General features: G+C 38.9%; 1 protein-coding gene and 1 pseudogene across 1 annotated transcript; one reads left to right on the top strand and one right to left on the bottom strand.

The window, feature by feature from the left end:
* Or6c210-ps1 (olfactory receptor family 6 subfamily C member 210, pseudogene 1) lies at positions 19195-20114 on the top strand (annotated as a pseudogene).
* Positions 49763-50701, bottom strand: Or6c206 (olfactory receptor family 6 subfamily C member 206). The gene has a single exon (NM_001001355.1). The coding sequence runs from the start codon at positions 50699-50701 to the stop codon at positions 49763-49765; it is 939 nt and encodes a 312-aa protein (NP_001001355.1).
* Between the last annotated feature and the right edge of the window lie 21388 nt (positions 50702-72089).

The raw sequence follows: 72089 nt of genomic DNA, 5'->3' as shown, positions 1-72089 counted from the left end.
AGTAGTAGTAGTGGTGGTGGAGGAGGAGAAGGAGGAGGAAGAGGAAGAGGAAGAGGAAGAAGAAGAAGAAGAAGAAGAAGAAGAAGAAGAAGAAGAAGAAGAAGAAGAAGAAGAAGAAGAAGAAGAAGAAGAAAGTTCCCAGATCAAAAGCCAGAAAAACATCTTAAACAAAATAATGGAAAAAAATTCCTAACCAAAGAAAAGAGATGCTGATAAAGGTCAAAAAAACTTAAAGCTTAAAGAACATCAAGCAGATTGGATAAAAAAAGAAAATCTTTTCACTATATAATGATCAAACACTAAATAAGTAGAACAAAGAAAGAAAATAAAAAGCAGCACAGGAAAAGGCCAAGAAACATATAATGGCAGTCCTATTGGAATTGCACTTGATTTCTCATCTGAGGCTCTAGAAGCTAGAAGGGCATCACTAGAGGTATTGCAGACCCTAAGAGACCACAGATAGCAGCACAGGTTACTATACATAGCAGAATTTTCAATCATCGTATACGGAGACACAAAGATATGACAAAACCAAGTTTAAACAATATTGTTCCACTAATTAGCACTGGAGAGGATAGTAGAATGAAAATGCCAACCCAATGAGGCTAACTATATTCAAGACAAAAAAAGATATAGTTTTACAAAATTAAAACCAATAGAAGAGAAATATCACACACACACACACACACACACGCACACACACACACACACTAATAACACAGATGTCAAAATATCAGGAAGTAACAATTGTTGGTCATTAATATCTCTCAACATCAATTAACTCAGTTCTCCAGTAAAAAGACACAGATTTCCAAGTTAAAGGGCCAGTAAACATCTTCAACAAAATTATAGAAGTCCATAACCTAAAGAAAGAGATGCCAGTATATATGGAAAACCTACAGAACTCCAAATAGATTGGACCAGAAAAGAAATTCCTCACATCACAAAATATTCAAAACATCAAAGGGATATGTAAACAGGGCCCAGTATTTTGCTGAATACAGGAAACATGTCTCCATAACAAAGACAGACACTACCTCAGAGTAAAAGGCTGGAAACATTTTCCAAGCAAATGATCCCAAGAAACAAGCTAGAGTAGTCATTCTAATATTGAATAAAGTCAATTTTCAACCAAAGTTAACAAAAAATATGAAGAAGGAAACTCCGTACTCATCAAAGGAAAAATCCACCAAAATGAGCTCTCAATTCTGAACATCTTTGCTCCAAATGCAAGGGCACCCACATTTATAAAAGAAACTTTAGCTGCCTTCACCAAGAGCTGAAAGCCAGATTCCAAGAGCACCAACACAGCTCAGAGCAGAGGTAAAACCAACCCTCCTCCTCCAAGCAACCCACATGGTGGCCTCAGGACACTCAAAGGCAGCATTCTGGGACAGACTACATGGGCCTGGAGTTAAACAGCTCCAACAGCTCTCTGTACTCAAATCCTATGGGGGAAAGAGCTGGAATGTCAGAAGTATGGACAATCCTGAGAGCTCAGGAGAGACCACCTCTTGTGATCACATTCCTGGCTCAAGAGGAACCTGCTTAATACACTCCAGATACAGGAACCTAGCAGTCAACACAGGAACCTTCCAGTTTCTGCCTACATCCAGAACTGAACTGTACCCATAGCTCTCTGGATCCAAATCCTATGGATGGGAGAACTAGACTCTTAGAAGTATGGACATCCTGAGAGATCACAAGAGACAACTACTTCTGCCTATAATCCTGACCAAAGAGGAAACTGCCTAGTGCCCTCTCTCTGTCCCATCTGGGCATGGAAAACTAGGAGGAGTCAGGGACAGGACCCTTAGGGTTTCTGCCTACACCAAGAGCTGAAAGCCAGTTGCCAGAAGCACTGATACACCTTTCAGCAGAAGTAAGACCCACTATTGTTCTCAAAGTGACCTGCCTAGAGGCTTCAGTACACACAATCCCAGGAGCAGCTGTCTGTTCCCAGATAGGGCTGAAATAAAAGAGAACTATAGGAGTGATGACACACAGGCATACAGGAGGGTCAAGCCACTGTCAGAGACAGCAAGACAAGTTAAGACCACAGACAACCTGATGACAAGAGGCAAACCCAGGAACCTAATAGAAACCAAGGCAACTTGGCATCATCAGATCCCAGTTCTCCCACCAAAGCAAATACTGGATATCCAAACACACCGGAAAAGCAAGATTTAGATTTAAAACCGCACTTTATGAAGATGATGGAGGACTTTAAGAAGGACATAAATAACAGAATTTTAAAAATAGAGGACAGCCTTCTGGCTGCTGCCCTCACAGAGAGCTGAAGCTACCCCCAAGGAGCAACTTCAGGCCCAAGACCAGAGGTAAGACCAACTTTTCTGCTCCAAGTTACCTACCTGGAGGGCTCAGGACACACAAAGGCAAAATTCCTCTGGGACTGGACACTTCCAGTTTCTAGCTCACAACCGAACCTCGCTGATCCCGGCACACAGCTACCTGTTCCCAAACCCCATGGTAGAAAGAGCTGATCACCCAGAAGTGTGGGCAATCCTGAAAATGCAGGTCAGGAGAGACCGCCACTTCTGCACGCCTTTGCCCACATCCCTGGACCAAGAGGAAACTGTATAGTGCCTCAGGGCACAGGAAGATAAGAGCAGTCAAGCTGCAGGAACCCTGCAGTCCAGACTGCCCGGATCTGAACAGACCTAGTCAAACAGCTCCCTGAATCCAAATACTGTGGGAGGGAGAGCTACACATTCAGAGGGGCAGACACGCCTGGGAAACCAGAGGAGACTACTCTCTGTCCACATTTCTGACTCTAGAGGAAAATGCCTAGTGGCATCTGTGTCCCCTGCGCACAGGGACCTAGGAGAATGAGGGGCAGGCCCTTCTCGTTTTTGCCCACAGGGACAGCTGAAAGCAGGTGGACAGGAATGACTACACATCCGAGAGCAGAACACTCTGTTCCCATAACAGGCTGAAAGGAAACAGGAAAACAGTTCTACAGCACTCTTAACATACCAGCCTATAGGATGGTTAAGCCACTGTCAGAAATAGCAAAACAAGGTAACACCAGAGACAACCTGATGGAAAGAGGCAAGCACAGGAACCCAAGCAACAGAAACCAAGACTACATGGCATCATCGGAACCCAATTCTCCCAGCAAAGCAAACACTGAAAATTCAAACACACCACAAAAGCAAGATCTAGATTTAAAATTACATGTTATCATGATGAGAGAGGGCTTCAAGAAAATCATATATAACTCCCTTAAGGAAATAAAGGATAACACAAGTAATCAACTAAAAGGCATTAAAGAGGAAACACAAAAATACCTTAAAGAACTACTGGAAAAAGAACAACAAAACAGGAGAAGGAAATGAACAAAGCCATCCAGGAGTTAAAAATGGAAATAGAAACAATAAAGAAAGCACAAAGGGAGACAACGCAGGAGATAGAAAACCTAGGAAAGAGATCAGTAGTCACAGATGTGAGCATCATCAACAGAATACAAGAGATAGAAGAGAGAGTTTCAGGAGCAGATGATTCCATAGAAATTATCGACACAACTGTCAAAGATAATGTAAAATAGAAACAGCTACTAGCTCCAAGCACACAGGAAATCCAGGACACACTGAGAAGAACAAACCTAAGGATAATAGGTATAGAAGAGAGTGAAAACTCCCAATTCAAATGACCAGTAAATATCTTGAAAAAAATCATAGAAGAAAACTTCCCTAACCTAAAGAAAGAGATACCCATAAACATACAAGAAGCCAACAGAATCCCAAATAGATTGGACCAGAAAAGAAATTTTTCCCATCACATAATAGTCAAAAAGCCAAATGCATAAAACCAAGAATATTAAAAGCAGCAAGGGGGAAAGATCAAGTAACATATAAAGGCAGACCTATCAGAATTACACCAGACTTCACAGCAGAGACTAGGAAAGCCAGAAGATCCTGGACAGATGTTATACAGACCCTAAGAGAAGAAAAATGCCAGTCCAGGTTACTGTATCCAGCAAAATTCTTAATTAACATAGATGGAGAAATCAAGATATTCCATGACAAAATCAAATTTACACAATATCAAATCCAGCCCTACAAAGGATAATAAATAGTAAAGCCCAACACAAGGAAGCAAGCCACACCCTAGAAAAAGCAAGAAACTAATATTTTTGCAACAAAACAAAGAGAAGACAAGCACACAAACATAATCTCACCTCCAAATACAGAGATAACAGGAAGCAACAATCACTATTCCTTAATATCTCTCGACATCAATGGACTCAATTCTCGAATAAAAGGACACAGCTTAACAAACTGGATACGTAATGAGGATCCAGCATTATGCTGCCTACAGGAAAAACATCTCAGAGACAAAGACAGACACTACCTCAAAGTAAAAGACTGAAAAACAACTTTCCAAACAAATGGTCCCAAGAAGCAGGCTGGAGTAGCCATTCTAATATCGACGAGAATAGATTTTCAACCAAAAGTCGTCAAAAAAAGATAAGGAAGGACACTTCATATTTATCAAAGGAAAAATCCACCAACATGAATGCTCAATCCTAAACATCTATGCTAGAAATACAAGGGCACCTACATACATGAAAAAACCTTACTAAAGCTCCAAGGACACATTGCACCTCACACAATAATAGTAGGGAATTTCAACAGCCCACTCTCATCAATGGACAGATCATGGAAATAGAAATTAAACAGAGACATAGACAGACTAAGAGAAACCATGAACCAAATGGACTTAACAGATATTTATAGAACATTCTATCCTAAAACAAAAAGATATACCTTCCTCTTACCACCTCATGGTACTTTCTACAAACTTGACCCTATAATAGATCAGAAAACAGGTCACAAGAGGTAAAGAAAGATAGAAATAATCCCACGCATCCTATCAGACCATCATGGGTTAAACCTGGATTTCAATAACAATAAGAAAAGAAGGCTCACATATACATGGAAAGTGAACATTGCTCTACTCATTGATAACCTGGTCAAGGAAGAAATAAGCAAAGAAATTAAAGACTTCTTAGAATTTAATGAAAATGAAGGTACAACATACCCAAACTTATGGGACACAATGAAAGCTGTGCTAAGAGGAAAACTTATAGCTCTGAGTGCCTTCAGAAAGAAACAGGAGAGAGCATATATCAGCAGCTTAACAGCACACCTAAAAGCTCTAGAGCAAAAAGAAGCAAATACACACAGGAGGAGTAGAAGGCAGGAAATAATCAAACTCAGAGCTGAAATCAACCAAGTAAAAAAAAGGGCCATAGAAAGAATCAACAAAACCAAAAGCTGGTTCTTTGAGAATATCAAAAAGGTAGATAAACCCTTAGGCAGACTAACGAGAAGACACAGAGAGTGTGTCCAAATTAAAAAAACATCGGAAATGAAAAGGGAGACATAACAACAGAGTCAGAGGAAATTCAAAAAATCATCAGATCCTACTACAAAAACCTACAGTCAACAAAACTTGAATCTGGAGGAAATGGACAATTTCCTAGACAGGTACCAGGTACCAAGTTAAATCAGGAACAGATAAATCATTTAAACAACCCCAAAACTTCTAAAGAAATAGAAGCAGTCATTAAAAGTCTCGCAACCTAAAAGAGCCCAGGTCCAGCTGGGTTGAGTGCAGAATTCTATCAGACCTTTATAGAAGACCTCATACCATACTGTCCAAATTATTTCACAAAATTGAAACAGACAGAGCACTGCCAAATTCCTTCTATGAAGCTACAATTACTCTTTTACTAAAACCACACAAAGACCCAACAAAGTAAGACAACTTCAAACCAATTTCCCTTATTAATATTGACATAAAAATATTTAATAAATTTAAAACAGAGGCAGAAAGAACACCCATTCAGAGCCTGCCCCACGTGTGTCCCATACTTATACAGCCACCCAATTAGATAAGATGGATGAAGCAAAGAAGTGCAGGCCGACAGGAGCCGGATGTAGATCTCTCCTGAGAGAAACAGCCAGAATACAGCAAATACATAGGCGAATGCCAGCAGCAAACCACTGAACTGAGAACGGGACCAACGTTGAAGTAATCAGGGAAAGGACTGGAAGAGCTTGGAGGGGCTTGAGACCCCATATGAACAACAATGCCAAGCAACCAGAGCTTCCAGGGACTAAGCCACTACCCAAAGACTATACATGGACTGACCCTGGGCTCCAACCTCATAAGTAGCAATGAATAGCCTAGTAAGAGCACCAGTGGAAGTGGAAGCCCTTGGTCCTGCCAAGACTGAACCCCCAGTGAATGTGATTGTTGGGGGGGAAGGCGGTAATGGGGGGAGGATGGGTAGGGGAACACCAATACAGAAGGGGAGGGGGGAGGGACTAGGGGGATGTTGGCCCGGAAACCGGAAAAGGAATAACAATCAAAATGTAAATAAGAAATACTCAAGTTAATAAAGATAAAAAAAATTTAAAAGATAAAAAATACTTAATAAAATTCTTGCAAACCGAATCCAAGGGCACATCAAAACAATCATCAATCATGATCAAGTAGACTTCATCCCAGGTTTGCAAGAATGACTTAATATACAGAAAACCATCAAAGTAATCCACTATATGAGCAAACTGAAAGTTAAAAACTACATGATCACACATTTCTGACTCCAGAGAAAAAAACATAATGCCATCTAGGACCCTGGTTCAAGGGGGCCCCAGGAAAAGGCAGCACAGGCACTCCTGGTTCCTGCCCTCACTGAGAGCTCAAAATCAGCCCCCCATGAGCAACTTGAGCCATGGGACCACAGGTAAGACCAACTTTTCTGCTACAAATGACCTGCCTGGTGGACTCAGGACACAAAGGGGCAAAATTCCTCTGGGACCGGACATGTATGGTTTTTAGCTGGAGCCCCAACCTCGCTGAACCCGGCCCACAGCTCAGTGCTCCCAAACCCCTTGGGAGAGAGAGCTCACGGCCCAGACAGGTGGGCACTCCTGAGACTGCAGAGCAGGAGAGACCACCAATACTGCCCACCACTGCCCACATCCCTGGCCCAAGAGGAAACTGTATATGGACTCTGGGAACTGGAAGATAGGGGCACTCAAACAGCAGACCCCCCGCAGTACAGACACCCACCGCCGGGACCTGAAGGCAACTGCTCAACAGTTCTCTGCACTCAAATGCCATGGGAAGGAGAACTAAACCTTCAGAGGGGCAGACATACCTGGGAAGCCAGAAGAGACTACACTCTGCCCACATTTCTGACTCCAGAGGAAAACACCTAACTTAGGACCCTGGTGCAAGGGGGCCCCAGGAAAAGGCAGCACAGGCCCTCCGGGTTGCCGCCCTCACTGAAAGCTCAAAAGCAGTCCCCCACGAGCAACTTGAGCTGCAGGACCACAGGTAAGACCAACTTTTCTGCTACAAATGACCTGCCTGGTGGACTCAGGACACAGGCCCACAGGAACAGATGAAGACCAGTAGACAGGAAAGACTACAGGCCCGAAAGCAGAACACCCTGTTCCCATAATTGGCTGAAAGAAAACAGGAAAACAGGTCTACAGGACTCCTGACATACAGGCCCATAGGACAGTCTAGCCACTGTCAGAAATAGCAGAACAAGGTAACACCAGAGACAAGGTGATGGCAAGAGGCAAGCGCAGGAATCCGAGCAACATAAACCAAGAATACATGGCATCATTGGAGACCAATTCTCCCACCAAAGCAAACACTGAATATCCAAACACACCAGAAAAGCAAGATCTAGATTTAAAATCACATTTGATCATGATGCTGGGGGACTTCAAGAAAGACATGAAGAACTCCCCTAGAGAAACGCAGGAAAACATAAATAAACAAGTAGAAGCCTATAGAGAGGAATCACAAAAATCCCTAAAAGAATTACAGTAAAACACAATCAAACAGTTGAAGGAATTAAAAATGGAAATATAAGCAATAAAGAAAGGACACAGGGAAACAACCCTGGATATAGAAAACCAAAGGAAGAGACAAGGAGCTGTAGATAAAAGCATCACAAACAGAATACAAGAGATAGAAGAGAGAATCTCAGGAGCAGAAGATTCCATAAAAATCATCGAAACAACTGTCAAAGAAAATGTAAAGCAGAAAAAGCTACTGGGGGGTTGGGGATTTAGCTCAGTGGTAGAGTGCTTGCCTAGCAACCACAAGGCCCCAGCTCCGAAAAAAAAGAAAAAAGAAAAAACTACTGGTCCAAAACATACAGGAAATCCAGGACTCAATGAGAAGATCAAACCTAAGGATAATAGGTATAGAAGAGAGTGAAGACTCCCAGCTCAAAGGACTAGTAAATATCTTCAACAAAATCATAGAAGAAAACTTTCCTCACCTAAAGAAAGAGATGCCCATAAACATGCAAGAAGCCTACAGAACTCCAAATAGATTGGACCAGAAAAGAAACTCCTCCCGTCACATAATAGTCAAAACACCAAATGCACAAAACAAAGAAAGATTATTAAAAGCCGTAAGGGAAAAACATCAAATAACATATGAAGGCAGACCTATCAAAATCACACCAGACTTCACAGCAGAGACTAGGAAAGCCAAAAGATCCTAGACAGGTGTCATTCAGACCCTAAGAGAACACAAATGCCAGCCCAGGTTACTGTATCCAGCAAAACTCTCAATTAACATAGATGGAGAAACCAAGATATTCCATGACAAAACCAAATTTACACAATATCTTTCTACAAATCCAGCCCTACAAAGGATCATAAATGGTAAAGCACAACATAAGGAGGCAAGATACACCCTAGAAAAAGAAAGAAACTAATGGTCTTGGCAACAAAACAAAGTGAGGAAAAGCTCACAAACATAATCTCACATCCAAATATGAATATAACAGGAAGCAATAATCATTATTCCTTAATATCTCTCAATATCAATGGTCTCAACTCCCCAATAAAAAGACATAGATTAACAAACTGGATACGCAATGAGGACCCTGGATTCTGCTGCCTATAGGAAACACACCTCAGGGACAAAGAAAGAAACTACCTCAGAGTGAAAGGCTCTAAAACAACTTTCCAAGCAAGAGGTAACTCTTGGGCATATACCCAAAAGGTACCCCAACATATAACAAAGACACATGCTCCACTATGTTCATACCAGTCTTATTTATAATAGCCAGAAGCTGGAAAGAATCCAGATGTCCTTCAACAGAAGAATGGATACAGAAAATGTGGTACATCTACACAATGGAATATTACTCAGCTATCAAAAACAATGACTTCATGAAATTCATAGGCAAATGTATGGATCTGGAAAGTATCATCCTGAGCGAGGTAACCTGATCACAGAAAACCACACATGGTATGCACTCATTGGTAAAAGGATATTAGCCCAAATGCTCCAATAACCCTAGATACACAGAACACATGAAACTCAAGAGAGATGATCAAAATACGGATGCTTCATTCCTTCTTTAAAAGGGGAACAAGAATACCCTTGGCAGGGAATAGGGAGGCAAAGTTTAGAATAGAGGCAGAAGGAACACCCATTCAGAGCCTGCCCCACATGTGGCCCACACATATACAGCCATTCAATTAGATAAGATGGATGAAGCAAAGGAGTGCAGGCCGACAGGAGCCAGATGTAGATCTCTCCTGAGAGACACAGCCAGAATACAGCAAATACATAGGCGAATGCCAGCAGCAAACCACGGAACTGAGAACGGGACCACCATTGAAGGAATCTTAGAAAGGACTGAAAGAGCTTTAAGTGGTTTGAGACCCATATGAACAACAATGGCAACCAACCAGAGCTTCCAGGGACTAAGCCACTACCCAAAGACTATACATGGACTGACCCTGGGCTCCAACCTCATGGGTTGCAGTGAATAGCCTAGTAAGAACACCAGTGGAAGGGGAAGCCCTTGGTCTTGCCAAGACTGAACCCCCAGTGAATGGGATTATTGGGGGAACATGGTAATGGGGGAAGATGGGGAGGGGAAGCCCATTAGAAGGGGAGGTGGAGGGGCCCAGAAAACGGGAATCGGAATAACAATCAAAATGTAAATAAGAAATGCTCAAGTTAATAAAGATTTAAAAAAAAAGAATAGACATGTCTCCTAGCTAAAAAATCTGTTAATAATAAAATGATTTCAAATGTCAAAAAAAAGGAACAGGAATACCATTATGAGGGTATAGGGAGGCAAAGTTTAAAATAGAGACTGAAGGAACGCCCATTCAGAACCTGCCCCACATTTGGTCCATATGCATACAGCCACCAAACTAGATGGATGAAGCAAAGTGGTACAGGCTGACAGGAACCGGATGTAGATCTCTCCTGAGAGACACAGCCAGAATATTGCAAATACATAGGCGAATGCCAGCAGCAAACCACTGAACTGAGAACAGGACTCCCGTTGAAGGAGTCAGAGAAAGTTCTGAAAGAGCTGAAGGGGCTTGAGACACCATATGAACAACAATGCCAACCAACCAGAAATTACTATACATGGACTGACCCTGGTCTCCAAATTCATAGGTAGCAGTGAATAGCCTAGTAGGGGCACCAATGGAAGGGAGAAGCCCTTGGTTCTGCCAAGGCAGGACCCCCAGTGAACAGGTTTGTACAGAGGAGGGCGGTAATGGGGAAAGGATGGGTAGGAGAATACACATATAGAAGGGGAGGGGGGAGGGGTTAAGGGGATGTTGGCCTGGAAACTGGGAAAGGGAATAACATTTGAAATGTAAATAGGAAATACCCAGTTTAATAAAAATGGAAAAAAATAGAGGACAACACAAGTAAACAAGTGGAAGCTTTTAAAGAGGAAACAAAAAAAATCCCTTAAAAATTACAGGAAAACACAACCAAACAGGTGAACAAATTGAACAAAACCATCCAGAATTTAAACATGGAAATAGAAACAATGAAGAAAGCACAGAGGAAGACAATCCTGGAGATAGTAAAACTTGGAAAGAGATCAGAAGTCATAGATGAAAGCATCAACATCAGAATACAAGAGATAAAAGAAAGAATCTAAGGGGCAGAACATACCATAGAAAACATCATTACAACCATCAAGGATAATGTAAAACACAAAAAAACTCCTAGCCCAAAACATCCAGGAAATCCAGGAAACAATGAGAAGATCAAACTTAAAGATAATAAGTATAGAAGAAAACTACCCTAACCTAAAGAAAATGATGCCCAAAAACATACAAGAAGCCTACAGAATTCGAAGTTGATTAGACCAGAAAAGAAACACCTCCCGTCACATAATAGTCAAAACACCAAACGTACAAAATAAAGAAAGAATATTAAAAGCAGTAAGGGGAAAAGGTCAAGTAACATATAAAGGCAGACCTATAAGAATTACACCAGACTTTTCACCCGAGACTATGAAAGCCAGAAGATCATGGGCAGATGTCATAAAGACCCTAAGAGAACACAAATGTCAGCGCAGGCTACTATAGCCAGCAAAACTCTCAATTCACACAGATGGAGAAACAAAACAAAATTTACACAATATGTTTCACAAAACCAGTCCTACAAATGATAATAGATGGAAAACTCCAACACAAGGGAGGAAACTACACCATTAAAAAAAAAGCAAGAAAGTAATCTCCTGGCAATGAAACCAAAAGAAGAGAGACACACAAACATAATTCCACCTCTAACAACAAAAATAACAGAAAACAACAATCACTGTCCTTAATCTCTCTTAACATCAATGAACTCAATTCCCCAATAAAAAGAACGAAACTAAGAGACTGGATACATGTAAAGGGCTCAGCATTTTGCTGCATACAGGAAACACAGCTCAGGGACAAAGACAGACACTACCTCAGAGTAAAAGGCTAGAAAAACTTTCCAAGCAAATGGTCTGAAGAAACATGTTGGAGTAGATATTCTAAAATTGAATAAATTTGACTTTCAACCAAAAGTTATCAAAAAATAAGGAAGGAAACTTCATATTCATCAAAGGAAAAATTCACCAAAATTAACTCTCAATCCTAAATACCTATGATCCAAATGCAAGGGCACCTACATTTAGGACAGAAACCATACTAAAGCTCAAAGCACATATTGTACCTCACACAATAATAGTGAGAGACTTCAACACCACACTCTCATCAATGGACAGATCATGGAAACAGAAATTAAACAGAGACGTAGAGAAACTAACAGAAGTTATAAACCAAATGACTTTAATAGAGATTTATAGAATATTTTGTCCTAAAACAAAAGAATATACCTTCTTCTTAGCACCTAATAGTACCTTCTCCAAAATTGACCACATAAATGGTCACAAAACAATCCTCAAGAGATACAAGAAGAATGAAATAATCCCAGGCATCCTATCAGATCAGCACAGACTTTGGCTGGCCTTCAATAACAACTAAAGGGACAGAAAGCCCACATACACATGGAAGTTTAACAGTGCTCTACTCAATTATAACTTAGTCAAAGAAGAAATAAAAAATTAAAGACATTTTAGAATTTAATGAAAATGAAAGCACAACATACCCAAACTTATGGGACACAAAGAAAGCAGTGGTAAGAGGAAAACTCATAGCTCTGAGTGCCTCAAAAAAATCTGGAGAGAGCATGCACTAGCAGCTTAATAGTACAACTAAAACCTCTAGGATTAAAATGGGAACACCCTTATAGAAGAGGGGGAAGAGTAGGGGATAGGGAACTTATGGACAGGAAACCAGGAAAAGGAATAACATTTGAAATGTAAATATAAAATACCCAATTTTTTAAAAAGAAGCAAATACACCCAAGAGGAGTAGATGGTAGGAAAAAATCAAACTCAGGGCTGAAATCAAACAAATAGAAACAAAGAGAACTATACAAAGAGTCAAGAAAACAAGGATCTGGTTCTTTGAGAAAATCAACAAAATAGAAAAACCCTTAGCCAGACTAACCAGAGGGCACAGAGAGAGTAATCAAATTACCAAAATCAAAATTGAAAAGGGATACATAACTACAGAATCCAAGGAAATTCAAAAAATCCGCAGATCATAATACAAAAGGTTATATTCCACAAAACTGGAAAATCTGGAGGAAATGGACAATTTTCTAGACATACACCAGGTGCCAAAGTTAAAATCAGAAAGAGGTAAACCATCTAAACAGTGCCATATCCCCTGAAGAAATAGAGCACGTATTGAATGTCTTCCAACCAAAAAAGGCCAATGACCAGTTGTGTTTAGTAGAGAATTCTATCAGATCTTCATAGAAAACCTAATACCAAAACGGTCCAGACTAATCTACATAATAGAACTCTACCGAATTCCTTCTAAGAAGCCACAATTATGGTTATAACTAAACCAGACAAAGACACAACAAAGAAATAGAACATCAGACCAATTCCCCTTATATCAACACAAAGAGGAATATTCCTCCTTTGTTGGTGGGATTGCAAACTGGTATAACCACTCTGGAAATCAGTCTGGAGGTTTCCCCAAAAATTGGATATTCTAGTACCTGAGGACCCAGCTATACCTCTCTTGGGCATATACCCGAAAGATGCTCTAACACATAACAAAGACACAGGCTCCAATATGTTCATAGCAGGGTTATTTATAATAGCCAGAAGCTGGAAAGAAACCAAATACCCTTTAACAGAGGAATGGATTCAAAAAATGTGGTACATCTACACAATGGAGTACTACAATCAAAAGCAATGACTTTATAAAATTCATAGGCAAATGGAATGAACTAGTGAATATCATCCTGATTGAGGTAACCCAATCACAGAATAACACACATAGTATGCACTCATCGATAAGTGGATATTAGCCCAAAAGCTCGAATTATCCAAGATGCAATTCACAGACACAGGAAGCTCAAGAAGTATGACCAAAATGCAGAGGCTTCATTCCTTCTTAAAAGGGGGGAAAATGTGTGTGTGTGTGTGTGTGTGTGTGTGTGTGTGTGTGTGTGTGTGGCTATGGAGGCAAAGTTTAGAGCAGAAACTGAAGGAATGGCCACTCAGAGCCTAATCCACATGTGGACCATATATATATATATATATATATATAGTCACCAAAACTAGATAAGATTGATGAAGCTAAAAGTGCATGTTGTAAGGGACCAGATATAGATCTCTCCTGAGAGACACAAGCAGAGCATCTCCAATACAGAGGTGAAGGCTAACAACAAACCACTGAACTGAGAAAGGGACCCCCTTTGGGGGAATTAGAGGAAGGATTGAATGACCTAAAGGGGTTTGCAACCCCATAAGAACAGCAATACCAAACAGTCAGAGGACTAAACCACTACCCAAAATGTACACATGGACAGAACCATGGCTGAAGTTGCATAAGCAGAGGATGGCCTTGTTGGGCACCAATGGGAGGAAAAACCCTTGGTCCTGCCAAGGCTGGACTCCCCAGTGTAGGAGAATGTCAGCACTGGGAGGTGGGAAGTGGTGGGTGGTTGGGAGTGGGAACACCCTCAGAGAAGAAGGGGGATAGGGGATAGGATATGGGGTTTATGGACTGGAAACAGGAAAGGGGATAACATTTGACAAATATGATTTAAAAAATAAAATAAAAAAGAAATGTAAATAAATAAAATATTCAATGAAAAATGGAGCTCAGATCTAAACAGAGAAGTCTCATAAGGGGAAACTCAAATGCTAAGAAACACTTAAAAAACTGTTCAATGTCTTTAGCCTTGAAGGAAGTGCAAATCAAAACTACTTTGTGATTTTGTCTTAAACCTGTCATAATGGCTAAGATCAATAAAATAATTGACAGCTCACAATGTCACAGGTGTAGAGTAATGGAAATACTCATGGCATGTGGGAGTACAAACATACTGCTGCTATGGAAATCAGTCTGGCAGTTCCTTGGGAAGATGGAAATATATCTAGTGCATAATCTAGCTCTCTCACTTTTGGGCATATACTCAGAAAACACTTGATTCATAATAGCTAAAAATTGGGAACCTATACTCTGTCAATGATAAATAAATTAAAACCATGTAGTACATTTACAGGATGGAATATTACTCAGTTGTTTAAAAAAATGAAATCATAAAAGGTTTAGGTAGCCTTGACTACCCTAGAACTTACTCTGTAGCATCTCTGATTTGAGCTTTAAAAAAAAGAAGAAAACAAGCTAGCACAATGGAAACTTCCCAGAATCTATGAGGGTGACCTTGCCCAGACTACTAGCAATAGGGGAACCTGAAATGTCCACCCCCTGTAACTGGAAAAGACTTCCAATGAAAGGTTGGGTACATCAACCCAGCCACAAAACTTTCAACCCACAATTTTTCTGTCTACAAGATGTGCAGGGATAAAGAGGGAGCAGAAATTGAGGTAATGGCCAAAAACTGACTGGCCCAACTTGAGACCCATGCCATGAAGGAGAACCCACCCCTGACACTATTAATGATATTGTGCTATACTGGCAGACAGGAACCTAGCACAACCGACATCTGAGAGGCTTCACTCAACAACTGATGGAAGCAGATACAGAGACCCACAGCCAAACATCAGGTGCAAGTTTGGAAATTTTATGGTAGAGGGGAAGGACTGAAGGAGCAAGAAAGGTCAAAGACACCATAAGAAACCTAATACAGTAGAAACTCCAAAAAATATACATTTATGAAGATGATACTAATGAAATTGCCAAATGATGGGGAAATTGGAGTCCCAACTGAACAACTCTTATCACCAAATGAAGCTGGGACAACACTATATCTAGTCAGGTTTTTAGCCAACGAGGAGCCATAGGAACTCCAAAACAACGTAGGCTATTGCCACAAACTGAGAGTAAGTTCCTATTGCTGAAGACAATACCTACACAACTTATTGAAAACAAAGAAGTTTAACTAGTTACTACCTAGAGCCATTACCTATAGTAACTAGTGTTCATGGTACCAGAAGATATTCTGCTTGCCACCAAAGGAGAAAAGTAAACATATACACCATCCCATAAATGCTTGGATCTACAATATTTATTTGCCTATAAAATAGTCTGGTCTATTCTGGCAAAATGCCAAGAGGGCAGGCCCATAAGCTTCCATGGATTTTCCTATCTCTACATCCTACCTTCCACAAAAGCACTGTGACTAGAGAGTCACACTACCAAAAATAACTTCATAGGGTGCTGAGGATTAGAACGCAGGCCCCCACATTTTCACATCAAGCACTTTACTCTTCACACTGAACCTTCTCTTCAGCTCCTTAGTTTGACTTCCTAAAATAATATTATGGGACCGCTCTTGAGTAAAGACACCTGTTGTATAAGCCTAACATTTGATCTCCAGAATCCGTATAAAAGTGAAAGGAGAGAAACAGTCCTCTGATATTAACTTTTTAAAAATAAAATTAAAACATTATTCACATAGAATAAAACTGACTACTGTTTTAAACCTATGTGATTTATTTACCACATAACTAATTGGTAATACAGAAAGTGAGTACTAAGTCTTTTACAGCTCGCATACCAAGCATTAATTATAAGAAACTGGGCTAGATTTTCTTTTAATTAGATTCTACAATTTCCTTGCAGTTTCCTGTAAGTGATTTTGATGCTCTTAGTCTCCAAAGGTCCTGTTCCCACAAATGATTCATAGTTATTTCTGAGCCTGGGTCACCAAGGACTCCTGTGTTTATTGGCTGTAGATGTGTCAAAATAATAATAAGTATTGATCTTAATATTAGAAAACCCTCTTTCTAAGCAAAGAGTTCAGAACATCAGCTCTTTCCAAGTATCAGCCATTCTTTTGAACCTGTTTTTCAGGGCTAGAAAAAGTAAGACATTTCTTATGATGGTATTGCATGATCAATAAGAAAGTTAACCCACATGATTAAACAGAAATCATGAACCCCTGTGAATTCCAAGACTACTATTTTTGTAAGCATGACTAGATTTAATCAATGGTCACAAGGAAAAATCATTTTACAATATATATATACAAGAATCCTTGTGGTTAAATAACTAAGAGAGAAAGGCTGTGACCAACTGCCAGAAATGTGAGTATGATGAATTCTGTTTTTTTAACTATAGGTTCTCTTTTGACACTAAGGTTCGATGTTCCTCTAGTTAAAAGTTCTTCACAGATGTATTAAAATTATAGATGGAAACTACAATATAGTAGTAATTTAAACAGCACTTTACAGTGTTTTGTTATTGGATATGGCATCAGCATTAATAGACTTATATTAAACATCAATGAAAACCAAGGTTGAATTTCAGTGGTTCTTGCATAACTTATGCAAGATTCTAGTTAACAAAAGAAAAATGCTCCAGGGACTAAGCCACTACCTAAAGACTATACATGGACTGACCCTGGACTCTGACCCCATAGGTAGCAATGAATATCCTAGTAAGAGCACCAGTGGAAGGGGAAGCCCTGGGTCCTGCTAAGACTGAACCCCCAGTGAACTAGTCTATGGGGGGAGGGCGGCAATGGGGGGAAGGTTGGGAGGGGAACACCCATAAGGAAGGGGAGGGGGGAGGGGGATGTTTGCCCGGAAACCGGGAAAGGGAATAACACTCGAAATGTATATAAGAAATACTCAAGTTAATAAAAAAGAAAAAAGAAAAATGCACAAGGAATAAAAGGTCATATAAAAATTGGATAATGTGAGAACTGTACGAAATATCTACATGCAATTCTCTAGAAATTTGTAGGATTGGGAACTGGGGAACAGGAACAGAACTGGAAACAAAAAGCACTGGAGGAAGATTACTCCTGATAGCTAAGGTAAGTGCTGTCTCAGTATGAAACCTGTAGTAAAGGTTTAGTAATCATAACATACTGGCTTGATTAAAAGATATGAAATTAAATAGAATTAGGTATCAACATCAAGTATTTCCTTTTTTGACTTGTGTTCCAGGTTTACTCAGCTATATGACTGATCTGTGGAGTAATCTTTTTAGAGACTAAACGTTCAAGAAAACAGAGTTATGCTGGCAAATAACAAAATAAAAAGAACTACATTAAAGGCATCAACAAGTGTCTCAAAATTACAAGGAAGGGTGACAGATAAAACACGTATGGGTCCTTATATGAAAGAGTGCTACACATGTTGTGTGGTTAAAAACACACATTCTACTTGCAAAGTTACTGAATTGAAACAGCAATTTCATGCTGTTTGAGTAATTTTGATATAAATTTAAATATAAATAAAATGGACAAAAAGTGACTTTGGTATATTAACAACTGAACATATTGACAGGAAAAAGAAAGCATTGTGGGTCAACTGAAAGAATTCAAATGTGCTAATAACAAAAACTGAATATTTAGTGTTTCAGTATGGAATGTGTAGGAATAGTAACATCTGTTCCATATTAGGGCAAAACTGAAAGAAAGTGAAGTTGAGATAGTTATGAGGACAGGCTTAACAATTAAATATGGCTTTTTTTACTTAATGATATTGGCAGTGGTATTTCAAGTGAATTCCAAAATTAAACACTAAAAGCAATTGCGATGATTTTTTTCAAATATATATCTTATATATCACATCATCTTACTGTACAATGAACATTCTCTCAATGCATTTTTTCCTTTATGCCAAGATAAGATAATAATGTAATTTTAACTGAAAATTAATAGGATGAGATGAGTTAATAATTAAAGGAGCTGTTTAAAGAAAATATGGTTCTTTGTAATTATAATACTAGATGCCAGCATATTTTGTCACAAATATAAAGCTTATAACAACCTGAAACTGAACCCAAACCTGAAAATATTTGTAATTTTTATAAATAAAAAAACTCAAGAAACACAGACCAAAGACAGTGAAAGATTTTACTTTAGTATTCAGACTCCAAGGAGGAACTCAGTCTCAGAAAGCATTAGCAGTCAAGTCAAACCGTTTGGGCAACATGAACGCAACACAAGAGCAGTTGAATAAAAAATAATAAGTTGAGAATCATATGCAAAGAGAAGGAAGCACACATATCATTTTCAAATGTGTAGACAGGGCAATTTGATTTTCTAAATCTACCCAGAAAAGATCAAACATTGTAAGACTTAAGCAACCAGTGCATCCATATTTATAAATAGAAGGTACATATGTGTATGAGTTGGGTTTCATAATATTTTCCCATAAACTACTATTCCTGGACAGATATATCACTGAATTTTACATGCAAACTAAGTAGAGGTAAAAATTTGTTGGATATCATAATATTTCCCCAGTTAATACTTACTGCTGTACAGATATCTCAAAAATTTAAATGCAAACTGGGTAGAGGTAACAATTTAATTATGAGAAATCACACAGTAACAGCATTCATCCTACTGAGACTGACAAATGACCCACAACTGAAAGCTCTGATCTTCATCTTTCTCTTTCTCACCTATGTGCTGAGTATGACTGGGAACCTCACAATCATTTTCCTCACCTTTATAGATTCACACCTAAAGACTGCTATGTACTTTTTCTTACAAAATTTCTCCTTCCTAGAAATTTCATTTACAACTGCTTGCATTCCCAGATACTTATACAACATCTCAACAGGTGACAAGACAATTACGTATAACAACTGTATCATACAAATATTTTGTACTGATTTTTGGTGTGACAGAATTTTTTCTGCTGGCCATCATGTCCTATGACCGATATGTAGCCATCTGCAAACCCCTGCACTATATCACCATCATGAGCAGCAGGATCTCTACAAGACTTATCCTCTGTTGCTGGGCAGCTGGCTTGTTTGTGATCCTGCCACCACTTAGCCTGGGCCTCAATCTGGAATTCTGTGACTCTGTTATTGACCATTTTGTCTGTGATGCATACCCTCTCCTAAAGATCTCATGCACAGAAACATGGCTCATAGAGCAGATAGTGATAGTTTGTGCAGTGTTGACATTTATCATGACTCTTGTGTGTGTAGTTCTTTCCTATGTGTACATAATCAAGACCATTCTAAGATTCCCTTCTGCCCAGCAGAGGAAAAAGGCCTTTTCTACCTGTTCTTCCCACATGATTGTGGTCTCTATAACCTATGGCAGCTGCATCTTCATCTACATCAAACCTTCAGCAAAGGACTCAGTGGCTATCAACAAGGGTGTGATGGTTCTCACCACTTCCGTTGAACCCATTCATTTATACCTTGAGGAACAAGCAAGTCAGACAAGCCCTCAATGACTCTGTTAAAAGAATTGCACTGTTCTTCAAGAAGTAGGAAAATTTACTACTATAGAGAGATGACTTTTTATTGAAAATATGTCATCCATAAATTGTACTTTAAAATTTTTATCTTTAACTTAACTGGGAAACTTCATCACATTTAAATGTCTCTAGAATTTCTTCACATGAAACACTTTCAGGAAATAAAACTTTGCCTTCACATTAAAAAATGTTAAAACATCAGGCAATGATGTAGCAGTATCAGTGAATAAATGTGTTTATTATCTATTCTAACTTCAGCTTTCATGAGGAACTTGACAAGTTCTATTTATTTCTTGGTACACTAACAGAATTGGTTCTAGAACACTCACAAGCATGCTAAACTATTTGTATGCATATGTGCCTTATATTAGATGTCTCTGTATACCTATGTACATTCTCTTGGATACTTTACATTATCTCCAGATTAACAAAAGTGCTGGACACAAGTTAATTTCTATGTAAATAGCCATAATGTTTGGGGAATTATGAGAACAAACTGAGCACTATATATGCAAATTTTATTCAAATGTCCCCCCACCTTTTAGTTGACTACTGAATAACCCATAGTTATCGAAGGACCACTAGTATTTTATTAGTAAATCTAAAAAATAAACTGAGAAAAAAGAATGGGTTTAGAACAAGTAGATTTAAAATTACAAGTAATATTAAATCTTGATTTAATAATATTGTTAATGCTTTCACAATTACACTATAATGAAAATGATTAGTCTATAATCCTATTGTAAAATTTGCAGTAAGTACAAATTATTCTTAGTCTTGTTTTAAATATAAAATATAATGCCTTATTAAACAATCTCTACCATAAAGATATCCTAAAGTATAACTTAAGAAAACTATAAATGCCTCATAGAAATATTGATTCATTTGTGAAAACTAAAAGAGAGAGGGGGAGAGATAAAGAGCAAGAGAGAGTGAGGAAGAGAGAGAGAGAGAAGAGAGAGAGGGAGGGAGAGAAGAGAGAGAGAAAGGGAGGGAGGGAGGAAGAAAGAAAGAGAGAGAAAGAAAGAAAGAAAGAAAGAAAGAAAGAAAGAAAGAAAGAAAGAAAGAAAGAAAGAAGGAAAGAAAGAAAGAAAGAGTTTTTTAATTGTGGGTTGGGGAGATGGATTGACAGTTAAGAGTACACAGGTTCACACAGGTTGTGATGCAGACAACTAATTTATAGCTTAGCATTCCGAAGTCTCTTATCCCCTGCTACTTGACCAATTCTGTGTCTGTTTATTGCCACCAACTGAAGAGATTTTTTTCTATAACAGTTGATTGTTGCATTAAACTTTGAGTACAATTATTCACTGAAAGTCAGCTTAATACAATGCCAAACGAATAATACTAGTGGGCTTTCCACAAGGAGCCTCTAGTCATAGTTTGGCCCCTATAACAGCAGTAAACTATCTTATCTGATAGGTTAATGATCCACTGCTTAAGATGGAACCCATGCCTGACACAGTCCAAGTAGCCAAAATCCTGGGACCAGAAGGGCCATGGACAAAGGGAAAAGCCAAATACTATTTTTCTCCTTGATTATTGTACCAATGTAATGGCTCATAACAAAAGTTTGCTAGATCAGTGTTCTGCTCATCCATCATTAAATATGTTTCTTCCTGTAGTAGATGGGAACAAATACAGAGACCCACAACTGAGCAATGTGCAGAGAGTGAGAGACATTGGAATACTTATTCCTAAGTAGGAGGACAAACAACTTCCTTAAGTACTTAGAGATCCCCAAAATTAGGAGGCAGAAAGACTACAAAATCCAGGGAGGATGGAAGGCACAAAAGAAACAATGCCTTCCAGACTCTGCAGGCTAACATACATATGAACTCACAGACATAGTGAAACATACACAGGGACTGCACACAGCTAAGCCAAATGGGTTCCCTGCACTGAGAGTGGGAAGCAGACAGTCTCTATTCCTAGCAAAGAAGTTATCTCCAATAGACAACTACTCACAAAAGAAAATTTGGTTTTCTACAATAGGGTCTTGTTGAGTATACAAATCACACTTCAGTGCTTGGCCCATGTCTTGCAGTGTAGGAGCACCGTAAAATGAACTCAGAGGGTATTTGAGGGTATATTTTGTCTCATCATTATTTCTTGGATTTTTTTTGTTTCACTGCTATTTTGTTTAAACATTACAATTCCCAATTGTTTTATGTGTGAGTATGTGAGAGAGTTGTGTGTGTGTGTGTGTGTGTGTGTGTGTGTGTGAGAGAGAGAGAGAGAGAGAGAGAGAGAGAGAGAGAGAGAGTGAAAGTATGTGTCTGTATTATATCTTTGTATTTTCTTGTTTGTTTGGTAGTTTGTTTTCGAAACAAAGAGAAAAAGATGGCCTAGGTAGGACAGATGGGGAGACAGGGGGTATCTAGGAGGAGGGAAGAGAAACTGTAATCAAAATATGTTGTATGGAAAAATCTATTGTCATTAAAAACTAAAAGAAGTATGCAGGCTTAGCATTAGGAAGGCTAAATATAAAACCACAAATAGGCCTTTGATGGGATTTCTGGTGTTGGGTGAGTTGCCTACATTTTTAATCTTCAGTTTCTTGTTTAAAATGGAATTACAATTTCCAGAGAATTTTTGAATAATCCAATATAATTATATTAAAAATTGTTCTTTATATGTATGTCTGACTAAGACTCCAAAATTAGCTCATTTCTTTCATATTCTTTTTTGGAAAAGGATATTTACAATAGATGTAGTTTTAAAATATACCATTTATTCAAATATTTGTGAGTTTTTATTTTAAACCTCAGTTGGACTTTGAAAATTTTTGTTACTATTCATAAATGAAGCATTGTATTTCAGAAAATTGTATAATATTTATTAATTGATGTAGCTAGCAAATGTCAAATATAATCTTAGATCACTTATGAAGAAATGTATTCTTTTTTTTTATTAACTTGAGTATTTCTTATATACATTTCAAGTGTTATTCCCTTTCCCGGTTTCCGGGCAAACATCCCCCTCCCCCCTCCCCTTCCTTATGGGTGTCCCCCTCCCAACCCTCCCCCCATTGCCGCCCTCCCCCCATAGTCTAGTTCACTGGGGGTTCAGTCTTAGCAGGACCCAGGGCTTCCCCTTCCACTGGTGCTCTTACTAGGATATTCATTGCTACCTATGGGGTCAGAGTCCAGGGTCAGTCCATGTATAGTATTTAGGTAGTGGCTTAGTCCCTGGAAGCTCTGGTTGCTTAACATTGTTGTACCTATGCGGTCTCGAGCCCCTTCAAGCTCTTCCAGTTCTTTCTCTGATTCCTTCAACGGGGGACCTATTCTCAGTTCAGTGGTTTGCTGCTGGCATTCGCCTCTGTATTTGCTGTATTCTGGCTGTGTCTCTCAGGAGCTATCTACATCCGGCTCCTGTCGGTCTGCAATTCTTTGCTTCATCCATCTTGTCCAATTGGGTGGCTGTATATGAATGGGCCACCTGTGGGGCAGGCTCTGAATGGGTGTTCCTTCAGTCTCTGTTTTAATCTTTGCCTCTCCCTTCCCAGCCAAGGGTATTCTTTTTCCTCATTTAAAGAAGGAGTGAAGCATTCACACTTTGATCATCCGTCTTGAGTTTCGTTTGTTCTAGGGATCTAGGGTAATTCAAGCATTTGGGCTAATAGCCACCTATCAATGAGTGCATACCATGTATGTCTTTCTGTGATTGGGTGAGCTCACTCAGGATGATATTTTCCAGTTCCAACCATTTGCCTACGAATTTCATAAACTCGTTGTTTTTGATAGCTGAGTAATATTCCATTGTGTAGATGTACCACATTTTCTGTATCCATTCCTCTGTTGAAGGGCATCTGGGTTCTTTCCATTTTCTGGCTATTATAAATAAGGCTGCGATGAACATAGTGGAGCACGTGTCTCTTTTATAGGTTGAGGCATCTTTTGGGTATATGCCCAAGAGAGGTATAGCTGGATCCTCAGGCAGTTCAATGTCCAATTTTCTGAGGAACCTCCAGACTGATTTCCAGAATGTTTTTACCAGTCTGCAATCCCACCAACCATGGAGGAGTGTTCCTCTTTCTCCACATCCTCGCCAGCATCTGCTGTCACCTGATTTTTTGATCTTAGCCATTCTCACTGGTGTGAGGTGAAATCTCAGGGTTGTTTTGATTTGCATTTCCCTTATGACTAAAGATGTTGAACATTTCTTTAGGTGTTTCTCAGCCATTCAGCATTCCTCAGCTGTGAATTCTTTGTTTAGCTCTGAACCCCATTTTTTAATAGGGTTATTTGTTTCCCTGCGGTCTAACTTCTTGACTTCTTTGTATATTTTGGATATAAGGCCTCTATCTGTTGTAGGATTGGTAAAGATCTTTTCCCAATCTGTTGGTTGCCGTTTTGTCCTAACCACAGTGTCCTTTGCCTTACAGAAGCTTTGCAGTTTTATGAGATCCCATTTGTCGATTCTTGATCTTAGAGCATAAGCCATTGGTGTTTTGTTCAGGAAATTTTTTCCAGTGCCCATGTGTTCCAGATGCTTCCCTAGTTTTTCTTCTATTAGTTTGAATGTGTCTGGTTTGATGTGGAGGTCCTTGATCCACTTGGATTTAAGCTTTGTACAGGGTGATAAGGATGGATCGATCTGCATTCTTCTACATGTTGCCCTCCAGTTGAACCAGCACCATTTGCTGAAAATGCTATCTTTTTTCCATTGGATGGTTTTGGCTCCTTTGTCAAAAATCAAGTGCCCATAGGTGTGTGGATTCATTTCTGGGTCTTCAATTCTATTCCATTGGTCTATCTGTCTGTCTCTGTACCAATACCATGCAGTTTTTATCACTATTACTCTGTAATACTGCTTGAGTTCAGGGATAGTGATTCCCCCTGAAGTCCTTTTATTGTTGAGGATAGCTTTAGCTATCCTGGGTTTTTTGTTATTCCAGATGAATTTGCAAATTGTTCTGTCTAACTCTTTGAAGAATTGGATTGGTATTTTGATGGGGATTGCATTGAATCTGTAGATTGCTTTTGGTAAAATGGCCATTTTTACTAAATTAATCCTGCCAATCCATGAGCATGGGAGATCTTTCCATCTTCTGAGGTCTTCTTCAATTTCTTTCCTCAGAGTCTTGAAGTTCTTATTGTACAGATCTTTTACTTGCTTGGTTAAAGTCACACCGAGGTACTTTATATTATTTGGCTCTATTATGAAGGGTGTCGTTTCCCTAATTTCTTTCTCGGCTTGTTTCTCTTTTGTATAGAGGAAGGCAACTGATTTATTTGAGTTAATTTTATACCCAGCCACTTTCTTGAAGTTGTTTATCAGCTTTAGTAGTTCTCTGGTGGAACTTTTGGGATCACTTAAATATACTATCATGTCATCTGCAAATAGTGATATTTTGACCTCTTCTTTTCCGGTCTGTATCCACTTGATCTCCTTTTGTTGTCTGATTGCTCTGGCTAGAACTTCAAGAACTATATTGAATAAGTAGGGAGAGAGTGGGCAGCCTTGTCTAGTCCCTGATTTTAGTGGGATTGCTTCAAGTTTCTCTCCATTTAGTTTAATGTTAGCAACTGGTTTGCTGTATATGGCTTTTACTATGTTTAGGTATGGGCCTTGAATTCCTATTCTTTCCATGACTTTTATCATGAAGGGGTGTTGAATTTTGTCAAATGCTTTCTCAGCATCTAATGAAATGATCATGTGGTTCTGTTCTTTCAGTTTGTTTATATAATGGATCACGTTGATGGTTTTCCGTATATTAAACCATCCCTGCATGCCTGGGATGAAGCCTACTTGATCATGGTGGATGATTGTTTTGATGTGCTCTTGGATTCGGTTTGCCAGAATTTTATTGAGTATTTTTGCATCGATATTCATAAGGGAAATTGGTCTGAAGTTCTCTTTCTTTGTTGTGTCTTTGTGTGGTTTAGGTATAAGAGTAATTGTGGCTTCGTAGAAGGAATTCGGTAGTGCTCCATCTGTTTCAATTTTGTGGAATAGTTTGGATAATATTGGTATGAGGTCTTCTATGAAGGTTTGATAGAATTCTGCACTAAACCCGTCTGGACCTGGGCTCTTTTTGGTTGGGAGACCTTTAATGACTGCTTCTATTTCCTTAGGAGTTATGGGGTTGTTTAACTGGTTTATCTGTTCCTGATTTAGCTTCGATACCTGGTATCTGTCTAGGAAATTGTCCATTTCCTGAAGATTTTCAAGTTTTGTTGAATATAGGTTTTTATAGTAAGATCTGATGATTTTTTGAATTTCCTCTGAATCTGTAGTTATGTCTCCCTTTTCACTTCTGATTTTGTTAATTTGGACGCACTCTCTGTGTCCTCTCGTTAGTCTGGCTAAGGGTTTATCTATCTTGTTGATTTTCTCAAAGAACCAACTTTTGGTTCTGTTGATTCTTTCTATGGTCCTTTTTGTTTCTACTTGGTTGATTTCAGCTCTGGGTTTGATTATTTCCTGCCTTCTACTCCTCCTGGGTGTATTTGCTTCTTTGTGTTCTAGAGATTTTAGGTGTGCTGTCAAGCTGCTGACATATGCTCTTTCCTGTTTCTTTCTGCAGGCACTCAGCGCTATGAGTTTTCCTCTTGGCACAGCTTTCATTGTGTCCCATAAGTTTGGGTATGTTGTATCTACATTTTCATTAAATTCTAAAAAGTTTTTAATTTCTTTCTTTATTTCTTCCTTGACCAGGTTATCATTGAGTAGAGCATTGTTCAATTTCCACGTATATGTGGGCATTCTTCTTTTATTGTTATTGAAGACTAGTTTTAGGCCGTGGTGGTCCGATAGCATGCATGGGATTATTTCTATCTTTCTGTACCTGTTGAGGCCCGTTTTTTGACCAATTATATGGTCAATTTTGGAGAAAGTACCATGAGGAGCTGAGAAGAATGTATATCCTTTTGCTTTAGGATAGAATGTTCTATAAATATCCGTTAAGTCCATTTGGCTCATGACTTCTCTTAGTCTGTCGAAATCACTGTTTAATTTCTGTTTCCATGATCTGTCCATTGATGAGAGTGGTGTGTTGAAATCTCCCACTATTATTGTGTGAGGAGCAATGTGTGCTTTGAGCTTTAGTAAGGTTTCTTTTACGTATGTAGGTGCCCTTGTATTTGGGGCATAGATATTTAGGATTGAGAGTTCATCTTGGTGGATTTTTCCTTTGATGAATATGAAGTATCCTTCCTTATCTTTTTTGATGACTTTTAGTTGAAAATTGATTTTATTTGATATTAGAATGGCTACTCCAGCTTGCTTCTTATGACCATTTGCTTGGAAAGTTGTTTTCCAGCCTTTCACTCTGAGGTAGTGTCTGTCTTTGTCTCTGAGGTGTGTTTCCTGTAGGCAGCAGAATGCAGGGTCCTCGTTGTGTATCCAGTTTGTTAATCTATGTCTTTTTATTGGGGAGTTGAGGCCATTGATATTGAGAGATATTAAGGAATAGTGATTATTGCTTCCCGTTATATTCATATTTGGATGTGAGGTTATGTTTGTGTGCTTTCATTCTCTTTGTTTTGTTGCCAAGACGATTAGTTTCTTGCTTCTTCTAGGGTATAGCTTGCCTCCTTATGTTGGGCTTTACCATTTATTATCCTTTGTAGTGCTGGATTTGTACAAAGATATTGTGTAAATTTGGTTTTGTCATGGAATATCTTGGTTTCTCCCTCAATGTTAATTGAGAGTTTTGCTGGATACAGTAACCTGGGCTGGCATTTGTGTTCTCTTAGGGTCTGTATAACATCAGTCCAGGATCTTCTGGCCTTCATAGTTTCTGCGAGAAGTCTGGTGTGATTCTGATAGGTCTCCCTTTATATGTTACTTGACCTTTTTCCCTTACTGCTTTTAATATTCTTTCTTTATTTTGTGCGTTTGGTGTTTTGACAATTATGTGACGGGAGGTGTTTCTTTTCTGGTCCAATCTATTTGGAGTTCTGTAGGCTTCTTGTATGTCTATGGGTATCTCTTTTTTTAGGTTAGGGAAGTTTTCTTCTACGATTTTGTTGAAGATATTTACTGGTCCTTTGAGCTGGGAGTCTTCACTCTCTTCTATACCTATTATCCTTAGGTTTGATCTTCTCATTGAGTCCTGGATTTCCTGTATGTTTTGGACAAGTAGCTCTTTCCGCTTTACATTATCTTTGACAGTTGAGTCAATGATTTCTATGGAATCTTCTGCTCCTGAGATTCTCTCTTCCATCTCTTGTATTCTGTTGGTGAAGCTTGTATCTACAGCTCCTTGTCTCTTCTTTTGGTTTTCTATATCCAGGGTTGTTTCCATGTGTTCTTTCTTGATTGCTTCTATTTCAATTTTTAATTCCTTCAACTGTTTGATTGTGTTTTCCTGGAATTCTTTCAGGGATTTTTGTGTCTCCTCTCTATGGGCTTCTACTTGTTTATTTATGTTTTCCTGGAATTCTTTCAGGGATTTTTGTGTCTCCTCTCTATGGGCTTCTACTTGTTTATTTATGTTTTCCTGGAATTCTTTCAGGGATTTTTGCGATTCTTTCAGGCATTTTTGCGACTCCTCTCTGTAGGCTTCTACTTGTTCTCTAAGGGAGTTCTTCACGTCTTTCTTGAAGTCCTCCAGCATCATGATCAAAAATGATTTTGGAACTAGATCTTGCTTTTCTGGTGTGTTTGGATATTCCATGTTTGTTTTGATGGGAGAATTGGGCTCCGATGGTGCCATGTAGTCTTGGTTTCTGTTGCTTGGGTTCCTGCGCTTGCCTCTCGCCATCAGATTATCTCTAGTGTTACTTTGTTCTGCTATTTCTGACAGTGGCTAGACTGTCCTATAAGCCTGTGTGTCAGGAGTGCTGTAGACCTGTTTTCCTCTCTTTCAGTCAGTTATGGGGACAGAGTGTTCTGCTTTCCGGCGTGTGGTTTTTCCTCTCTACAGGTCTTCAGCTGTTCCTGTGGGCCTGTGTCTTGAGTTCACCAGGCAGCTTTCTTGCAGCAGAAAAGTTGGTCTTACCTGTGGTCCCGAGGCTCAAGTTCGCTCGTGGGGTGCTGCCCACGGGCTCTCTGCAGCGGCAGAAACCAGGAAGACCTGTGCCGCCGTTTCCGGGAGCTTCAGTACACCAGGGTTCCAGATGTTCTTTGGCTTTTTCCTCTGGCGTCCGAGATGTGTGTGCAGAGAGCAGTCTCTTCTGGTTTCCCAGGCTTGTCTGCCTCTCTGAAGGTTCAGCTCTCCCTCCCACGGGATTTGGGTGCAGAGAACTGTTTATCCGGTCTGTTTCCTTCTGGTTCTGGTGGTGTCTCAGGCACAGGGGTCCTGCCGCTCCTGGGCCCTCCCCCACGGGAGCCCAGAGGCCTTATACAGTTTCCTCTTGGGCCAGGGATGTGGGCATGGGTGAGCAGTGTTGGTGGTCTCTTCCGCTCTGCAGCCTCAGGAGTGCCCACCTGACCAGGCGGTTGGGTCTCTCTCTCACAGGGTCTGGGGGCAGAGAGCTGCTGTGGGCCGGGATCCGCGGGTGTCGAAGAAATGTATTCTTAAACACAGTCCTACATACATCATATTTGAAATTAAACACAGTCATACATAGCCTGTATTTGAATAAACACAGAAAGAGTAATTTCTTCCTTTTAATCAGTACAAAATAGGTTGAAACAAAATATACAATTTAATGTAATTTCAATATATCATTTTAAATATAGCTTGATATAATTTACTTAATGACTAAAGTTGAGTTATTAATTTTAAAATATACCTTTGAAACTAAGAATTCAAATAGAGACATGGGTGGATCATGTCACTCTCAGAAAACAGTGGTTATTAAGTGAAAATTGCCCTACAGGATACCAAATGTCTCCTGTGATTTATTGGCAAGGTTGAGGCCCAAAGTCTGCAAAACTACACAGGCTATTACACAGACTATTTCAGGATTCCAGTTCTGAAAACACTGCACACCTTGAATGCAGGAAATAGAGAAAATAGTCCCAAGACACCTAGAGAACTTTATCTTTGCTAAAAGCTTTCATAGTGCTGAAAAGTTCCATATAGTCTGCAAGGGAAGGAAGCCATCAATGATCTTACCCAACACTAGACACTGCATACTGTGATACTGTCCTGCTAGACAAGATGTGTCTACTTGTGCAATAGTGGCAAGACTGTCCAGGATAACAAAACACTCTACAACTGTAACTGAGAACTTCTCTCCGGGATAGAATTCTATATTTTGTGCTGATATAATGGTCAAAAGTCCATGGATAAGGAAGTCATAGGTATAAGTAATTTGAAATGGTAATGTTATCAAATTCTTTCTACATGATTTTGTTTATACCCAGAGACCTGCTGCTCTCACTTTTTATCAACATAGTTTTTTTTGTAAGTGAGTAGCAGTCACTGTAAAGATACATAACTGGTCAATGTACAGAGGTACTAGTACTCAGCCAGAAATTGGACATCTATTTTAGTCACCCTCCACCAAGCATAAGGGAACCCCAAGAAAGAGGAGGCAGAAAGAATGTAAGAATAAGAAGGTGGAAGGCTTGCTATGAATACCAATGCTGGAAGTGACATGTCTACCACACTCATGGGGTCACAGGAGCTGTGGTGACCTGCATAAGACCTATACAAGATCAAATCAATCAAAGTCCCAGCACAGAGAAGGCAGATGGTCTCCAGATCCCACCCCTCAAAAGGAGTTACTGGTAGTGTGTACCTGGTGGAAGAGAGATTCATTGTTTTCTAAGGATGTGGCCACTGGTAAGTTCCCCATGCTCCAGAAGGTGGCCTCACATCCATGAACATATGGGCAGCACTAAGTGGCTTATGAACAAACAAACAGTAAAAAGGCATGAGGTTGTGAGGGAATGAGTTGGAAAGAAGAAAACGGAAAGTAGATAATTTTTATTATATACATGTATTAAATTCTCAAATATGAAAAATTCAAGTTAAGTGATTAAATAATGAATCAATGCTGGTATTATCTTCCACTATCTTATATATGATATCATATATATATATATATATATATATATATTCAATTTTTTCGTGGTTAAGAGTGTTTGCTGAAATCTTGACCATGAGGAACAGAGTTTGGATATCAGTAGCCACATAAAGTCTGAGCATATCCCATTCTTACTTATAACCCAAGAACTGAAAAGAACAGAAAAAATGTAGAAATTGAAATAAGGGAGCACAACAAAACTAGTTAGGCTTTGTTGATGCTGGGCCTAGTTCAACTCCAGGTTCATTGACAGATACTACCCCAAAAGAACAAGGCAATAGTGACAGACGGAAATACCCAATACTTTCATCTGCTCTCTACACATTCATTTTCACACATATGTACCTAAACTCCTACACTTGCACACCACCCCAATTAAACACAAAAAGGAATAGCCATGATAGGATATACACACAACCTAAAGGAATATAAAACATGATACAAATTTTTATCTCAATTAGAAAGGGAAGATTAAGAAATGGTGCCCAATGAAACAGAGAAGAAAATAATTAAAAATGTATAACACCATGTGTAAATGAATTGTACCATTAGCATCTTATTTATGGAGATAAACATAGTGAACAAAATAAGTTCATATTTTGCACTGTGACTGATTATCAAATGTTTCATAACCCTGATCCCGAAATCTCCAGGGTAGAATGGTCCAATGAAGATGAAATGTTAAACAAAAATTACAAAAAATTTTTAAAAACTTTCAATTTTTATTTTTTTAATTTTGTATTATATATTTCTTTACTCATATTTCAAAGGTTATCCCCCTTCCTGGTTTCCTGTCCATAAGCCCCCATTCCCTCCCCTCCCCACCTCCCATAAAGGTATTCCCCCTATACATCCCCCATATTCCCCTACACTGGGGGTCCAATTATGTCAAGACCAAGGGCTTTCTCTTCCACTGGTGCCCCAACAAGGCTATTCTCTGCTACATATGCAGTTGGAGCCCTGGGTCAGTCCATGTATAGCCTTTCAGTAGTAGTTTAGTCCCTGAAAGCTCTGGTTGGTTAGCATTGTTGTTTCTATGGGGTTGCAAGCTCCTTCAACTCTTTCAACACTTCCTCTAATTCCCCACAAGGGAGTCCTATTCTCAGATTGGTGGTTTGCTGCTAGCACTGACCTCTGGATTGGACATGCTCTGGATGTGTCTCTCAGGAGAGATCTATATTCAGTCCCTTTCTGCATACATTTTTTAGCTACATCAATCTTATCTAGTTTTGGTCGCTGTATGTATACATAGGCCACATGTGTATCAGGCTCTGAATGGCCATTCCTTGAGTCGCTGCTCTAAACTTTGCTTCCATATCCCCTCCTATGAATACTTTTCCCCCTTTTAAGGAGGAGTGGGAGCATCTGCATTTTGGTCATCTTTCTTCTTGAGCTTCCTGAGGTCTGTAGATTGCATCTTGAGTAATTTGAGCTTTTTGGCTAATATCCACTTACCAATGAGTGCATACCAAGTATGTTTTTCTGCGATTGAGTAACCTCACTCAGAATGATGTTTTCTAGTTCATTCCATTTGCCTATGAATTTCATGAAGTCACTGTTTTTGATAGCTGAGTAGTACTCCATTGTGTAGGTGTACCACATTTTTTGAATTCATTCCTCTGTTGAAGGGCATCTGGGTTCGTTTCAGCTTCTGGATATTATGAATAAGGCTGCTATGAACATAGTGGAGCATGGGTCTTTGTTGTATGTTGGAGCATCTTCTGGGTATATGCCCAATAGGGGTATAGCTGGGTCCGCAGGTAGTGTAATGTCCAATTTTCTGAGGAACCTCCAGACTGATTTCCAGAGTGGTTGTACCAATTTGTAATCCCACCAACAATGGAGGAGTGTTCCTCATTCCCCACATCCTTGCCAGCATCTACTATCACCTGAGTTTTTATCTTAGCTATTTTGACTGGTGTGAGGAAGAATCTCATGGTTGTTTTGATTTGCATTTCCCTAATGACTAAAGATGTTGAACATTTCTTTAGGTGCTTTTTGGCCTTTGATAATCCTCAGCTGAGAATTTTTTGTTTAGCAATGTACCCCATTTTTAATAGGGTGATTTGGCTCTTTGGAGTCTACCTTTTTGAGTTCTTGGTATATTTTAGGTATTAGCCCTCTATGAGACATAGGATTGGTAAAGATCTTTTCCCAATCTTTTGGTTGATGTTTTGTCCTAATGACAGTGTCTTTTGCTTTCCAAAAGCTGTGCAGTTTTATGTGGTCCCATTTGTTGGTTCTTGATCTTACAGCATAAGCCATTGGTGTTTTGTTCAGGAAATTTTCCCCATTGCCCATGTGTTCCAAATTCTTCCCCCACTTTTTCTTCTATTAGTTTGAGTGTATCTGGTTTGAAGTGGAGGTCCTTGATCCACTTGGACTTAAACTTTGTACAGGGATAATAAGAAAGGATGGATTTATATTCTTCTACATTCTGACCTCCAGTTGAACCAGCACCATTTGTTGAAAATGCTATCTTTCTTCCATTGGATAGTTTTAGCTCCTTTGTCAAAGATCAAGTACCTGTAGGTGTGTGGGTTCATTTCTGGGGCCTCAATTCTGTTCCACTGATCTACCTGCCTGTCTCTGTATCAATACCATACAGTTTTTTATGACTATTGCTCTGTAATACTGCTTGAAGTCAGGGATGGTGATTCCCCCAGAAGTTGTTTTATTGTTAAGTATAGTTTTGGCTCTCCTGGGTTTTTTGTTATTCCAAATGAATTTGTAAATTGCTCTTTCTATCTCTATAAAGAATAAAGTAGGAATTTTGATGGAGATTGCATTGAATCTGTAGATTGCTTTTGGCAAAATGGCCATCTTTTCTATATTAATACTGCCAGTCCATGCACATGGAAGATCTTTCCATATTCTGAGATCTTCTTCAGTTTCTTTTTTCAGAGATTTGAAGTTCTTGTCATACAAATCTTTCATTTGTTTGGTTAAAGTCACACCAAGATATTTTATGTTATTTGGGACTATTGTGAAGGGTGTCATTTCCTTAATTTCTTTCTCAGCCTGTTTATCCTTTGAGTAGAGAAAGGCTACTGATTTGTTTGAGTTAATTTTATGCCCCGACACTTTGCTGAAGTTGTTTATCATGTTAAGTAGTTCTCTGGTGGAACTTTTGGGGTTGCTTAAGTACACTATCATACCATCTGCAAATAGTGACATTTTGGTTTCTGCCCTTCCAATTTGTATTCCTTTCACCTCCTTTCGCTGTCTGATTGCTCTGGCTAGGACTTCGAGTGCTATATTGAATAAGTAGGGAGAGGGTGAACAGCCTTGTGTAATCCCTAATTTTAGTGGGATTACTTCAAGTTTCTCTCCATTTATTTTGACGTTATATTTTGATGTTATATAGCTTGCTGTATATTGATTTTACGGTGTTTAGATATGGGCCTTGAATTACTGAGCTTTCGAGGACTTTTATCATTAAGCGGTGTTGAATTTTGTCAAATGCTTTCTTACCATCTAATGAAATGACCATGTCCTTCTTGTCTCTGAGTTTGTTTATATAGTGAATTACATTGATGGATTTTGTATATTAATCAATACCTGTATCCCTGGGATGAAGCCTACTTGATCATGATGGATGGTCGTTTTCATGTGTTCTTGGATTCAGTGTGCAAGAATTTTATTGAGTGTTTTTGTGTCAATATTCATAAGGGAAATTGGTCTGAAGTTCTCTTTCTTTGTTGGATCTTTGTGTAGTTTTGGCATGAGTAATTGTGGTTTCATAGAAGGAATTTGGTAGTGCTCCATCTGTTTCAGTTTTTTGGAATAGTTTGGACAGTATTGTTATGAGATCTTCTATAAAGGTCTGGTAGAATTCTGTACAGAACCCATCTGGACCTGGGCTCTTTTTGGTTGGGAGACTTTTAATAACTGCTTCTATTTCTTTAGGAATATTGGGGTTGTTTAGATGATTTATTTGTTCCTGATTTTACTTTGGTACCTGGTACCAAAAGTATCTGTCTAGAAAATTGTCCATTTCCTCCAGATTTTCAAATATTGTTGAGTATAGGGTTTTGTAGTAGGATCTGATGTTTTTTTTAATTTCTTCAGATTTGATTGTTATATCTCCTTTTTCATCTCTGATTTTCTCAATTTGGATACACTCTCTGTGTCCTCTGGTTAGTCTGGCTAAGGGTTTATCTATCTTGTTGATTTTCTCAAATAACCAGCACCTGGTTTTGTTGATTCTTTGTACAGTCCTTTTTGTTTCTACTTGGTTGGTTTCAGCTCTGATTTTGATTATTTACTGCCTTCTGCTCCTCTTGAGTTTGTTTATTTCTTTTTGTTCTAGAGCTTTAAGGTGTGCTGTCAAACTGCTGACATATGCTCTCTTCTGGTTTTTGTTTTGTTTTTTTGTTTGTTTGTTTGGTTGGTTTTTTGGCACTCAGATCAGTTTTCCTCTTAGTACCGCGTTCATTGTGTCCCATAAATTTTCGAATGTTGTATCTTCATTTTCAGTAAATTCTAAGAAGTCTTTAATTTCTTTCTTTATTTCTTCCTTGACCAAGTTGGCATTGAATAGACCATTGTTCAACTTCCATTTATATGTAGGCTTTCTGTCATTATTGTTGTTATTGAAGGCCAGTCAATGTGCATGGTGATCTGATAGGATTAATGGGATTCTTTCTATCTTCTTGTATCTGTTCAGCCCAGTTTTGTGATCGATTATATGGTCAATTTTGTAGAAGGTTCCATAAGGTACTGAGAAGAAGGTATATCCTTTTGTTTTAGGATGGAATGTTCTATAAATATCTGTTAAATCCATGTGGTTCATAACTTCTGTTAGTTTCTCTACGTCTCTGTTTAATTTCTGTTTCTGTGATCTGTCCAGTGATGAGAGTGGGGTATTGAAATCTCCTACTATTATCGTTTGAGGTGCAATGTGTTCTTCGAGCTTTAGTAAGGTTTCTTTTATGAATGTAGGTGCCCTTACATTTAGAGCATAGATATTTAGGGTTGAGAGTTCATCTTGGTGGATTTTTCCTTTGATGAATATGAGGTGTTCCTCCTTATCTTTGTAATGGCTCTTGGTTGAAAGTCAATTTTATTTGATATTAGAATAGCAACTCCAGCTTGTTTCTTAAAGCGATTTGCTTGGAAAACTGTTTTCTAGCCATTTACTCTGAGGTAGTTTCTGTCTTTGTCTCTGAGGTGTGTTTCCTGCATGCAGCAAAATGTTGGGTCCTTTACATGTATCCAGTCTGTTAGTCTATGTCTTTTTATTGGGGAATTGAGTCCGATAATTTTGAGAGGTATTAAGGGATAGTGATTGTCATTTCCAGTTATTTTCATTGTTAGAGGTGGAATTATGATTTTTGTCTCTCTTTTGGTTTCATTGCGAGAAAATGATATTCTTCCTTTCTTTATACTGTAGTTTCTCTCCTTGTGTTGGAGTTTTCTATCTATTATCATTTGTAGGGCTGGATTTGTAGAAAGATATTGTGTAAATTTGGTTTTTTCATGGAATATCTTGGTTTCTCTATCTATCTTAACTGAAAGTTTGCTGGATACAGTAACTTGGGCTGGCACAGTAGTCAGCCATGGCTTAATTTCTGCCACTTAAAAACATAAAAATAAACATTCATATTATTGTTTTGTCATTCTGGTCATTCTTGCCTCTTTTCATTATACAAAAACTTGACATAAAAAATACATGGTGAACTGCTTGTAAGGATACTAACAGCCTCACTTAGAAATGAAAGTAAGTGTACCTTGAATCTCTTTTATCACAGACACAGAAAGTGCTACGTACGTACTATTGTTATCCTTGGAATTCTTTAAGAAAATGAAGCAACTGATACTGTTTTAAGACACTGGGAGGTAAAACATTTTGAAGGTTTCTAGGTAAGATAAAACTGAAATCTACACAAGCATAAATACAACTTTACCTTCTGTGAAAGTCTATGAATCCTTGATACACTCAACTAAAGACATGAAGAATGCAAGCGGAAGTTCAAGACATGGATGTCATGATGCATGTTTCTTGGAAACCACACAAGATAAAGAGAGAGAAAAAAGTGTACCAGTCAACTGGTAACATCTAACCTGGCTTCCATTTGGTGAAGCAATTCTCTTTAATGAGTGCATGGACTCAGTCTATGCCCAGGTGATAATTTATTCTCAATTCATTTGGGATTACTTAAAACCAGGAATAAACCACCCTTCAATGTTCTCCTTTAACAGTCTTGATATTTTACTAATTAGTAATTTCTGCCAGTGTAGAGCAGAATAGGGAACTAAAGAAGCATTTGTGTTAATATCTTCAAAAGTTAGAATTGTACTTTGTCTTTGTTTTCTATATTTTAACTATAAAATTAATATGTGTTCCACAATATAAGAACCAGAGCCACAAAAGTATGTCCTTACCCTATCCTACCACCCATACATTTATTTTAAATATTTTGATTATTTATAATAAAATATACTATATTATACCAGATTGTTTTATGTATTCAGCAAACATAACCACACACTATTACAATATATGCAATGTTACAAGCACAGACATTATGAATTTTATTAAACAAAATGTCATCAAACATTCTTACTAGGTTTTCCAGTTAATCCTGAGTAAATAGTGCCATTTCTTATCAGGGTAACTTTTTAAAAAAATATATTTTTATAAAAATTGCATGGAATAGCCATGAAGATTTGTATATAAATTATTAATTTTATCATTGGTCAAGATTAGAGTTAGCCCCTTCCCTCCAAAAAGTAGCAGCCTAGACAGAAAGCTGTCAAAGGCAATCTTAAACTTGTGATAAGGATGCTGAAGTATAAGCTCTCTGGAACTGATGGAGTCTGGGGATGGTGCAAGTGGTAAATGAATGACTCAATGTTCTTTAAGGGTCTGTCCACCAAGAATTTGATCATGATTCAATGAGTATATTGGCACTACAAAATTGGACTTCCTTTTTGTTTTTGTTTTGTGTTTCTTCTTCTTTTCTTCTACTTCTTCCCCTCCTTCTCCTCCCCTCAGCCCTCTCCTCCTCCATCTCCCCTCCTTTCCCTCCTCCTCAGCATCCTCCTCCTCCTCTTCCTCCTCCTCTTCCTCCATCTCTTCCTTTTCCTTCTCCTTGCCCTTCTCATTCTTCTCCTCCTTCTCTCTCTTTTTTGAAGAGTACTTCCAAAGGTAAGGGGTGGTTCTAGGAGGACTAGGAAGTGAGGGTATACAGGGTTCATAATAAGAAATTCCTTAATAATCAATAAGAATATAATGAAAGGAGAATATGGTTAGATTCACATTTCACTCACTTTTAGATCTCTGCTAACACACAGCAGCATGAGTAACTATAATTCATTTAAATGTCTTTAAAATTTTAGTATCGTACTTTAGCTTTGCAAAAAAAATGACTCATGAAATCAGAGCAGCTGTGCTTAACTATGCAAGACATACAATATCTTGGATTGGGAGGCCTAGGTGTTCCTGGGGAACCACCAGCTGATAATTTTCTGGTTTTAACATTATCACTACTCCATTTCATGGAAGAGTTTTTCACATCTTGTTTAGTTTCAATTTTAAAATTTGGTAGCATTCAACAGTGACGCTATCTGAAGCTAGAGTTGTATTTTACTTTTGTTTTGTTTTCCTTTTTTTTATTCATTTATTATATATAAGAACACTGCAGCTGTCTTCAGATATACCAGAAGAGGGCATCGGATCTCTTTACAGATGGTTGTGAGCCACCATGTGGTTGCTGGGAATTGAACTCATGACCTCTGGAAGAGCAGTCGGGTGCTCTTAACTGCTGAGCCATCTCTCCAGCCCTTAGAGTTGTATTTTAATGGGGTCTTATCTACACACTCAAATTCTTTAGTAAACATATGTATATACAGATAACTATTTCATCAGTGAGTTTTGGAGCATGTGTCATAAGAAATTTGTTCATTTCACCAAAGTTTTGAATTTTTTAAAAATCTTAGCTATGAGCTATTACCTATACCTGAAATACAATAGTACAAAATAATATTTACATTCAAACATGAAAATTCAAACATTTTACATCTATTTAAACACACATGCATATTATATACTAATAAATAAATAAAATGAAAGTGCGGACACAAAGCAAGACTTCAATCAAAAATAACAAATATTAAATCTTGTAATTAATATCTCAGTATCAAGAACAGATGGCGGCATGATGTCCTAATGACTTTAGTAACACCGTTACTATAGCATTACTACCTGTATCCTACATAATCACTCTTTGGCTGACACCACTTACTGCTGGCATCAATCCTGGGAAGACACTCTATGTTACTGTCCTGTCTAACTCTGTTTCAGGACTCTAACACTTCCACCTACTACCTGGTTATTAATGATCACTCCTAAGGTCTACAAGGAAAAATATCAAGTAGGACAGAAATAAACACAAAATATACAGATTAAAAGGAAAAGGAGAATCAGGAAGCTTGATATTGCAGACAACGCTTGAGATGAGAGAGTTAGACAGGCTTGATCTGCATCGGAACATAGACCCTACTCATCTAAGCTTCTAACTTGTAAAAGGAAAATGACTGAGAACTTACTAATCCTAGAAAGATAGACAAATTAAATGCTATTGAATGCTTCCCTCCTTCCTTAAAATGGGAAAAAGAATACCCTTGGGAGGGAATAGGGAGGCAAAATTTAGAACAGAGGCAGAAGGAACACCCATTCAGAGCCTGCCCCACATGTGGCCCATACATATACAGCCACCAACTAGATAAGATGGATGAAGCAAAGAAGTGCAGGCTTGCAGGAACCAGATGTAGATCTCTCCTGAGAGACACAGCCAGAATACAGCAAATACAGAGGCGAATGCCAGCAGCAAACCACTGAACTGAGAATGGGACCCCCATTGAAGGAATCTTAGAAAGGACTGAAAGAGCTTGAAGGGGCTTGTGACCCCATATGAACAACAATGGCAACCAACCAGAGCTTCCAGGGACTAAGCCACTACCCAAAGACTATACATGGACTGACCCTGGGCTCCAACCTCATAGGTAGCAATGAATATCCTAGTAAGAACACCAGTGGAAGGGGAAGCCCTTGGTCCTGCGAGGACTGAACCCCCAGTGAACGTGATTGTTGTAGGGAGGGTGGTAATGGGGGGAAGATGGGGAGGGGAACACCCATACAGGAGGGCGAAGGGTTAGGGGGATGTTGGCCCGGAAACTGGGAAAGAGAATAACAATCAAAATGTAAATAAGAAATACTCAAGTTAATAAAAGTGAAAAAATGCTATTGCAAATGATTCAAGAAGCCAAACAGTCATAGTGCCAAGCAATGAGTAGCAAGAAAGTGCCTAAATAAAGGACCTGAGAGACCACAGTGTTAAACTGTAGAAGTGAAACCCAGATTGCTTTTGATACCCTAAGATGTTAGAGAAGCCAGAACCATGAGATATCTGCTAAAGAAAGCTACACACTGGAAGTTGGACCTGCCTAACAGAAAATGTATGTTACAATCAACTAAGCTGACAGGGTATAGCTGTTGCAGCCCTGGGAAGCCTTTGGTCCTGTCAAGCCTGGACGCCCCAGTTTTGGGGAATGTCAGGGTGAGGAGGCAGGAAGAGGGAGTGAATGAGGAGTGGGAATACCCTTATAGAAGGGGAAGCGAGATGGGATAGGGGGCTTATTGCCGGAAAACCAGAAAAGGGAATAACATTTGAAATTAAATAAAAATTATTCAATTTAAAAATAAAAGGTTAGGAGATAAGGTCTTCTTGGAAGAGTTGAGTCATCTGGGTGTTGGAGGATTTGAAGTTTCAAAAGTTTGCCAGGGTGTCTCTTTCTTTCTTTCTGTGACTCTCTCTGTGTCTCTGCCCCCTCCCCTCTGCTCAGCAACTTCTACAACACCATACACGCCTACTTACCCCCATGCTCTTTCCATAATGATCATGGCCAAAACCTCTGAAAGTGTAACTAGGCCCCTATTTAATGCTTTTGGCTGTAAGTTGCCTTGGTTATGATGTCTCCTCAGAGATAAGAACTACACAATAGCCTATACAGAAAAAATATTTATGTTCCTGTTTTACAAGATTTTTTCATTTTTATTGGTTATTTTATTTATTTACATTTCAAATGTTATCCTTCTTCCCAGTTTCCTCTCCTCAAAACCCCTATCCTCTACCCCTACCCTCTCCCACCTCCCCCCTGCTTCTATGAGAGTGCTCTCCTACCAACCCACCCACCTACTCCCACCTTCCCCCTCAAGCATTCCCCTATCCTGAGGCATCAAGCCTCCACAGAACCAAGGGGTTCCCCTCCTAGTGATGCCCAATAAGGCCATCCTCTGCAACATATCCAGCTGGAGCCATGGGTTCCCCCATGTGTACTCTTTGGCTAGTGGTTTAGTCCCTGGGAGGTTTGGGTGGTCTGGTTGTTGATATTGTTGTTCTTCATATGAAGCTGCAAAACCTTTCAGCTCCTACAGTCCTTGCTCTAATTTCTACATTGGGGGCCCCCTGCGCTCAGTCCAATTATTGACTGCCTACATCCACATCTGTATTTGTCAGTCTCTAATGGGACAACTATACCAGTCTCCTGTCAGTAAGCACTTCTTGCCATTAGAAATAGTGTCTGGGTCTGCATATGGGATGAATCCCTAGGTGGGACAGTGTCTGGGTGGCCTCTCCTTTAGTTTCTGTTCTACTCTTTGTCCCTGCATTTCCTTTGAACAGGAGGAATTCTGGATTGATATTTCTGTGGTGGGGAATGGTCCCATCCCTCAACCAGGGGCCATGCCTAAACACTGGGTATGGTCTCTGCAGGTTCTAGCTCCCCTTTGTTAGGTATTTTGGCTTAGGTACTCCCTTTTGGGTTCCCTGAAACTCATGGGTCCCTGACATCCTGGACTTTCCAGTGTCTATTCCCAGGTCCCCCACCCCCACTACTACATACCTCTCTTCAAATTCTTGACCCTCTATACTTCTCCACCCACTCTCCTCCCACAACAAAATTAGCCCCACTTTTCCTCCCCCTCTTCTCTCCCTCCTAGGTCCCTCCCTCCCTCTACTTCCTGGATATTATTTTCTTCTGCCTTCTGAGTAGGACTGTAACATACACTTTGGTGTGATCTTCTTTATTGTTGGGTTTCATAAGTTCTATGACTTATATCGTGAGTATTCCAAGCTTTTTTTGATTTCTTGGCTAATACCACTTTACCAGTGAGTAAACACCAAGTTTGTTCTTTTGTGATGGAATACCTTACTCAGGGTGATATTTTCATGTTCCTTCCATTTGCCTTCAAACTTTATGAACTCATTGTTTGTAACAGCTGAATAGTACTCAATTGTGCAAATATACTACATTTTCTGTACCCATTCCTCTGTTGAATGTTGTCTGGGTTCCTTCCAGCTTCTGGCTATTATAAATAAGGCTGCTATGAACATAGTGGAGCATGTGTTCTTGTTATATGTTGGGGCATCTTTTTGGTATATGCGCAAGAGAGGTATAGCTGGATCCTAGGGCAGTTCAATGTCCAATTTTCTCAGGGAACTCCAGACTGATTTCCAGAATGGTTGTACCAGTCTGCAATCCCACCAACAATGGAGGAGTGTTCCTCTTTCTCCACATTCTCGCCAGCATCTGCTGTCACCTGAGTTTTTGATCTTAGCCATTCTCACTGGTGTGAGGTGAAATCTCAGGGTTGTTTTGATTTCCATTTCCCTTATAACTGAAGATGTTGAACATTTCTTTAGGTGTTTCTAGGCAGTCGGCATCCTCAGCTGTAAATTCGTTGTTTAGCTCTGAACCCCATTTTTTAATAGGGTTATTTGTCTCCCTGCGGTCTAACTTCTTGAGTTCTTTGTATATTGTGGATATAAGCCCTCTATCTGTTGTAGGATTGGTAAAGATCTTTTCCCAATCTGTTGATTGCCATTTTAACCTAACCAAGTGTCCTTTGCCTTACAGAAGCTTTGCAGGTTTATTAGATCCCATTTCTCGATTCTTGATCTTAGAGCATAAGCCATTGGTGTTTTGTTCAGGAAATTTTTTCCAGTGCCCATGTGTTCCAGATGCTTCCCTAGTTTCTCTTCTGTTAGTTTGAGTGTATCTGGTTTGATGTGGAGGTCCTTGATCCACTTGGACTTAAGCTTTGTACAGGGTGATAAGCATGGATCCATCTGCATTCTTCTACATGTTGACCTCCAGTTGAACCAGCACCATTTGCTGAAAATGCTATCTTTTTTCCATTGGATGGTTTTGGCTCCTTTGTCAAAAATCAAGTGCCCATAAGTGTGTGGGTTCATTTCTGGGTATTCAATTATGTTCCATTGGTCTATCTGTCTGTCTCTGTACCAATACCATGCAGTTTTTATCACTATTACTCTGTAATACTGCTTGAGTTCAGGGATAGTGATTCCCCCTGAAGTCCTTTTATTGTTGAGGATAGTTTTAGCTATCCTGGGTTTTTTGTTATTCCAGATGAATTTGCAAATTGTTCTGTCTAACTCTTTGAAGAGTTGGATTGGTATTTTGATGGGGATTGCATTGAATCTGTAGATCACTTTTGGTAAAATGGCCATTTTTACTATATTAATCCTGCCAATCCATGAGCATGGGAGATCTTTCCATCTTCTGAGGTCTTCTTCAATTTCTTTCTTCGGAGGCTTGAAGTTCTTATTGTAGAGATCTTTTACTTGCTTGGTTAAAGTCACTCCGAGGTACTTTATATTATTTGGGACTATTATAAAGGGTGTCATTTCCCTAATTTCTTTCTCGGCTTGTTTCTCTTTTGTGTACAGGAAGGCTACTGATTTATTTGAGTTAATTTTATACCCAGCCACTTTGCTGAAGTTGTGTATCAGCTTTAGTAGTTCTCTAGTGGAACTTTTGGGATCACTTAAATATACTATCATATCATCTGCAAATAGTGATATTTTGACTTCCTCTTTTCCGATCTGTATCCCCTTGACCTCCTTTTGTTGTCTGATTGCTCTGGCTAGAACTTCAAGAACTATATTGAATAAGTAGGGAGAGAGTGGGCAGCCTTGTCTAGTCCCTGATTTTAGTGGGATTGCTTCAAGTTTCTCTCCCTTTAGTTTAATGTTAGCAACTGGTTTGCTGTATATGGCTTTTACTATGTTTAGGTATGGGCCTTGAATTCCTATTCTTTCCAGGACTTTTATCATGAAGGGGTGTTGAATTTTGTCAAATGTTTTCTCAGCATCTAATGAAATGATCATGTGGTTTTGTTCTTTCAGTTTGTTTATATAATGGATCACGTTGATGGTTTTCCGTATATTAAACCATCCCTGCATGCCTGGGATGAAGCCTACTTGATCATGGTGGATGATTGCTTTGATGTGCTCTTGGATTTGGTTTGCCAGAATTTTATTGAGTATTTTTGCATCGATATTCATAAGGGAAATTGGTCTAAAGTTCTCTTTCTTTGTTGGGTCTTTGTGTGGTTTACGTATAAGAGTAATTGTGGCTTCATAGAAGGGATTCGGTAGTGCTCCATCTGTTTCAATTTTGTGGAATAGTTTGGATAATATTGGTATGAGGTCTTCTATGAAGGTCTGATAGAATTCTGCACTAAACCCGTCTGGACCTGGGCTCTTTTTGGTTGGGAGACCTTTAATGACGGCTTCTATTTCCTTAGGAGTCATGGGGTTGTTTAACTGGTTTATCTGTTCCTGATTTATCTTCAGTACCTGGTATCTGTCTAGGAAATTGTCCATTTCCTGCAGATTTTCAAGTTTTGTTGCATATAGGCTTTTATACTAAGATCTGATGATTTTTTGAATTTCCTCTGAATCTGTAGTTATGTCTCCCTTTTCATTTCTGATTTTGTTAATTTGGACACATTCTCTGTGTCCTCTCGTTAGTCTGGCTAAGGGTTTATCTATCTTGTTGATTTTCTCAAAGAACCAACTTTTGGTTCTGTTGATTCTTTCTATGGTCCTTTTTGTTTCTACTAGTTTGATTTCAGCTCTGAGTTTGATTATTTCCTGACTTCTACTCCTCCTGGGTGTATTTGCTTCTTTTTGTTCTAGAGCTTTTAGGTGTGCTGTCAAGCTGCTGACATATGCTCTTTCCTGTTTCTTTCTGCAGGCACTCAGATCTATGAGTTTTCCTCTTAGCACAGCTTTCATTGTGTCCCATAAGTTTGGGTATGTTGTACCTTCATTTTCATTAAATTCTAAAAAGTCTTTAATTTCTTTCTTTATTTCTTCCTTGACCAGGTTATCATTGAGTAGAGCATTGTTCAATTTCCACGTATATGTGGGCATTCTTCCATTATTGTTATTGAAGACCAGTTTTAGACCGTGGTGGTCCGATAGCATGCATGGGATTATTTCTATCTTTCTGTACCTGTTGAGGCCCGTTTTTTGACCAATTATATGGTCAATTTTGGAGAAAGTACCATGAGGAGCTGAGAAGAAGGTATATCCTTTTGCTTTAGGATAGAATGTTCTATAAATATCTGTTAAGTCCATTTGGCTCATGACTTCTCTTAGTCTGTGTACGTCTCTGTTTAATTTCTGTTTCCATGATCTGTCCATTGATAAGAGTGGAGTGTTGAAATCTCCTACTATTATTGTGTGAGGTGCAATGTGTGTTTTGAGCTTTAGTAAGGTTTCTTTTATGTATGTAGGTGCCCTTGTATTTGGGCATAGATATTTAGGATTGAGAGTTCATCTTGGTGGATTTTTCCTTTGATGAATATGAAGTGACCTTACTTATCTTTTTTGATGAATTTTAGTTGAAAATTGATTTTATTTGATAATAGAATGGCTACTCCAGCTTGCTTCTTCTGACCAATTACTTGGAAATTTGTTTTCCAGCCTTTCACTCTGAGGTAGTGTCTGTCTTTGTCTCTGAGGTGTGTTTCCTCTAGGCAGCAGAATGCAGGGTCCTCATTGCGTATCCAGTTTGTTAATCTATGTCTTTTTATTGGGGAGTTGAGGCCATTGATGTTGAGAGATATTAAGGAATAGTGATTATTGCTTCCTGTTATATTCATATTTGGATATGAGGTTATGTTTGTGTGCTTTTCTTCTCTTTGTTTTGTTGCCAAGTCGATTAGTTTCTTGCTTTTTCTAGGGTATAGCTTGCCTCCTTATGTTGGGCTTTACCATTTATTATCTTTGGAGTGCTGGATTTGTAGAAAGATATTGTGTAAATTTGGTTTTGTCATGGAATATCTTGGTTTCTCCATCTATGTTAATTGAGAGTTTTGCAGGATACAGCAACCTGGGCTGGCATTTGTGTTCTCTTAGGGTCTGTATGACATCTGTCCAGGATCTTCTGGCTTTCACAGTTTCTGGCAAAAAGTCTGGTGTGATTCTCATAGGTCTGCCTTTTTCCCTTACTGCTTTTAATATTCTTTCTTTATTTTGTGCGTTTGGTGTTTTGACTATTATGTGACAGGAGGAATTTCTTTTCAGGTCCCATCTATTTGGAGTTCTGTAGGCTTCTTGTATGCCTATGGGTATCTCTTTTTTTAGGTTAGGGAAGTTTTCTTCTATGATTTTGTTGAAGATATTTACTGGTCCTTTGAGCTGGGAGTCTTCACTCTCTTCTATGCCTATTATCCTTAGGTTTGATCTTCTCATTGAGTCCTGGATTTCCTGTATATTTTGGACCAGTAGCTTTTTCCACTTTACATTATCTTTGACAGTTGAGTCGATGATTTTTGTGAAATCTTCTGCTACTGAGATTCTCTCTTCTATCTCTTGTACTCTGTTGGTGAAGCTTGTATCTACGGTTCCTTGTCTCTTCTTTTGGTTTTCTATATCCAGGGTTGTTTCCATATATTCTTTCTTTTTTTTTTTTTTTTGGTTCTTTTTTTCGGAGCTGGAGACCGAACCCAGGGCCTTGTGCTTCCTAGGCAAGCGCTCTGCCACTGGGCCAAATCCCCAACCCCCCATGTGTTCTTTCTTGATTGCTTCTATTTCCATTTTTAATTCCTTCAACTGTTTGATTGTGTTTTCCTGGAATTCTTTCAGGGATTTTTGTGACTCCTCTCTATGGGCTTCTACTTGTTTATTTATGTTTTCCTGGAATTCTTTCAGGGATTTTTGCGATTCCTCTCTGTAGGCTTCTACTTGTTTATTAATGTTTTCCTGTGTTTCTCTAAGGGAGTTCTTCATGTCTTTCTTGAAGTCCTCCAGCATCATGATCAAATATGATTTTGAAAATAGACCTTGCTTTTCTGGTGTGTTTGGATATTCCGTGTTTGCTTTGGTGGGAGAATTGGTCTCCGATGATGCCATGTAGTATGGTTTCTGTTGCTTGGGTTCCTGCACTTGCCTCTCGCTATCAGATTATCTCTAGTGTTACTTTGTTCTGCTATTTCTGACAGTGGCTAGACTGTCCTATAAGCCTGTGTGTCAGGAGTGCTGTAGACCTGTTTTCTTTCAGCCAGTTATGGGGACAGAGTGTTCTGCTTTCAGGCGTGTAGTTTTTCCTATCTACAGGTCTTCAGTTGTTCCTGTGGGCCTGTGCCTTGAGTTCACCAGGCAGGTCACTTGCAGCAGAAAAGTTGGTCTTACCTGTGGTCCCGAGGCTCTTGTTTGCTCGTGGGGTGCTGCCTACGAGCTCTCCGCGGCGGCAGCAACCAGGAATTTCTGTGCCGCCCTTTCCAGGAGCTTCCATGCACCAGGGTTCCAGATGGTGTTTGGTGTTTTCCTCTGGCATCAGAGATGTGTGCAGAGTGCAGTCTCTTCTGGTTTCCCAGGCATGTCTGCCTCTCTGAAGCTTTAGCTCTCCCTCCCATGGGATTTGGGTGCAGAGAACTGTTTATCTGGTAGGTCCCTTCAGGTTCTGGCGGTGTCTCAGATGCAGTGGACCTGCTGCTCCTGGGCCCTCCTCTACGGGAACCAGGTTAATTACTTTTGATAGTAATGGCAAGGTTCAATCTAATGACTCAATGCCAGTGTGTCTAGAAACGAATCTGTGGAAAAGAAAACCACTATATTCAATTTAATAATAAATTAATTAATAATATTCGAGATGAGTATGTAATTTGTTCTCCATAAACTGATGGGAAGATCCTATTGCTGTAGACACCTGCATATCTCATTGAACACAGAGAAGCCAAGCTGATGCCTAGTTATACCCTTCACCCCTATGGACTAGTGTTTATGGAAATGGAAGTTACTTCATGTGTGATTTAGAAGAAAGGCTAAAACTAACTGAGCTATGAGCACTTTCCTCTGCAATGGTATCCTGCCTACATGGTACACTGATGCAGTAGTGACACATACTGCCGTGGGCTTTATCACCTACTATCTGATTAGACTTAAACCAAATTCCAAAAGATGGGAATCATAACAGACATCGCCAATGTGGCCAAAAGAGCTAGAACTAGATAGGTCATAGCCCTAGAAGAAAGCCAAATATTGTTTTTCTTCTAGATGACAGTAATGTGATGACTCCTAATAACATTCTGCTATTCCCAGAAACCAGTCTTGCTCAGCCATCATCAGGAATCTTCCTTATGCAGTAGATGAGAACAAATACAGAAACCCGCAACTGGACAATGGACAGAGAATAACATACCTTGAAACACTCAATCTTTATTGTGATGTCTCCAAAAATCTCCCTTCCTGGGGGCTCCAGGAACCGCACAGAAGAAGAAACAGAAATATTACAAGAGCCAGGAAGGATGGAAGACACTATGGAGTCAATTCTTCAAGACACAGCAGGCTAACATACTTATAAACTCACAGAGAGTGTGCCAGCATGAATTGAGCCTGCACACAGCCTAGTCATATGGGGTCCCAGGAATAAGAAGAAAAGTTGGGATGATCCCTAACCAAAAGCCTATCTCCCCTGACAACCACTCACAAAAGAAAAACCAATCTGCTCCAATGGAGTGTCATTAAGTATGCAAACCACCCACCCCTAAGGGAAAAAAACCATGTCCTGTAGTAAATGGCCAAGAAAAAAATGAACTCAATGCAATTTTTAGAGATATTTTATCTCAAAGCTTTGTGTGTAATATTTTACATCACTAATAATTTATTTAAATATGGTTTCCAACATTATGCGTTTAGTGGTGTGTATATCTGTCTGTTTCTGTGTCTGTGTCTGTCTGTCTTTGAACCTTGAGCTGTTTCTTTATTTCCTTACTGTTAGTTTTGAGAAATGATACCCAATGAAATGGAGAAGGAAATGATTGCAAACATATAACACTAAGTTATATAGAAATACATAACTAAGTTATATAAATGAGTGAATTTTATCATTAGCATCATATTTTTGGACACAGAGATACAATTAAAACGGGTTTTTATTCCAAAATATGGATGCCCATCAAATGTTCCATAGCAGTGCACATAAAGCCTACCTTCTCTATGATTGAAAGTTTCAAGACAGTAAACAGTAAACAAAGGCGAAACATTTCTAAAAATAATAACATACTTACTTTTAAATTAAAAGAAAAGTTGAAGAATTAGAGAGGTAGCATCAAGATTAAAAGTTCTTCCAATTCTTTCTGAGGAGACTAGTATGATTCACAGCTCCAACATAATTGCTCACAACCTTCAGTCACTCCACTTCCAGGAGACCCAATTCCCTTTTCTGGCCTCTATGGGTAGAAGGCTTGCAATAGGTACACAGAAATTTACACAGATATACAAGCAGGCAAAATACCCATATACACAAAATACTTTTTTGAAAATCTAAAACCAAGGTGCTCATAATATTATTAAATGTTGTTCCCTTCATTTTTGAAAAGGTACAATGGCATTCATGTTAATCAGTATGTTCATTTTTTTCCATTAAACATTACTTTATCAATCAAATCCTTGAAGGCTTGTTTTACTTGTTGATTTCTCAAGGTGTATATAAAAGGGTTCAGCATGGGAGCAATTGAAGTATTGAGAACAGCCACCCCTTTGGTCAGTGATGCTCTTTCATTTGCAGAAGGTTTGACATACATGAAAATGCAGCTGCCATAAGAGATGGAGATGACAATCATGTGAGAGGAACAAGTAGAGAAAGCCTTTTTCCTCTGACTGGCAGATGGGAACCTCAGAATGGTGCTGATGATGCAAATGTATGACAAGATCACTAGAGCCAGTGTGAACAGCAGAGTGATGGAGGCACAATAAAGGCCAAATGCCTCTAAAAGCCTCGTATCCGAGCAAGACAGTTGTAGAATGGGGAAGTAGTCACAGCAGAAATGATCAATGGTATTGGAAGCACAAAAATCTAACTTGAGGATAAGCATGATTAATGGTAAGATGGTCAGGAATCCTACTAGCCATGAGGTGAGGACAAGAAGGGTACAGACTTTCTGATTCATGATGATAACATAGTGCAGTGGCTTGCAGATGGCAACATAGCGATCATAAGACATTGCGGTTAGAAGAAAGAACTCAGACACTCCCAGGGAAAGGAAGAAATATAACTGGGCCAAACAGTTGTTATAGGAAATTGTCTTCACTTTAGTGATTATTGACTCCAAAAATCTGGGGATGGAAACACTGGTGAATATAATTTCTAAGAAGGAGAAATTCTGGAGGAAGAAATACATAGGAGTCTTTAACTGGGAGTCCAGCAAGGTGAGAGTGATGATGGTTAGGTTTCCAGTGACACTTACCATGTAAGCAATGAGTAAAAAGATAAAAATCACAACCTGAACTTCTGGTGTGTCTGATATACCCAAGAGCAAAAACTCTGTAACCATAGAGTGGTTTCTCATATTGATTTATTGTTCATAGAATCTATTGATGAAAAAGAAATCAAAGATTTAATACAATGTAAAAGGAACAAAACTTTAAATACTGATATTACTACATTCCATGAAGTTAAGCAATGGAACATTTCCCGTTTTCTAATCCCTCCTCATCCTCCAAAACAAAAACATCTTGCTGAAGGGAATATTTTTATATGGGTGTTTAAAGGCCATTTGAGGGATTATACAGCAACATTCTACATGTGGTCCTAATTTCTATATGTGTAACATTTTGAATTATGGATTTATATAACACTGTTTAACAGTTTTTTAATTCAAAGCAACTTTTCTGGTTTCTCATATTGTATGCTTTCAGAACTGAGTATATAACATTAAATTTCAACTTCTTCCAATTTCAACTATTTCCATGCTTCTATAGTATATTAGTAAAAACTGAGCACCCAAATGTATTTACTAAACCTTAATGCTTTCATGGTTATTTTCAACATTAGTATGTATTCTTTTACATTGGCTAAGGAAGTAAATATGATTGTGAGCAAAGAAATCAGAATAGATTTTCTTGTATTATAAAAACAACTTCTTGATTTGTGTGAATTAAAATATGGGCTAAGGAAAATAATTAAATGCAGCTAGGAATCAATAGTTATTGTTTATGAACTCTGAGACACATGTATCATTTTAATATTTTCTTTTTGTTAAGTTTATTTGCTATTTTATCTTTAAACTTTCTTGAGGACAAATGGAACTCATAGAAAGGCTTTTTTTTTCACCACCACGTGTAATAGTGACTTCCTTCTTGAAGAAATATCAGGTTGAATAAAGTTATGTATTGGAATTACTTTCTCAAACTGTAGAGCTCTACACTGTAACTCATATGATTTCTATCAGTCCTGTTCTCTCCTGATATTAACAGACATCACAGAGTCTGTGCTGTAAGTTATCAGACTTGTGTACCACTTTCTGTGCTGTGCAGTTCAGCAAGTGATAAGAGCTAAAGCTGGATATTATTCACCATTCTACTTTAGTCTTCTGAGTCTTCTGCTTTTACCCTTTAGGAACATTTTTTTTCATCATTATGCCATCAAAACTGACAAATAACTGTCATGTGGTTTATGTGACAGTTAAAATTTACTAAAATATAAAATTAAGAGTAATATATATTTAAATGATCATTTCAGGATTGTTCCATTTTGCTTCCATTGTTTCTGGTTAAAATAACCTTTAAATGATGGAATAAAAACATTTTTTCACAAATATGAAGCATGTTGTTTGGGTTGTCTGGTAATAACACCAAATATAAAACCTTACAAAATCAGTCATGACCTAAATTCTGACACTGAAAAAGAGAAATATTTTAATATTTCAAATAATTAATATTTGAATTAATAATAATAAATATTCAAACATTTAAAATAATTTAATAGTTTCAAATATTTAAATAATATTCATAATATTTTTCAGAAAATGGTTTGTCACTCAAGTCACCCTTGCCTCTTTACATTATACAAAAACTTGACATAAAAAAAACATATATAGTGAACTGCTTGTAAGGATGCTAATAGCCTCACTTAGAAATGAAAATAAATGTACCTTGAATTTCTTTTATTGTTTCACAGACATAGAATGTGCTATATACATACTATTGTCATCCTAGGAATTCTTTAAGAAAATGAAGCAACTGATACTGTTTTGAGACACTGGAGGGTAAAACATTTTGAAGATCTCTGAATAAAATAAAATAGAAATCTGCACAAGCATAAATATAACTTCACCTTCTCTGCAAGTCTTTGAATCTCTGACACACTCACCTTAATAATAAAAGGATGCAACAAGGAGTTCAAGATACGTATGTAGTGAAGCTATTATTCATCCTTCTTCAAAAAGAAAGAGAAAAGTGTACATCAATTAACTTATAATAGCCAACCTATCTTCCTTTGGTCAACAATTTTCTTAATGAATACATGGACTCAGTCTATGCCCAGGAGATAATTTATTCTCAATTCACTGGGGATTAGTTAAACCCAGGCCTAAAATGTCCTTCAATGATCTCCTCTTTGAGAGTCTTACTGATGTTTTAATAATTACTAAATTTTGCCAGTGTACAGAATAAAAACAAAAAAATCATTATGTTGCTATATTCAAGACTTGCAAGACTAAACCACAAAATAGCAACCATTAAATCTTTTAATTAATATCCCAGTATTAAAAGCATATAGTGATATGATATAAGTCCTAAAGAGTTTAGCAATACTATCACTACACTATCTGGATCCCACATAGGTGTTCTCTTGGGCTGCCACCTCTCATTGACCACATCATTCCTGGGCAAACATTCCATGTTCCTGCCCTGTCTAAATATGTTTCAGGACTCTAACACTACCACTTACTACCTGGTCACTCCTAAGTACCACTAAAATGAAAAATAACAAATGAGACAGAAATAAACACAAAATATACTGTTTAAAAGAAGAAAGAGAGCCAGGAAGCTTGATATTGTAGACAAGACTTGAGATGAGAAAGGAAAAGAGTTTAAGGACAGGTTTAATCTTATTGTAATAAAGATCTCACCCATCTAAGCTTAAAACTTGTATAAGGAAAATAACTGAGAATTTACTGATCCTAGAAAGACAAATGAAAATGCTGTAAATGTCATTCAAGGAACTTGGATTCCCTTCCAGGATAGCTGTCAAATAGAGAGCCATAGGGCCAGGCAATGTATTACAAGGAAGACCCAAGGTAAAGGCCCTGAAATACCACTGTGTAAAGCTGTGAAAATGAACCCCAGATGCATTGGAGACCCTAAGATGATGGAGGAGCCTGAAGCATGAGATATCTGCCAAAGAAATCAACACACTAGAAGTGGAACAAGCTTAACAGAAAATGTATGTTCCAATAAACAAAGCTGAAAGGGTAGAGCTATTGAAACTCTTTGGCATTGGACATGGAGCTATAGAATTCGACACTTGTCTACTGGGTTTTGATCTTGCTATTGTTCAGCATCACCTGTGTCCTCATAGGTTAAAATGAAGTTAATGTACTTGCTTTTATTTTACTTGGGGAAAATAGAGCACTTCCTTGAGTTTCAGAATAGACTTTGGATGGGGGATATTGAAACATTGGTGAGGCTTTTGAAGTTGTGCTTCATTTCGCATTGCCATATGACCAAAAGCCTATGGGGTCAGACAATAGAATGTGATAGTTTGCATGAGTTGCCAACATATTATTAGACATTTCAATATTAAGTTCTCATTTGGTGCACTGTTTAGGTAATTTAGGAAGTCTGGCTTACTGGAAGAAGTATGTTGCTAGAGGATGGCCTCAAGGTTTCAAAATCTAAGAGGTATCCTTATTCACTTTCTGAAACTTGCTTATGGCTTCAAATGTGTTCTTAGCTTTCTGCTTCAACTGCCATGTTTCTTCACTGTGGTATTAGTGAACTCTTATCCCTCTTGGACCATAGTCCCAAATAAAACTTTCCTTCTAATGTTACTTTTTGATGGCAAGAATATCTTTTAAAAACCTAGATGACAGAAACTAGACTGAGTCAGGAAAGTCAATTACAGGCAGCTATAGTTGACTTTATTATCTATTATCAATCCATCAGACTTTGAAGCCTTATGTGTTTATAAGAATGAGAAATCTGCAGCTTATTGACAAGGAGGGGGATAAAATCTGGAGTGTAAGATTAAATAAATTGCTTTTAAAAAGAAGAATTGTATTGTATGTTATATTGATCTTGGATGCATAGTATACAGTAAATAGCCTGTGGTTTGTTTCTGTAACATCTTAACAACTGTCAAAATAAAATGAAACAGCCTCTGCAATTTCTCAATTAACCTAGAACTACAGCAGTGAAGGAAAGATCTGCTCTATATGATGGTTGTAAATGAATCATCTTTTTGAATTACAGGATTCTCACCTCGGCAGTAAAATGCTCTTTCATTAGATGTCTGTGATATTTCCTGAGTGATTAGCATTTGAACTACTACAATCTAAAGATGATCTTTCCTTTCTTGGTGTTCATTTAGTCTACTGTAGATCACAAATGAATAAAATAACAAAGGAAGAATGAATTTTCTCTCATCTATGGTGTGTCTGACTATCTATGTGTCTGCATGTGTACATGTAACAACATGCATGTAGAAGTCAGAGAACAACTGGCAATTTGTTTTTCCACTACATAAGCTTGAAATGGGGTCATTACACTTGGCCACAAGTGTTTCTTGCTACACCTTCACACCAGACTCACTTATCTTACATCTTGAACTGAAATATTGATCTATTCCTGACTTTAGACAGTTCTCACAGGCTAAAACTCAGGCTGGACTTGAAGCAAATAGGTCCTTATTCTGCGATCACCAGATATGGTAGTTTGAATGAGAATGACCCCTATAGGACCATTATTTGTGTGCTTAGTCTCCAGTTTGTGAACTGTCTGGGGAGGATTAAGAGATGTGGTCTTCTTAGAAAAGTTGTGTCATTTGGTGCCGGGAACATAACACAGAGTAGGAATCTGTGTGGATTTAAAGACTGATGGTCTCTGGACATTCTAGTTCTCTAACAGCACTGAATGCTGATGGTACCTTCCAAAAACTCCTAAAAAATGTTCTTGCTCCTTCTGAGGGTTAAAAGTCACTGCCTTAAGTGATTAACACCTGTAGCCTAACAGGGGGTTGGGGGTTAAGTAATGCAGCCTTTGTTCTATCTCTGCAGGAATTGAGCAGCCCTAACTTTCACCCTGCTAGTTGAAGTCACAGAAAGAAAAGGGACATTTTGAAAATAATTTTAACATTTATTTCTAAGTTGTAAAAAGTTTCCTATGAAAGCTCTAAGAAAATGGGAGTGGAATGAATAAAAAAGAGGGATAAGGGAAAATTCTTCACCCTCCTCTCTTTGTCCTCAGCACTCATACATCTTTCAGTATACATGATCACATTATAAAAAGTTCATCACAAGTTCACATATAAAATCAAATCATAAATCAAATAAGAGGTTTCCAACAGTAAATGTTTGTATGCATGTCCATTAGGAATATTTATCTTTCTAAACATTTATCACTGGTCACAGCTTCGCAGGTTCATCAGGAGTTAAAAAAAACATAATTAACTTCTTAGTGAAGTTTTACACAGGTAAACTCAGTCAATATTTTATCTTCTGGCCTAGCACCTATAATAAATCATTAGTTGCCTTTTTATGACCTTTGGTTAATGGTTTTACATCTTCTTTGAATGCGCTCTGAGTAATAGAAAGTCTGGTTACTATCTAGAAGCAATTAACTGGGGACATAGGGGAGACAGAGTTCTGATCGCAGTTTTGACTATTGAGAAAAATGACCTAAAAACAATTCCATTATAAAAGAACATAGTACATACTGGTATAGTTTTTGGGAATTCTTATAGGGTCATTAAGGCTTAAGAAGTTATCTATTTGTCTGCATAGCATCACTACAAGACAGTACATCTTCATGGATCTGCAGAGATCTTCTCAAAAGGGTGGGCTGATAACTAGTGATTTTTATATATGTAATAATAGTAGGAAAAGCATATTAGTAGCAGGAAACTTGGCTAAATTGATTTTCTCCTCAGCCATGCCAAGCAAAGCAAATCTGTCATGAATTATTATAATTCATAGTAGACCATGGCAGGATGATCACCTGCAAGTGATTAGCTTGTTGGCACCTGCCAATCTGGGATTTGTGGAATTTAAAGTTTCTTTTGTTAAAATTGGATATTCTTTTACATTTCAAATGTTATTCTCTTTTCCAGTTTCCTGTACATAAGCCCCCTATCCTATTTCCTCCTCTTCTTCTATAAGGGGACATTCACCTCCCCTTTCTGCCCCTCACCCCCACCGACATACCGCTAAACTGGGGGTCCAACCTTGACAGAACCAAGGCCTTGTTCTTCCATTAGTGCCCAACAAGGCCTTTCTCTGCTACATATGCAGTTGTAGCCATGGGTCAGTCCATGACTACAGTCTTTGGGTAGTGGTTTCATCCCTGGGAGCTCTGGTTGGTTGGCATTCTTGTTCTTATGGGGTTGCAAGCCCCTTTAGCTCTTTCAGTCCCTTCTTTAATTCCTCCAGTGGGGGGTCCCAATCTCAGTTCAGTGGTTTGCTGCTAGCATTCGCCTCTGTATTTGACATGCTCTAGCTGTGTATCTCAGGAGACATTTATATCTGGTTCCTGTCCTCGTGCACTTCTTAGATTCATCAATTTTATCTAGTTTTTGGTAGCTGGATATATATGGGACACATGTCAGGCAGGCTCTGAATGGCCATTCCTTCAGTTGCTGCTCGAAACTTTGCCTAGCCTACATATCCCCTCCTATGAATATATTTGTTCCCCCTTTTAAGAAGGAGTAAAGCATCTGAACATTGGTCATCCTTCTTCTTGAGTTTCATGTAGTCTATGTATTATATCTTTGGTGATTCCAATTCTTAGGCTAATATACACTTATCAGTGAATGCATACCATGTGTGTTTTAATCTGATTGGGTTACATCATTCAGGATGGTATTTTCTAGGTCAATCCATCTGCCTATAAAATTCATGAAGTCTTTTTTTTAGATCTGAGTAGCATTCCATTGTATAGATGTACCACGTTTTCTGTATCCATTCCTCTATTGAAGGACATCTGGGTTCTTTCCAGCTTCTGGCTATTATAAATAAGGCTGCTATGAACATAGTGGAGTATCTGTCTTGATTGTATGTTGGAGCATCTTTTGGGTATATGCCCAGAAGAGGTATAGCTGGGTCCTCAGGTAGTTGAATGTCAAATTTTATGAGAAATCTCCAGACTGATTTCGAGAGTAGTTGTACCAGTTTGCAATCCCACCAACAATTGAGGAGAGTTCCCTTTCCCGACATCCTTGCCAGAATCTGTTGTCATCTGAGATTTTATCATAGCCATTCTGACTGGTATGAGGTAGAATCTCAGGTTTGTTTCGATTTGCATTTCCCTAATGACTAAGGATGTTGATCATTTCTTTAGGTACTTCTCAGCCATTTGATATTCCTGAGCTGCGAAGTATTTGTTTAGCTCTGTACCCCATCTTTAATAGGGTTATTTGGCTGTCTGGAGTCTGACTTGCAAAGTTCTTTGTATATTTTGGATATATACCCTCTTTCAGATGTAGGATTAGTAAAGATCTTTTCCCAATCTCTTGGTAGCGGTTGTATCCTAATGACAGTGGCCTTTACCTTACAGAAGCTTTGAGTTTTATGGGGTCCCATTTATTGATTCCTGGTCTTAGCAGATAAGCCATTGATGGGTTTGTTTTTATCTTTTGGTTTGTTTTTGTTTTTGTTTTAATCTCTATTAACTTGAGTATTTCTTACTTACATTTTGATTGTTATTCCCTTTCCTGGTTTCCAGGCCAACATCCGCCTAATCCCTTCCCCCTCCCAACCCTCCTCTCATTACCGGCCTCTGCCCTACAATCAGGTTCACTGGGGGCTCAGTCTTGGCAGGACCAAGGGCTTCCCCTTCCACTGGTGCTCTTACAAGGCTATTCATTGCTACATATGAGGTTGGAGCCCAGGGTTAGTCCATGGGTAGTGGCTTAGTCCCTGGGAGCTCTGGTTGCTTGGAATTGTTGTTCATATGGGGTCTCAGGCCCCTTCAACCTCTTTCAGTCCTTTCTCTGGTTCCTTCAACAGGAGTCCCGTTCTCAGTTCGATGTTTTCCTGCTAGCATTCACCTATGTATTTGCTCTATTCTGGCTGTGTCTCTCAGGAGAGATCTATAACCGGTTCCCGTCAACCTGCACTTCTTTGCTTCATCCATCTTATCTAATTGGGTGGCTGTATATGGATGGGCCACATGTGGGGAAGGTTCTAAATGAGTGTTGCTTCTGCCTCTATAAAACTTAGCCTCCCAATTCGCCTGCCAAGGGTATTCTTGTTACCCTTTTAAAGAAGGAGTAAAGCATTAGCATTTTGGTCATCCCTCTTGAGTATCACAACTTCTGTGCATCTACGGCAATTCAAGCATTTGGGCTAATAGCCACTCATCAATGAGAGCATACCATGTGTGTTTTTCTGTGATTGGGTTACCTCACTCAGGATGATATTTTCCAGTTCCATCCATTTGCCTACGAATTTCATAATGTCGTTGTTTTTGATACCTGAATAAATTCCATGGTATAGATGTACCACATTTTCTGTATCCATCCCTCTGTTGAAGGGCATCTGGGTTCTTTCCAGCTTCTGGCTATTATAAATAAGGCTGCTAAGAACATAGTAGAGCATGTGTCTTTGTTATATGTTGCGGCATCTTTTGGGTATATGCCCAGGAGAGGTAGAGCTGGATCCTCAGGTAGTTCACTGTCCAATTTTCTGAGGAACCTCCATACTGATTTCAAGAGTGGTTGTACCAGTCTGCAATCCACCAACAATCGAGGAGCGTTCCTCTTTCTCCACATTCTCGCCATCATTTGCTGTCACCTGAGGTTTTTATCTTAGCCATTCTCACTGGTATGAGGTGAAATCTCAGCATTGTTTTGATTTGCACTTTCCTGATGACTAAACATGTTGAACATTTCTTTAGGTGTTTCTCAGCCATTCAGCATTCCTCAGCTGTGAATTCTTTGTTTAGCTCTGAACTCCATTTTTAATAGGGTTATTTGCCTCCCTGCGGTCTAACTTCTTGAGTTCTTTTTATATTTTGGATATTAGCCCTCTATCTGTTGTAGGACTGGTAAAGATCTTTTCCCAGTCTGGTGGTTGCCGTCTTATCCTAACCACAGTGCCCTTTGCCTTGCAGAAGCTTTGCAGTTTTATGAGATCCCAATTGTTGATTTTTGATCTTAGAGCATAAGCCATTGGTGTTTTGTTCAGGAAATTTTCTCCAGTGCCCATGTGTTCCAGATGCTTCTCCACTTTTTCTTCTATTAGTTTGAGTGTATCTGGTTTGATGTGGAGGTCCTTGATCAACTTGGACTTGAGCTTTGTACAGGGTGATAAGCATGGATCGATCTGCATTCTTCTACATGTTGACGTTTTGAACCAGCACCATTTGCTGAAAATGCTATCTTTTTTCCATTGGATGGTTTTGGCTCCTTTGTCAAAAATCAACTGATAGGTATGCGGGTTCATTTCAGGGTCTTCAATTCTATTCCATTAGTCTATCTGTCTGTCTCTGTACCAATACCATGCAGTTTTTATCACTATTGCTCTGTAATACTGCTTGAGTTCAGGGATAGTAATTCCCCCTGAAGTCCTTTTATTGTGGAGGATAGTTTTAGCTATCCTGGGTTTTTCGTTATTCCAGATGAATTTGCACATTGTTCTGTCTGACTCTTTGAAGAATTGGATTGGTATTTTGATGGGAATTGTATTGAATCTGTAGACCGCTTTTGGTAAAATGGCCATTTTCACTATATTAATCCTGCCAACCCATGAGCATGGGAGATCTTTCCATCTTCTGAGATTTTCTTCTATTTCTTTTTTCAGAGGCTTGAAGTTCTTATTGTAAAGATATTTACTTGCTTGGTTAAAGTCACACCGAAGTACTTTATATTATTTGGGACTATTATGAAGGGTGTCGTTTCCCTAATTTCTTTCTCGGCTTGTTTCTCTTTTGTGTAGAGGAAGGCTACTGATTTATTTGAGTTAATTTTATACCCAGCCACTTTGCTGAAGGTGTTTATCAGGTTTAGTAGTGCTCTGGTGGAACTTTTGGGATCGCTTAAATATACTATCATATCATCTACAAATGGTGATATTTTGACTGCTTCTTTTCTAATCTGTATCCCCCTTGATCTCCTTTTGTTGTCTGATTGCTCTGTCTAGAACTTCAAGAACTATATTGAATAATTAGGGAGAGAGTGGGCAGCATTGTCTAGTCCCTGGTTTAAGTGGGATTGCTTCAAGTTTCTCTCCATTTAGTTTAATGTTAGCTACTGGTATACTGTATATGGTTTTTCCTATATTTAGGTATGGGACTTGTATTCCTATTCTTTATCATGAAGGGGAGTTGAATTTTATCAACTGCTTTCTCAGCATCTAATGAAATGATTATGTTGTTTTGGTCTTTCAGTTTGTTTATATAATGGATCACGTTGACGGTTTTTCGTATATTAAACCATCCCTGTATGCCTGGGATGAAACCTACTTGGTGGATGATTGTTTTGATGTGCTCTTGGATTCAGTTTCCCAGAATTTTATTGAGTATTTTGCATGGATATTCATAATGGAACTTGGTCTGAACTTCTCTTTCTTTGTTGGGTCTTTGTGTGGTTAGGTATAAGAGTAATTGTGGCTTTGTAGAAGGAATTCAGTAGTCCTCCATCTTTTTCAATTTTGTGGAATAGTTTGGATAGTATTGCTTTGAGGTCTTCCAGTAATGTCGGATAGAATTCAGCACTAAACCCATCTGGACCTGGACTCTTTTTGATTGGGAGTCCTTTAATGATTGCTTCTATTTCGTTAGGAGTTATGGGGTTGTTTAAAGGATTTATCTGTTCCTGATTTAACTTCGGTACCGGGTAACTGTCTAGGAAATTGTCCATTTCATGCAGATTTTCAAGTTTTGTTGCATATAGGCTTTTGTAGTAGGATCTGATGATTTTTTGAATTTCCTCTGATTCTGTAGTTATGTCTCCCTTTTCATTTCTGATTTTGTTAATTTGGACAGACTCTCTGTGTCCTCTCGTTAGTCTGTCTAAGGGATTATCTATCTTGTTGACTTTCTCAAAGAACAAACTTTTGGTTCTGTTGATTCTTTCTATGGTCCTTTTTGTTTCTACCTGGTTGATTTCAACTCTGAGTTTGATTATTTCCTTCCTTCTACTCCTCCTGGGTGTATTTGCTTCTTTTTGTTCTAGAGCTTTTAGGTGTGCTGTCAAGCTGCTGCTATATGCTCTCTTATGTTTCTTTCTGCAGGCACTCAGGGCTATGAGTTTTCCTGTTAGCACAGCTTTCATTTGTCCCATAAGTTTGGGTATGTCGTACCTTCATTTTCATTAAATTCTAAGAAGTCTTTAATCTCTTTCTTCATTTCTTCCTTGACCAAGTTATCATTGAGTAGACCATTGTTCAACTTCAATGTATATGTGGGCATTCTTCCCTATTGTTATTGAAGACCAGCTTTAGCCTGTGGTGGTCTGATAGGACAAATGGGGTTATTTCTATCTTTTTGTATCTGTTGAGGCCTTTTTTGTGACAAATTATATGGTTAATTTTGGCGAAAGTACCATGAGATGGTGAGAAGAATGTATATCCTTTTGCTTTAGGATAGAATGTTCTATAAATATCTGTTAAGTCCATTTGGTTCATGACTTCTCTTAGTCTGTCTACGTCTCTGTTTAATTTCTGTTTCCATGATCTGTCCATTGATGAGAGTGGGGTGTTGAAATCTCTAACTAATATTTTGTGAGGTGCAATGTGTGCTTTGAGCTTTAGTAATGTTTCTTTTATATATTAGGTCCCCTTGTATTTGGAGCATAGGTATTTAGGATTGAGAGTTCATCTTGGTGAATTTTTCCTTTGATGAATATGAAGTGTCCTTCCTTATCTTTTTTGGTGACTTTTAGTTGAAAGTTGATTTTATTTGATATTAGAATGGCTACTCCAGCTTGCTTCTTCAGACCATTTGCTTGGAAAGTTGTTTTCCAGCCTTTCGCTCTGAGGTAGTGTCTGTCTTTGTCTCTGTGGTGTGTTTCCTGTAGGCAGCAGAGTGCTGGGTCCTCATTGCATATCCAGTTTGTTAATCTATGTCTTTTTATTGGGGAGTTGAGACCATTGATGTTGAGAGATATTAATGAATAGTGATTATTGCTTCCCGTTATATTCATATTTGGATGTGAGATTATGTTTGTGTGCTTTTCTTCTCTCTGTTTTGTTTCCACAATGATTAGTTCTTGCTTTTTCTAGGGTGTAGCTTGCCTCCTTATATTGGGCTTTACCATTTTATCCTTTGTATCGCTGGATGTGTAGAAAGACATTGTGTAAATTTGGTTTTGTCATGGAATATCTTGGTTTCTCCATCTATGTTAATTGAGAGTTTTGCAGGATACAGTAACCTGGACTGGCATTTGTGTTCTCTTAGGGTTTGTATGACATCTGTCCAGGATCTTCTGGCTTTCATAGTCTCTGCTGTAAAGTCTGGTGTGATACTGATAGATCTGCCTTTATATGTTACTTGACCTTTTTCCCTTACTGCTTTTGATATTCTTTCTTTATTTTGTGCATTTGGTATTTTGACTATTATGTGACAGGAGGAGATTCTTTTCTAGTCCAATCTATTTGGAGTTCTATAGGCCTCTTGTATGTTTGTGGGCATCTCTTTCTTTAGGTTAGGGAAGTTTTCTTCTATGATTTTGTTGAAGATATTTACTGGTCCTTTGAGCTGGGAATCTTCACTCTCTTCTATACCTATTATTGTTAGGTTTGATCTTCTCATTGAATCCTGGATTTTCTGTATGTTTTGGACCAGTAGTTTTTTCCGTTTTACATTACATTTGACCACTGTGTCAATGATTTCTATGGAACCTTCTGCTCCTCAATTCTCTCTTCTATCGCTTGTATTCTGTTGGTGATGCTTGTATCTATGGCTCCTTGTCTCTTCCTTTGTTTTTCTGTATCCAGGGTCGCTTCCCTTTGTGCCTTCTTTATTGCTTCTATTTCCATTTTTAATTCCTTCACCTGTTTGATTGTGTTTTCCTGGAATTCTTTCAGGGATTTTTGTGATTTCTCTCTATAGGCTTATACTTGTTAATTTATGTTGTCGTGCGTTTCTCTAAGGGAGTTCTTCATGTCTTTCTTGAAGTCCTGCAGCATCATGATCAAATGTGATTTTAAATCTAGAGCTTGCTTTTCTGGTATGTTTGGATATTCAATGTTTGCTTTGGTGGGAGAATTGGGCTCCGATGATGCCATGTAGTCTTGGTTTCTGTTGCTTGGTTTCCTGCACTTGTCTCTCACCATCAGGTTGTCTCTGGTGTTACTTTGTTCTGCTATTTCTGACAGTGGCTAGACCGTCCTATAGGCCTGTGTGTCAGGAGTGCTGTAGACCTGTTTTCCTGTTTTCTTTCAGCCAGTTATGGGAACAGAGTATTCTGCTTTCGAGCGTGTAGTCTTTCCTGTCTACTGGTCTTCAGCTATTTCTGTGGCCCTGTGTCCTGAGTCCACCTGGCCGGTCGCTTGGAGCAGAAAAGTTAGTGTTACCTGTGGTCCCGCAGCTGAAGTTGCTCGTGGGGGCTGCTTTTGAGCTCTGCGTGAGGGCGGCAACCAGGAAGGCCTGTGACACCTTTTCTGGGAGCCCCCATGCACCATGGTCCCAGATTGTAGGGAGCTGCGACATGCTGCACCTCAAAGATGGCACTGGTTTCTGCCTTCCACCCTCCCAATGGTGAGTGCTCCTTGTAGCAAACAAGTCTTTATTTGGCTATCCCTGCCTGGCCTGCTAGCTTCTGCATAGTGACAGCCTATCAGCATGACCCACATGGCTTGCTAGGATTGGCCAGGGCTAGCTATTTAAGTGTGGTGCAGGGGTTCCCCTTGGTCAGAAGATTGTATCAAGGTTCCTGAGTAAAACTGCTTGAAGAAGATCTTCTCTGGTCATGTCTTCCTTGCTGGTCGAGGTTGGGCACCACAAGTGGTGGCCCATACGGAGACCTCCTGAGATCAGAACTTCTTGCAGTCAGGGCAGCGCTGGAAATTTCCCAAGGTAAGGTGGGACCATCAGGACCACGGTAAATTAGCAGCTATAAAGTCTCAGGGTAGTGAGCAAGAAAGTTCAAGGTAGCAGCGAACTGAAAGTAAAGTTCGTGGCAGCAGCGAACCGAAAGTAGAAAGACACACAATGAATTTAGCCATAGCAGCATAGAAAGTTTTTGTCAAGGGGACCTCATGGTCTCATCCAATTTTTCTGGCTCTTCAAAAGCTGTTTGAGCAAAAGAAACTAAAAATAAAAAGGAACACCTTAGAGAGATTTTTGAGCGAATGCGATGACATTGCACCCTGGTTCTCAGTCTCTGGTAATCTTACTGTGGCAAGTTGGGAAAAATTAGGGAAAGACCTTGATTTTGCCTGGGAACAGGGGACTCTAAGACCTGGGGTCTGTCCAGTGTGGCACTTAGTGCGTAGTTGCCTTGAGGATCAAAAATGTTGTCAGGCAGCTCTAGAGAATGGGCATGCTTCAAGAGGAGAGGTCCGAAAAGCAGGGAAGCACAAAGGAGACAGACTCAGAAAAGACAGATACAGAGAAGGAAACAGACAAAACAGATGCAGAAGAAGAGTTACAAGATCAAATGTGGAAACAATCTCTAAGGAATAGACAGAAGAAGAAAAGGGCGGTTCCCCTCGGCTCCTCCTCCCTGCAATGTTGTAGAAGTGGGAAGTAGAAGCCAGGGGCATACATTCTGCCCAGAAGTGTGGAAGGCAGTCTGCACAAAACTACATCTGGCCTATCCTGTTTACGTGGATGCTATGTCAACTTTTTGTGGGCAACGCCATTGCCCCATTAAGACAGAAGTTTCCTGTGCTGAGATACATCCATTTTATGGATGATATCCTTTTAACTGCAAAGAATGAAGAGATTTTAGATTTAGCATATGGAAATTTAGTTAAATTGTTAGAAGGTAGGGGATTGATTATTGCCCCTGAAAAGGTACAAAAAGGTAATCTTGTAAATTATTTAGGAGCAAAAGTAAGTCCTTATATCATTATCTCCCAGAAGGTTGAATTGAGGAAAGATAATCTTAAGACTCTTAATGATTTTCAAAAATTATTGGGAGATATTAATTGGGTCAGATGTTATTTAAAATTACCAAATTATGAATTAAAACCACTGTATAATACTTTAGTTGGGGATTCGGCCTTGGATTCTCCTAAACAATTGACTGATGAAGCAAAGGGAGCTTTAAAGAAGGTTGAAAAAGGATTACAAGGCGCAGTTTTACATCGATGGAAGGAGGGTGCAGACATTGTGCTATGCATTCCAGCCACCTATATGCAGCCCACAGGATTGTTGTGGCAAGATGGCCCTCTGCTTTGGGTTTATCCCAAGGCTTCTCCAGCTAGATCAGTAGAGTATTATCCTACAGCCTTTGCAGGATTAGCCCTGAATGGGATCCAACAATGCACTCAATTTTTTGGTGTGTCCCCAACCTCGATTATAGTGCCCTATACAAGTCAGCAGATAAAGATCTTATGTGGCACTGTGGATGATTGGGCCATATTACACTGTGGGTTCCATGGAGAGATAGATAATCATTATCCAAAATACCCTTTGCTATCATTTTTTAAGGAACATCCCGTAATTTTTCCTAAGGTTACCTCCAGTGTTCCTATACAGGGGGCACCAAACATTTTTACAGATGGATCCAAAAATGGCTGTGGAGCCTATATGGTTGACCATCAAGAGCCAATTTTGTGTCAATATCAACCCGGTCCTCCACAAGTAATTGAACTCAAGATTGTGCTGGAAGTGTTTAAAAATTGTTCTTTTGCCTTTAATTTGCTCTCTGATTCATCATATGTTGTTAATGCAGTTAAGATATTAGAAGTGGCTGCCCCTATTAAAATTAGCAGCACGGTATGCCAGCTGCTGTGGGAACTTCAGGAATTGATCTGGAAAAAAGGTCACAAGTTTTTTGTCCAACATATTAGAGCTCATACAGGTTTGCCTGGTCCTCTATGTGAGGGAAATGATCTTGTGGATAGATGTACCTGAATGGAATTTATCTTCTTAAGCTCATCATTGGATCAAGCCCGACAGTTTCATCAACAATTTCATGTGCCTACTAAAACCTTACAGCAGAAATTTCATCTTTCTCGAGCAGATGCTCGACAGATAGTTTTAGGATGTCAACAGTGTATCACTTTTCACCATCCCCCTAGTGTAGGGGTTAATTCTAGGGGCATCCTACCCCTAAAGATTTGGCAAATGGATGCAACTCACATATCTGGATTTGGGACTCAAAAATACATTCATGTTTCTGTGGATACCTGCTCAGGTGTCATTCATGCTACCCCTATGAGTGGAGAAAAGGCACGCAATGTTATTAGACACTGCCTAGAAGCCTGGGCTGCTTGGGGAAAGCCCCAACACTTAAAAACTGAAAATGGCCCAGCATACACTGCCCAATCTTTCAAATCCTTTTGTAAACAGATGGATGTGCAGTTGAGCCTTGGCCTGCCTTATAATCCCCAAGGAAAAGGTATTGTTGAGCAAGCTCATTGTACATTAAAGGAATGCCTAGTTAAACAAAAGGGGGGAATTTGCCATGGCAGAACTCCCAAGGAACAGATATCCTTAGCCTTTTTACTCTTAATTTTTTATTTTTGGATGATGATGGCCTTTCTGCCACTGACCAACATCAATGTCGGGCAGGCACGTTGAAAGGTTATGTGAAATGGAAAGATGTGATCACTGGCTTATGGCATGGGCCAGATCCCATGTTGGAGTGGGCGAGAGGGTCTGTTTGTGCGTTTCCTCAGTGCCGGCAAGATCTCTTGTGGGTCCCTGAAAGATTGACCAGGATGTGCAACAAGAATGATGATCCTGGGGGAGGGAGAGCTAAACTTTCAGAGAGGCAGACACGCATGGGAAACCAGAAGAGACTGCACTCTGCACACATCTCTGATGCCAGAGGAAAACACCAAACGCCATCTAGAACCCTGGTACACTGAAGCTCCCAGAAACTGCAGCGCAGATCTTCCTGGTTGCTGCCGCCACAGAGAGCTCATGGGCAGAAGTCCGCGAGCAAACTTGAGCCTCAGGACCACAGGTAAGACCAACTTTTCTGCTGCAAGTGACCTGCCTGGTGAACTCAAGACACAGGCCACAGGAACAGCTGAAGACCTGTAGAGAGGAAAAACTAAACGCCCAAAAGCAGGACACTCTGTCCCCATAACTGGCTGAAAGAAAACAGGAAAACAGGTCTACAGCACTCCTGACACACAGGCTTATAGGGCAGTCTAGCCACTGTCAGAAATAGCAGAACAAAGTAACACTAGAGATAATCTGATGGTGAGAGGCAAGCGCAGGAACCCAAGCAACAGAAACCAAGACTACATGGCACCATCGGAGCCCAATTCTCCCATCAAAACAAACATGGAATATCCAAAAACACCAGAAAAGCAAGATCTAGTTTCAAAATCATAATTGATCATGATGCTGGAGGACTTCAGGAAAGACCTGAACACACTTAGGGAAGCACAGGAAAACATTAATAAACAAGTAAAAGCCTACAGAGAGGAATCGCAAAAATCCCTGAAAGAATTCCAGGAAAACACAATCCAACAGTCGAAGGAATTAAAAATGGAAATAGAAGCAATCAAGAAAGAACACATGGAAACAACCCTGGATATAGAAAACCAAAAGAAGAGACAAGGAGCTGTAGATACAAGCTTCACCAACAGAATACAAGAGATGGAAGAGAGAATCTCAGGAGCAGAAGATTCCATAGAAATCATTGACTCAACTGTCAAAGATAATGTAAAGCGGAAAAAGCTACTGGTCCAAAACATACAGGAAATCCAGGACTCAATGAGAAGATCAAACCTAAGGATAATAGGTATAGAAGAGAGTGAAGACTCCCAGCTCAAAGGACCAGTAAATATCTTCAACAAAATCATAGAAGAAAACTTCCCTAACCTAAAAAAAGAGATACCCATAGACATACAGGAAGCCTACAGAACTCCAAATAGATTGGACCAGAAAAGAAACACCTCCCGTCACATAATTGTCAAAACAACAAACGCACAAAATAAAGAAAGAATATTAAAAGCAGTAAGGGAAAAAGGTCAAGTAACATATAAAGGGAGACCTATCAGAATCACACCAGACTTCTCGCCAGAAACTATGAAGGCCAGAAGATCCTGGACTGATGTTATACAGACCCTAAGAGAACACAAATGCCAGCCCAGATTACTGTATCCAGCAAAACTCTCAATTAACATCGATGGAGAAACCAAGATATTCCATGACAAAACCAAATTTACACAATATCTTTCTACAAATCCAGCACTACAAAGGATAATAAATGGTAAAGCCCAACATAAGGAGGCAAGCTATACCCTAGAAGAAGCAAGAAACTAATCGTCTTGGCAACAAAACAAAGAGAATGAAAGCACACAAACATAACCTCACATCAAATATGAATATAACGGGAAGCAATAATCACTATTCCTTAATATCTCTCAATATCAATGGCCTCAACTCCCCAATAAAAAGACATAGATTAACAAACTGGATACGCAACGAGGACCCTGCATTCTGCTGCCTACAGGAAACACACCTCAGAGACAAAGACAGACACTATCTCAGAGTGAAAGGCTGGAAAACAACTTTCCAAGCAAATGGTCAGAAGAAGCAAGCTGGAGTAGCCATTCTAATATCAAATAAAATCAATTTCCAACTAAAAGTCATCAAAAAAGATAAGGAAGGACACTTCATATTCATCAAAGGAAAAATCAACCAAGATGAACTCTCAATCCTAAATATCTATGCCCCAAATACAAGGGCACCTACATATGTAAAAGAAACCTTACTAAAGCTCAAAACACACATTGCACCTCACACAATAATAGTGGGAGATTTCAACACCCCACTCTCATCAATGGACAGATCATGGAAACAGAAATTAAACAGTGATGTAGACAGACTAAGAGAAGTCATGAGCCAAATGGACTTAACGGATATTTATAGAACATTCTATCCTAAAGCAAAAGGATATACCTTCTTCTCAGCTCCTCATGGTACTTTCTCCAAAATTGACCATATAATTGGTCAAAAAACGGGCCTCAACAGGTACAGAAAGATAGAAATAATCCCATGCGTGCTATCGGACCACCACGGCCTAAAACTGGTCTTCAATAACAATAAGGGAAGAATGCCCACATATACGTGGAAATTGAACAATGCTCTACTCAATGATGACCTGGTCAAGGAAGAAATAAAGAAAGAAATTAAAAACTTTTTAGAATTTAATGAAAATGAAGATACAACATACTCAAACTTATGGGACACAATGAAAGCTGTGCTAAGAGGAAAACTCATAGCGCTGAGTGCCTGCAGAAAGAAACAGGAAAGAGCATATGTCAGCAGCTTGACAGCACACCTAAAAGCTCTAGAACAAAAAGAAGCAAATACACCCAGGAGGAGTAGAAGGCAGGAAATAATCAAACTCAGAGCTGAAATCAACCAAGTAGAAACAAAAAGGACCATAGAAAGAATCAACAGAACCAAAAGTTGGTTCTTTGAGAAAATCAACAAGATAGATAAACCCTTAGCCAGACTAACGAGAGGACACAGAGAGTGTGTCCAAATTAACAAAATCAGAAATGAAAAGGGAGACATAACTACAGATTCGGAGGAAATTCAAAAAATCATCAGATCTTACTATAAAAACCTATATTCAACAAAAGTTGAAAATCTTCAGGAAATGGACAATTTCCTAGACAGATACCAGGTATCGAAGTTAAATCAGGAACAGATAAACCAGTTAAACAACCCCATAACTCCTAAGGAAATAGAAGCAGTCATTAAAGGTCTCCCAACCAAAAAGAGCCCAGGTCCAGATGGGTTTAGTGCAGAATTCTATCAAACCTTCATAGAAGACCTCATACCAATATTATCCAAACTATTCCACAAAATTGAAACAGATGGAGCACTACCGAATTCCTTCTACGAAGCCACAATTACTCTTATACCTAAACCACACAAAGACACAACAAAGAAAGAGAACTTCAGACCAATTTCCCTTATGAATATCGACGCAAAAATACTCAATAAAATTCTGGCAAACCGAATTCAAGAGCACATCAAAACAATCATCCACCATGATCAAGTAGGCTTCATCCCAGGCATGCAGGGATGGTTTAATATACGGAAAACCATCAACGTGATCCATTATAAAAACAAACTGAAAGAACAGAACCACATGATCATTTCATTAGATGCTGAGAAAGCATTTGACAAAATTCAACACCCCTTCATGATAAAAGTCCTGGAAAGAATAGGAATTCAAGGCCCATACCTAAACATAGTAAAGGCCATATACAGCAAACCAGTTGCTAACATTAAACTAAATGGAGAGAAACTTGAAGCAATCCCACTAAAATCCGGGACTAGACAAGGCTGCCCACTCTCTCCCTACTTATTCAATATAGTTCTTGAAGTTCTAGCCAGAGCAATCAGACAACAAAAGGAGATCAAAGGGATACAGATCGGAAAAGAAGAGGTCAAAATATCACTATTTGCAGATGACATGATAGTATATTTAAGTGATCCCAAAAGTTCCACCAGAGAACTACTAAAGCTGATAAACAACTTCAGCAAAGTGGCTGGGTATAAAATTAACTCAAATAAATCAGTTGCCTTCCTCTATACAAAAGAGAAACAAGCCGAGAAAGAAATTAGGGAAACGACACCCTTCATAATAGACCCAAATAATATAAAGTACCTCGGTGTGACTTTAACCAAGCAAGTAAAAGATCTGTACAATAAGAACTTCAAGACACTGAGGAAAGAAATTGAAGAAGACCTCAGAAGATGGAAAGATCTCCCATGCTCATGGATTGGCAGGATTAATATGGTAAAAATGGCCATTTTACCAAAAGCAATCTACAGATTCAATGCAATCCCCATCAAAATACCAATCCAATTCTTCAAAGAGTTAGACAGAACAATTTGCAAATTCATCTGGAATAACAAAAAACCCAGGATAGCTAAAGCTATCCTCAACAATAAAAGGACTTCAGGGGGAATCACTATCCCTGAACTCAAGCAGTATTACAGAGCAATAGTGATAAAAACTGCATGGTATTGGTACAGAGACAGACAGATAGACCAATGGAATAGAATTGAAGACCCAGAAATGAACCCACACACCTATGGTCACTTGATTTTTGACAAAGGAGCCAAAACCATCCAATGGAAAAAAGATAGCATTTTCAGCAAATGGTGCTGGTTCAACTGGAGGGCAACATGTAGAAGAATGCAGATTGATCCATCCTTATCACCCTGTACAAAGCTTAAGTCCAAGTGGATCAAGGACCTCCACATCAAACCAGACACACTCAAACTAATAGAAGAAAAACTAGGGAAGCATCTGGAACACATGGGCACTGGAAAAAATTTCCTGAACAAAACACCAATGGCTTATGCTCTAAGATCAAGAATCGACAAATGGGATCTCATAAAACTGCAAAGCTTCTGTAAGGCAAAGGACACTGTGGTTAGGACAAAACGGCAACCAACAGATTGGGAAAAGATCTTTACCAATCCTACAACAGATAGAGGCCTTATTTCCAAAATATACAAAGAACTCAAGAAGTTAGACCGCAGGGAAACAAATAACCCTATTAAAAAATGGGGTTCAGAGCTAAACAAAGAATTCACAGCTGAGGAATGCCGAATGGCTGAGAAACACCTAAAGAAATGTTC

The sequence above is a fragment of the Rattus norvegicus genome, chromosome 7 (assembly GCF_036323735.1).
Source record: "Rattus norvegicus strain BN/NHsdMcwi chromosome 7, GRCr8, whole genome shotgun sequence".
Taxonomy (NCBI): domain Eukaryota; kingdom Metazoa; phylum Chordata; class Mammalia; order Rodentia; family Muridae; genus Rattus; species Rattus norvegicus.
This window is presented reverse-complemented; position numbering and strand designations above follow the sequence as displayed.

Excerpts from the sequence above, each read along its gene's own strand:
- Or6c206 (NM_001001355.1), bottom strand. The coding sequence starts at position 50,701 with ATGAGAAACCACTCTATGGTTACAGAGTTTTTGCTCTTGGGTATATCA.